This window comes from Rhipicephalus sanguineus, chromosome 7 (assembly GCF_013339695.2).
Source record: "Rhipicephalus sanguineus isolate Rsan-2018 chromosome 7, BIME_Rsan_1.4, whole genome shotgun sequence".
In the NCBI taxonomy this organism is placed as follows: Eukaryota; Metazoa; Arthropoda; class Arachnida; order Ixodida; family Ixodidae; genus Rhipicephalus; species Rhipicephalus sanguineus.
The window spans coordinates 152,117,100-152,189,188 of record NC_051182.1 but is presented as its reverse complement, the minus strand read 5'-3'; the positions used below and the strand labels follow the sequence as shown (position 1 = coordinate 152,189,188).

Below are 72,089 nucleotides of genomic sequence, written 5' to 3'. Positions count from 1 at the left end.
TTTTGTCTACGCTTTTTGCTTTTTTTTCTGAGAATATTCGGTAACCGGAGCTGCCCGCTCACATATTCAAAGATGAATACGCAACTACGGTTCGAAACAAGTATAACCAGCAAAACAAAAGTTCGAGTTGCATAACGATGCGGCGCATGGACGCTTGCTATGGTATGCATGCGTCGAATGACATTTACTTATGATATTCCCACAAGGTGGTGACACAGCAAGTGCTGAACTGTCGTGAGCAGCATAGTTTCCTGCAATATTTACTAGAGGGAACTGTGGCGCTGCGATCGTTCAGCCACCATAGTAATGAAGGGTAGTAATATGTGGATTTGCCAAAAGTCTTCGTGCTTGTGGCTTCGAACGCTCCTGTGGCTTTGTTTGTTGTTGCGTTTTGGCTTCTGTTTCGGATAAAAGCATGGCTCGTTGAGAATATCTTGAGCTGATTTGAATTGGTCAGCCTTAAAGGGTCAAGGTGGTGAACTGGGGCTACTGAACGTTTGCTGAACTATTTCTGGCGACAACGCGGCTGCAGGCCACACGAAGCCACACGGAGCCAAAAGAAGAAAGCTTAGACGAATCCATGTAATACGCATCATTTCCGTGCTGCTTTAAGTGCCATGTGTTGCAGGTCCAATAAGCACTAGCGCCAGATTTTTCTCCATGGTACCATTATGAAAATATATGGTGAGCAGACGGCCTTTTTGCGTCTGGATTATTGACAACGAAAGTGGCTCCATGAGCAGACGACAGCAAAAACAAAAAAAAGAAAGAAAAAAAGAACCGCGAGGTCTAAATTCAGGACACTGGCCTCCTAAATGTCATTGTCGATAATGCAGGGAACATAGTCATGTTTATACTGCACCGGCTTCAATTCCTTAAACGACCCGGGTGCCCCACCTGGACATTTTACCATAGCCGTATTTGGTCATTTTACGTAGTACACTGGCTGGCTCCAAGTATCGATTTCTTTGTAGCATGGGATAAAGAGAAGCAACGCATTCTCTGATTGGTTGCACGAAGAAAACTCGATGTTCGAAACCCTGTGGGATACCAACTTTTCGTTCGCGACAACCGAAGTTACGGAGCGAAGCTATATTTGGATCCTAGGATTTGCTGCGTCATCTCCCGGCGGCCCCTGAACTTGTGCATTTTTGGAGACGTTGTAACGTATCTTCATGCCAGATGGCGCACGAACCAGCTAGTGGTCGACTGTCAATGACAGGACGTTGCCAGAATCTCAAGAAACGATTTTCGCAAACCGCTATGCTTGAAGTGGCGCTGAAGCATACTGCTCTTAAGCCTCACACGAAAGCAGACGACTTTCGTCCGGTCGTCTGTCCTCGAGCAGACACCGTAAAGCAAAAAGCATCTGTCGTCTGCAGGAGAAATGCTTTCCAGACGGACATCGTGTACCAGACGACAAAACGAGTACTGTTCTGGCTATGGCCGAATGCCGACGCCTGTACCGCGAGATGTCGTAAGCGTAATGTACCTTGACAAAAGAGGGCGCGCGAAAAACCTGGTGGTCTATTATCAGTGACATGACATGACCAGATTCTCAAGGAGGAACTTTCTCAACCGCTATTCTTGAAGTGGTGCAGATGGGCAATGGTCTTAAGACTCACAAGAAAGCAGACGACTTTCGTCCTGTCGTCTGCTCTCGAACAGACGAGACCGGAAAGCAAAAAGTGTCTGTCGTCTGCAGGGCAGATGCTTTCCAGACGGACATTGTGTACCAGACGACGAAGCGAGTGCACTTATGGTTGATGGCTTCGCGCTGCCATTAACAGATGCGATCCTGGGGCACTTTGCGACCGAGGAGAAATAACGCTTTGGTATTTTTTTCCTTCTTTCTGGCTTCTCTCATCGTTGCCATTAGTGATGAAATATTCACCGCAACCATTAGGCACATGTTAAATGCCAGTGCAATCAAGAACCGCCGTCTTTCTTTCCTTCTTTCCCTCTTTCCTTATGCCCCCCCCCCTCTTCTTTTGTTTTGTCATTATTTCGAGAGGTTAGATGGGGACACCACGCGTAAGCATTAAGAACGAGAGACATTACGCAGCGGAAGTAGAAATCCTGCTAAAGATTACAGCATCAGCACATTTGTTAGAGCAGTCAGCAACACCACTTCAACTTAAGTAGAAAGGTGAAAGTAAAAGCGATTGATTGATTGATTGATTGATTGATTGATTGATTGATTGATTGATTGATTGATTGATTGATTGATTGATTGATTGATTGATTGATTGATCACTGCGTTCAGCGGGGTCACTTCAGAAACGCAGCAAGCGTGTTTCACCGCAAAATGACTCGTTATGCGGTGAAGCAAATCATAGCAGGGAATAAATGAAAAACAGAGATGCGAAGAAAGGTCTCCTCAAAACTTGGCTTGCTGGAAAACTTTGTCATCCGGCGTCAACTACAGCACAGTACAAGACATAAAATTAAGAAAACTCGAAAAATAAGGTTCCTTTTGTTTTTGTAAGAACCTTAGGATTGGGCGCAAGCGCTAGTAAAGGTACGATTACTTTTGAATTGCGATAAACTGAGATACCTGACGCCAACGTTTGCCTATCTCAGCGCTGTGAAAGTCGCTCTTCAATTTGATCTCCTATCTAATTACGGCGATACAAAAATCCCAGCGTTCATTTTGATGATTTATAGACCGGTCGACTGGCAACCGGATTTATTTGAAAGCTTTCGCAACCAAAGAAAAAGGTCACGTTTCTAGATGAAACCAGATGCGTGCGTGACCTAACCAACTGCTCGCATTCCATTGAAACCCCTGAATTACCTAATAAAAAGATTTGTGCGATCGCTAGAATTTCGGATTTCGACACGTGCGCTCCTTTTGAACGTAGACGGGGTTCGCGAATAAGTTTATCTTCGTGTACGAAGCAGCGGGGTCTTCAAGCAAACGAACCACCTCATACGAAGCGCCTATATTCTCCGGCCGATCTCTGAAAGCGGGCCGGTCGTTGTAGCACACGTCGAATCCGATTCTGGCACAGAGAGCACGGCGTATCCAACGTGTCGTGTTCGGCAAAGCCCTTGAGTAGACGCGAAGAAAACGAAAGAGCAAAAAAAAAGGGGGGGGGGGGAAGCGTCGACGTAACGTCTGGGAGGGAGATTTGCAGCTAGGCCTAATCCACCGAAGATCCCCGGCAAGGATCCGTTTCCGATCTAGCCAAAGCCCGATCCGAAAGCTGCCCTAGCGGACGGTATACCCTCCGCCCCTCCTTGCATGAAGAAGCGACTCGATGTTCGCGGCTTCTCCATTCGCCGAGATTTACATACGTATTTACATAATCCTTTGCCTCCGGAGCTCTAGCTTAGCTGGCATAAGCTCAAGACCAGCAGACGACGAGCGCGCAAAAGCAAAAGCGCGGGCAATCCCCCGACTAGGCCTAACGTAAGTCTAGCAAAACAAATAAATAGACAAAAGAAGTTAGAAGTGGAGAAACAACAAGTGGACAGCCGTTTCGTCTGTTTTGTCTGTTTGATATTCCTAGTCAGGGAGAAGGTTTAAGCGCGGACGTTTTATTTCCATTGCGCCGTGCCTTAAAGCAAGATGTCGTAAGAAAACTGCCAAGGCAACAAGAATAAGGAAAACACGTAAAAGAAAACAAAAACACGTAAGAGAAGAGGAAAGAATATCTTATTCGCGTCGTGCAACTGACTGCGCTAGCAGACGACAGGACGAAGCTTTCGAAGACAACCGTCTGCTTTTTTCTACCCAATATGGCACCGACGCAGAGCGTAAGCAGACGATACCGGGAACCGCGCGAGACATCATCGCCGCAGCTGCGCATCCATCGCATTTCTTTGGTTTACTTGATCCTTGTTTGGTTATAGGTTTATTTATATTTCTTATCTCTTTTTATTGCGTGGTCATCTCGAATTCCCCTGGCACGAAGCTCGACTCGCGCCGAGCAAACACGGTGGGCCGGCAGGGACTGCGCTCTCTGCAGCTCCACGCTATAAAATGAAAGGTCAGGCCTAGCTCAGTTCTGCCCGGTGCCATGAAAGAGTAAACAACAAAGACAAAAAGAAAACAAAGAAACATGCGCAAAGAAAACACATATATACAGAGGTAGTCATGAGAGCGGTATAGTCGCAGACGCCGCCACCGCTTGCGGTTAATGCACCGCATTATATAGCAGACGACGCGGCGAAAGCAGACGACCCGTCGTCGTCTGCCGCGTTATAAGCAGACGGCAGCAGTGGTGGAAGCAGACGAAAACGCACGAAAACAGCAGACGAGCGCTTGCACGCGCGCTGTCCGGCCCCTGGAAACGTATCCGTCGCTTGCAAATTAAATAATCCTCCCACGTACGTGGACGTCAATATAAAACGTCGCGGCGACTCAAGCGAAACCCAGAATTCCGTTGAAACCTCCCCCTCCCGCCCCCCACGCATGCACACACCGCTCTAATGGCATTGGCGTTCAGTGCGACGTTAAACGAGTTAGTGCGCTGAGCGCTGTGTGTACAGGCGCACGCGCATTTGCACCGCCGCAATAAGAGGGAGAGAGAGCAACAGAAAAAGGCAGAGGGTAAAAGCCGCAATGTTCCATACTCTCCGCATCTCTCTAGCGAAAATTCGCGCCACCGCGTTAGGAAGAAACTACTCGTTCTAGCGTAAAGTGCAAATCCCCAAGTCCTTTTTTAGGGTGGTGTTCGTGAAGTTTTCAATGAACAAACAAAGAAAAGACACTTTTGGATATAAGCTTAAGAACTTCCACTTCCTCGGATGTCTTCTTTTCGATTTCTTTATCTCTGTATACTTAGGCGACAAGCAGCGCGCGTGGCGGGCAGGAAAGTGAACAGAGAGCGAGGTAATTTCTCCGTTTCTGTCGCGATGCTAATTCGTCGCCAAGCAACTTTGAGCGAGGAACGTGTTCATACGTGCGGCACTTATGCGTGCTATATTGCGAACAAGCTTTCGCGCTTAGCACGTTTCCTGTCTAATCACGGTGGAACTATGCGACGCTAACTTGGAGTTTTAGGCTGCGCCGTCCACCTGCCTTAAAGTTTAGAGCCTAAATAATCCTTTGCCTCTTTTTTTTTTACCCAGTCACCCAGTCACAAATTTGTCGCACTAATAATGATGTGCAGCCGCGCTGGCGCTAAAGAAATGTCATTCTAGAGACGCCAGGACGCTGCGCAATAAAACAAGGCAGTATACTTACAACTACCACAGCTGCCATAGAATAATGGAGCCATTCTTTGTAACTCCAGCATCATGCGAGCGTTTTCTCTATCTATCTATCTATCTATCTATCTATCTATCTATCTATCTATCTATCTATCTATCTATCTATCTATCTATCTATCTATCTATCTATCTATCTATCTATCTATCTATCTATCTATCTATCTATCTATCTATCTATCTATCTATCTATCTATCTATCTATCTATCTATCTATCTATCTATCTATCTATCTGTCTGTCTGTCTGTCTGTCTGTCTGTCTGTCTGTCTGTCTGTCTGTCTGTCTGTCTGTCTGTCTGTCTGTCTGTCTGTCTGTCTGTCTGTCTGTCTGTCTGTCTGGCAGTATATGGTGCAGCTGACCGAAGCAGAAGACGCATACCCGAATGGCGCCATCCGCGCCTTTCTGACGTGCATTTCACAATTCTGGATTACACTTCCATGCGCTATGTTTCCAAATGCTTCGTCCGCCCTGACGCGAGTTTCAGGCGCTCTGCGAGAATCCCCGGGCTACGCAGCTACCGAGCTAATAGAGGGCCTCTGCGAAACGGTGTTTTTGTATTTTTCTTTGCTTGGCTTAACGTTGGGGGTGCAGGATTTGGAAGCGGTGTATGTAAAGCGCTGTCGGGCTCGCCTGTGTTTCGAGCGCATTATTCGTGTTCGCATCGGCGCGCTTTGAAGAACGCGCTGTGCCACGTCTTGCGTAATCCGAGAGCGCTTATTCGCGCGGGAGCCCGCGCGGCGAACGCCTCTGCGAATGTTGCGAGTTTTTTCTCGCTAATTGCGTTCAGCACTGTGATAGCTGGATGAGAAATACCGAGTACGTTCAATACTGTAGCTGGCTGCTGTACTGAAAGAAACGTTGTATTAAAAAAAAAAAAAAACGTCTTATTGATTTGCGTGCTGTGTACGTTAACATGTAGATTATGTCTTTTTTTGTTGTTGTTTGCAGCCATACCTGTATGTATCTCACGCGAATACTATTTATATATTGCATACTTTGTTTTTCTTTCTCTCTTGTATTTGTCGATTGTTGTGCATTTGTCATTAAACTGTGTCAATACAGTTGTTTCATAAGCCTTGCTGTGAAGCCGCTGCCAAGCGAAGCTGGACAGCTGGACAGCTGGACAGAGGCGCTGCCGCGGCTCTGTCCAGCTGTTTCTGACAGGTTTTTCTGCGCCTTCGCTGTTTGTACCTCTACGAGGCAGAAATAAAGAATTTGATTTGATTTGATTTATTTGATTTGATTTAATTGATGGTAGCACAGACTACAGACTGGGACAACAGAAAACGCGCATTCGACACAACGCAGCGCTACCTTTCAACAGGTGGTTTATATTTCGCTGGTCCCGCTAGTATATACGCTCTCGCAACGTGATACGTCACGTGTGCATAGCTCTAACAAATATAAACTGTGAGCCACACGCATACATATCTCAGAGACATGACAAAACAATATTATTGACCACGTGCAAGTGCATTTATGCAAGTTGTTTAACCAAATGCAGTTTATTGCGAACACATCTGCTCGAGTTCTATGTTTGACCTTTATTACTCTGTATTTTTATTGATCGTCATTTTAAAAAAAAAAAGCTATTGTTAAGACTTATGTCTCTGTAATGTAGCAAAAGCTTGGTGAGCTTTCTAAACCATTTTTTTTTTATCAATATGGTCTGGTTGATGCCGCGTTGCAATGGCGTTCCAACTACCAACAAATCAGGAGAGAAAATAACGCGCGTTACTCCATGCGCGAGAGGAGTAAAATAAAAAAATATCGCGAATAATAAGCTCAGACGACGCCTCAGATCTTGTGTCACAAGTTGTGCAGGCTCTTTGTGTTAACCTAGTGCTATCGCCTCATTAAAAGCGTCACTAAAGTATTCTTCCTTAACAGACAATGCGAAGAAAACGCAAATTAAGTCAACGCATTGCATTACACGGCCTGTTCCCTCGAGGTAGCATAGCAGACGAGGCCCGTAATAGCAGACGACATCCTCCATCGTGGTAGCAGACGACGCGAGAATACGTTCGTCTGCTACGCGAGAGTCGTCTGCCGCGCGAGTCGTCTGCCTCGATAAAAAACTAGGTCGGTTCCCTTCCTTTCTCGTCGAGTAATCTGAGCTTGCAGCTTGAAGACACGCGCTGCGCAGTTTTAGTATGACCGGAGGAACGAATCAAAATGGCAGGCGCTCCTTCCTTAATTCAGGCCAAGAGGTCTAGAGTCTTATAACTCGCCCGTGCACGTCAGAATTCTCGAACATGACAGCTGTACTCGGCCATATGCCCGGTTATAATTGCTTCGGTCAAAAGTGCGCGCTCTGGTGCGCCCCGAGTGCATTTTGCGGGCGTCCATCTAAAGCCGGTGGCTCTAATTCGTGCAGTTCGTTCTTCAAATAAAAAAAAACAGGAACTGAGGAATATTAGTTCAGAGTTGCGGCTCAAATGGAAGCTGCTTCCCAAAACGGGATTCCGCGACACGCGCAGTTCGGGGACAGATTTGATATATTTTTTTGAGGAATTATAAAGGGAGGCAGGTTGTTCGTGCGAAATGGCTCCTCTAATCCTGGCATTTTTATGAACTGCCACGCTGCGTCGTTTCTGTAGCGCGCAGCAAGAACGCTCTGAAAGATAATCCTCCAGCCGTTTGGAATAAAGTCGAGTGCCGTCTCTGAAATATTTAATGAGAGTGTTCCGATACATAACTTTCTTTATTCCCCAAGGCGATTGTATGTGGAATAATTATAGTCAGCAAAACTAATGCCTAAAAGAAAAGCATGGCTAAGCGATCTTATCGTTGATCTACCAGGTTTCTAATCATCATCACAATAATTTAGCTATGTCATTCAACTCCATATCCGTCGATGGCATGTTCTGATTACCCTCGTCTTGCGTGAGCTGATTATCTCCTGCCTGGGCAAATTATGTGATACATTGCCTCACCATAATCTTCGATTATCCTAGTGTGTACCTCTCATTTGCCTGCTTGGCATAGATTTCTGTAAATCTCACAGACCACCGGTCTTTCAACTTCGCTGTTTTTTTTTATTTGCATGATATGAAAACATGATGACGCACAAATTAAGCGTCGGCATCTCCTCGGCTCTTGAGTAAATTGAACATACAGGGTTCAAAATAATATATCAAAAACATAGAACGAAATCAATGTATCACCAGGTCCTTAAAAATGTGTGGTACATACAAATACACCTACAAACAAAAAAATCAGAGGCTTTCGCCGGAAAATCAAGGAAGCAGTTGCAGTAGCTGCAACATTAATAGCTGCCGTTTGCTCTTAATTCATGACAGTCGTCTGCGCTATCGTCTGTTTTTTTTTTTCATAGCTGTCGTCTGCTGTTTAGTCATAACTGTAGTTTGCCGTTTAGTCATAACTGCCGTCTGATCTATCGTCTGTTTTTTTTTTTTTAATAGATGTCGTCTGCTGTTTAGTCTTAACTGTCGCTTGCCGTTTAGTCATGACTGCCGTCTGATCCATCGTCTGTTTTTTTTTTATATCTGTCGTCTGCTGTTTAGTCATAACTGTCGTTTGCTGTCTAGTCATGAGTGCCGTCTGATCTATCGTCTGCTTTTTTTTTCATAGCTGTCGTCTGCTCTTTAGTCACAACTGTTGCCCCTTTCATGACCGATTCCCCAGAGAGGATTGCGCCTAGTTCACTGAGGAACGAACCGATAACCATTCTCGAAACTTGTAACGGTTCGCGAGGAATGCATCTCGCTTTTATTAAATGTTCTCACTCCAGTAGAAGCATTGCTGTCGCGCGCGGTCAAAGCACCTACCCGGCAGTGTTGTACCACGTGACTCAGAGCTCCGAAGGTCGCGCACTATAATCTCCCGCAGGGACACTCAACCCGGCAAAAACGAGCTCTTCCATAAAGCTGGCCGATTCACTCGAAGCATACCGTCGGAGAGCTGCTGTTTTGCTTGGAACGGCGCCCGCGAACTATACTGGGAGTCCTAAGCGTATCGTCCCGACCCCTCTAGTTTGCTTCCGTTTTTTTTTAGAAAGGAAACTGCCACTTGGTCTTTTTTCTGTTTCGAGGGATTACATCGAACGGCCGCTGCTAGCTGCTTGGTTTTGCTCCGTCATCGCGTCTGGATGGCGCCGCCGGAAACAAGCAAGATGAAAAAATTGGCCGCGTATCTGCGTGCTTCGCTGCAAATGTCGTGTAAAGACGATAGAAGAGGCGCTGTGTGAGATATGGACGCCATCTGGCAATACGTCGGGAAACATGAGTGCTGGTAGTCCCGGCGCAGCAGCAGGCGAAGACCGGCGGTGACCAACGCGACCGGCGGGGACGCCAGCCAGCCCGAAAACGCGGTTTGGCGCGAAGCGCTGAAGCAGAGAAACGTCCGCACTCAACGAGTACTCTCCACACACTCTTTTATTTACACGTCGCCTGGGTAAAACAGGAACGCCAGAGCGGCGCCCACAACCGGCAGCCTGAAGGCCGCCCACAACGCTGCCTTTTCATTTTTTAAATATTTTTTTTTCACCTTCTTGGCCTTCTCAAAACTAAAGTTTTTCAACACCAACCCATGGCATTCGTACAGTGCAATACAGAACCGAAACCGAAACACAACAATGAGCTCGTGCGAAGGGCACGGACGGAGGAAGGCAAATTTCAGCGCAGTCGCATTTTCAGCTTTGTTGAAACAGCGCTCACTAGACGACGACGAAGTAAAAGAAGGCACAGGACAGGCAGCGCCTGTCCTGTGCCTTCTTTTACTTCGTCGTCGTCTAGTGAGCGCTGTTTCAACAAAGATGAACGCATACCAACTCGCTCAAGCTTCCATTCTTATGCATATTCAGCGCAGCTTAAGAAACTAGGGTCCTTAAAATTACGTATGTATGCATTTTCTATTAAAGGAACACGCCACCTAATACTTACCTAGTGATGTTGCACCTCAGATATGCATGATATTTACTTTTTGATCGACAACGTTCACAAGTATGAACAGCCGTACCAGTTCAAGAGGGCTGGCCCTTGGGCAAGTGGTTCAACTTTGGCCGAGTGGCTGAATCGAGGGACGTGCCGACAAACAGAAAGACAGACAGACAGAAAGACAGACCAAAATTTCTGCGTTTAAGTTCCCCAAGAAAGACTATCGTCTTTAAAAGAACGGAGGCCTTGAGACGGCTCAGTTATGCCTGCCTCCGTGAGTTCATAGAGGGTTGCTTCATATTTTCGCTACACTTGGTTACAACCTAAGCAAAAAATGTAAGCTCCGCCCACAAAACTGAGGTTCACCTGCCCTTCACCCGTGAAAAACAGTCGTGCTAGCTGGTTTCCGCTCGAGCCGTGAGTGCTTTTTTCTTGGCTAATGCAAGTACTGCGCATATTAATGGTTAAAGGTTCGTCGTTACTACATATATTATTAGGTTGGGTTAGTAGCGATGTCAGAACCCCTGACGGAATTTCGCCAGGACGTTCAAGTTACCGACCTATAACCAGCAACACAAACGCGTGTCTGCATGGGAAAGTCAACTACCTGAAACAATCGAGAAGTGCATGACGTCACGAAAATAAGTAAGCGCTGTTGGATGGAGCATTTATTCAAATTCTCTCTATAGGATGGACAAGGATGACTGTGGGCGAAGCTGGATTTTTTTTTTAGGTTTTAAGCCAGTATAGAAATAACTGCGGCGATGCAGATCGTTCTGGTAAACCACGTATATGATGAGGATAAATTCCATTCGCACATCATTTTATACAAAACCCGTAAAGATACATTTGCCGAAGAACAATACATATGTATTTATTTTAACACGTTTTCAATTCTGCTGCGAGGTAGCCCATTTGTCACACTTTACTACTGTTGTAAGTCTTCAAAGACGATAGTGAGGCCATGGCAGTGCAGACGATGGAGCAGACGATAGAGCAGACGACAGTCATGACTGCAGAGCAAACGACAGTTATGATAAACGAGCCCGTGACAGTTGTGACGATAAAGCAGATGACAGAGCAAATGATAGAGCGTAGGACAGTCATTACTAAAGAATAAATGGTAGTCATGACTTAATGGTGAACGAAAGTTTCGACTAAAGAGCACATGACAGTTATGACAACAGAGCAGTCGATAAAGCAGACGACAGAGCAAACGAAAGCCATCAGTAGCGAGAAAACCAAAGTTATGACGATGGGGCAGATAATAGTTATGACAAAAGAGCAGACGACATAGTAGACGACAGCGCGCAGACGACAGAAACTGAGGACAGTCGTGGAAACACAAGACCACATTCATGAATATACTTTGTAGATATTGTAACGATGCAGCAACCACTCATTCTGGCTTCCTTGTATTTCCTTTTTTCTAAACCATCGTGAACGAAAAACATCGATTTCTTAACTCTTTTTTTTTTTCGAAGATGACAGCTTCTTCGATCGAGCTATCTCCGGCGTCCTGTCGGCGCCGCTTTTAATCCCCGCGAGCTTAAATTTCCATGTCCAGCAGATTCGTCCAGCGCTCCCCCCATCCCCACACACCTCCCAGAACGAAATGCCCCTTCCGTCCCTTCCATTAAGAGGCAGTATACACCGCTCTGTGGCGTCGCTTATCATTTTTTACGGATAATTTTCCAAACTCACAATATTCACCGGCATTATCTTGTGTTCTTTTTTTCCCTCTCTATCTCGCTGTATTACGTTTTACGCATCGGACATAACGGTGTCCGAAGATTCATTTTTCGACTTTGTTTGCGTTTCTTTCTCTTATTTTTATTCCTCATTTTGAATAACAACTTCCCGCTCAGCCTTCTATAGCTCCTTACAAAAAGGCGCTTTTTTTTTCGTTCGCGGCTTTGTCTGACGACTTTCCCTTCGACTTTTAATTGTCTTTGTTCCCGTATCGCTACAAGCTCAAGCGCCCCCTTGCGGCAGGGATACGAACCGGAAAAAAAAAGGAGAAACGATCATTCTTTGATTTGTTTCGCTTAGACTTCGTCTTTGCCTTTGACTTCTGTCTTTGTTCTCGTAACGCTACCAGCTTAAGCACCCCCATGCGTCAGGGGTACGAACCGCAAGAAAGGGATAAACGGTCGAGGTGCCAAAAGATTACGGGCGCCTCAGTGGAGCCCTGCGAATACACGAATCAGAACTTTTTTCGTTGAAAATTAAATTTAAAAGATGTGGAAACAAATGCGTCCCCTGTTGAAAAAGTTTCAAAATCCGGGACGACGATGCTTTTATCGTCTCTGCTCCGGTGCAGAAGTTAATTGCCGGTCGAGCGTCGTAATTGTACAGCGCCGCGTTGCGGACGACGCGATAACAAATGGCGTAAAACCCTTTGTTTTTCTTCAGCTATTTCAAAACCGTGGATAAACGTAGTGCGTGCATGCAAATTATGTGCCACGATGACCTGCCTGTGACACAAAAGCTTAGCGGTAACAAAAAACAAAGAAGAAGAAGGATTAATTAAAGAAATTTGAAACGCTCATGAAGATTAAGTGAGACAAGAGCCATTGTAATCACAATTGAGGAGAGGAGGAGGTGCTCATTATCTGCCACGTTCCGGCTTGAACGAAAGAAAGAAAAATGCCCTTTTTCCCGTCAGTGGTTTTATCTGTGCTACAAAAAGCGTGCGATCCTATTTCGCATATACAGTGAGACCTCGGTGATACGATCACAGCTCATACGAATTTCGGGGTGATACGAATTTTTCGTTGGTCCCGGCCAAGGCCCATTGGCCTGCAATGTAATGGAGTACGGTTGTTGCGAACCGATTTTCACCTAGCGACGTTTGATACGAACGTTCGCTACCGCCCAGGTACAAAGAGGTGCTGTCTGCGCTGTCGCGGAAGACGCGCCAAGCTAGTGCGAGCGCGGGAACGCAAGCGTGGGCATGCGCGCTTCACCGCCAAATTTTCAGAATCACGGTGTAAGAAAAAAACTTTTCTTACGGTCAGAATAAACGTTCAGAGACGTGTCACGGCCTCCGAGTGTCGCGGGGTACAACGCACCTGGTTCATTAATTAAATGTGCGCGTACAGGCCGTATATTTACGAGTGCTGGTCTGATTGTCGACATCTAGAAACTTAACTGACAATCATTCAGGATTCTTCCTGACGTTGCCGCAGCCCTGACAAATTATAAATGAAAATGTACGCCAGCTTTCTTTTGTGGCATGCTAATTTTCCGCGCTTTCAGGTGATACGAATTTCGGATGATACGAATATTTTTGGCGGTCCCGTGAGATTCGTATCACCGAGGTTTCACTGTATGTATATTTTTGATATTCGTATTGTTAAATGTATGAATTCCAGCCATGGTAAATTCCGCAGTCAGCATTCCAACTTCTTTCAACTTGTAAACGTTAACCTGTAACCTTTAAAGGTTAAAGTCCGTGGGCGTTTCACCTCCCGCATATTATTATTATTATTATTATTATTATTATTATTATTATTATTATTATTATTATTATTATTATTATTATTATTATTATTATTATTATTACTATTATTATTATTATTGTTATTATGAAAATAAATGCTTTACTGATTGATAAACCGATTGATCGCTGGACTTATTTAACCATTTTGAATCACTTGCCAAGACCTCTGAGGAATGCTGAAGCAATTTGGGAGCGATAAGGATCACTGTACCGTGGGGAGGCGCTCAAGAATACCTTTGAACACATTAGGTTCTTCAAAACACTCAGCCAGAGTACAATATGCGAGAGTTTTGTTGTTGTTGTTGTTGTTTTGTTTTGTTTTTTTTTTACAACGATTGAAACGCTGCGGTGGTGGTCTGGTTTAGCTATGCCCGCGAACTCGTGCTGAGAGTGAAAATGCGAAAGCCGATAAACCGAACACCGCTGTTTGCGCAAGTTGAAATGCTATTGTGCACTGAACAGCAAAGAATGCGTCTCAACCGGTCAGGCACCACAAGAGCTTTAAGGGAAAAGGATTTTTGTTACCCTAGAACCGAACTTCTCCTACCCGCTTGGTCTGCGGGCACACGGGATTGCCAGGGATTACGCTGAAGTGGCGCCGGCAAAAAAAAAAAAAAGCAGGAAGGGTATTTCTTTGCGAAAGAAGCCTCCGAAAGCACGGCTTCTTGAAAAGAACGAAGGAAAGAAAAAAGAAGGAAAGACAGACACTAAAGGAAAAGAAAGAAAAAAAAGAAGGAAAAGAGAGAGGCAGACACACAGGGATAGATAGATAGATAGATAGATAGATAGATAGATAGATAGATAGATAGATAGATAGATAGATAGATAGATAGATAGATAGATAGATAGATAGATAGATAGATAGATAGATAGATAGATAGATAGATAGATAGATAGATAGATAGATTGAAATTAAAAGGTCACAGTTTCGCCGCAGCGGCGAAGCAATGAATGCGATAGCAATGAATTGGAATGTAACGCGAAGAACGGAAAGCAGCTCGAAATTGCCAGCGTGTCGCTCGAGCCCAAAGGAGGCACGAAAAGAACGCACACAGGACGAGCGCGAACCATCATGCATGACAGCTCGAGCAGGACGCACGAAACGAACGAACAGGTACACACAGGACGAGCGCTAACTGTCGCAGTTGTTACTTATTTCTGTTTGAACAGTGCGCTCGCTCCTTTCGCAAACGCGGCCGCTGCAGCGAGCGAAGTGACCTTCGTACGCTCTGTGACTTCAGCGCGGACATCGCGAGGAAAGCACAAGACATACAAGCCCCCGCTCCACCCCCCCCCCCCCCGGCCGTCCCCTTCTTTCCTCGAGATAAGCGCACGAAGGTGACCACGCCGTTTAGGGCGAAGAGCAACGGCGTTCGCAGGAGCGGGGCGACGATCTTTAAAGCGCGCCATCTATGTGGTGACTAAGAAAGCATGCTGGAGTAAATAGTGCATATAAATAGCTTGCCGTTAGCAGGCTGAAAGACGGTACTGTTCGTGGCCTAAAGGCCCGAACACACGTACGCGTTGTAGCGTGTCAGCGCGTGAACTTTCGACGCTGCGCCGCGCCCTCTCCCTGTGGAGAGAGAGGGCGCGCAGCTTCGCGTAGCGCCGCGTGAAAAGGGCACGCGCTGACACGCTGCAACGCATGCGTGTGGTCAGACCTTAAAGGCCTGAACACACGTACGCGTTGCGGCGCGTCAGCGCGTGACACTTTGACGCGGCGTCGCGCCCTCTCCCTATGGAGAGGGAGGGCGCGCAGCTTAGCGTAGCCGCGCGCCCTCTCCTCCCATAGGGAGAGGGCGCGACGCCGCGTCAAAAAATCACGCGCTGCAACGCGTACGCGTGTTCAGGCCTTAACCGTCTAACGCCGCGCGCTGCGAAGCGAGAGGTCGCCCGTTGGATTCCGCGCGTCGGAAAGTTTTTCTGCATTATTATTTTTCTTTGTGGCTTTTATATACATACATACATATATATATATATATATATATATATATATATATATATATATATATATATATATATATATATATATATATATATATATATATATATATATATATATATACGGTGCATGACGACGGCGACGGGAAACATCAGCCGAGACTGTCCATATAATTGCTATCGCAATAAAATGAAAGAAGAAAACAAGAACGAACAAGTAGATATACAAAGCAAAAAGATAGATGTTTTTAAAAGCCCCGACTTTGGCGCGAGCGAAAACATAACGAAACAGCAGCTCGCCAAGTTGTCCAAGCAGAGAGCGCAGCCTAACCACGGCGGCGACCGTTCAAGGCGAGCGCTGTGGAGACGAGATTGTGTCACCAAAAGTCCGACTCGGCTTTCCGCTGCAAATCAGCGCCGGCCGGCCGACCGCTTTCGCTTCGGATTGCTGCTCTCTTCGGAACGAAAAAAAAACATCATCCCCTGAAGCGACGGTTGGGGCCCCACACTTTTTATTTATTTATTTAGTACACTCGCTTCAACTTAAGCCTATCTTCTAGCTGTTTTCAATTGTCAGAGTAAGATGTTTTCTTTTAATCTTTTCCTTCCCTCCTTCGTCGTCTTCTGCTTTTTTTTTTGCTTGGTTCTTCAAGGAATTGCGATTTCGATTCCCTAGAAAGTCCAGTAAAGTGAGACTCCGTAAATTATCCTGGATTTATACATTGATTTTGTCAATTTCTTTTTTTTTTATTCAGCTGCGTCTTCCTGAGGACTAAGAGCTGTCTCGCTTCTTAACAAGAATAGTGAAGGCCAGATTAATTCTTTTTCTGAATTTCTTTAGCTCGAAGCACTTTTTGAGGAAGTAGATAGCAGGATTTTGGAAGAAGTTTCTTGGTGAATTTCGATGTCAACACCAATAAAACCATTTTTCCGAATCAATACTTCGAAAACAAGTCTGTATTGCTGACATTAGGTCATACATAATGTCCCATAAAATTGTGATCGAGACGAAATGTACATGCTCGAAAATTAATTAAAATTTTAAGAATGTGTACATTTTGTGCGATATGACCACCGTTCTTACCGCATCGCCTCACAACTAGATAACATTGGCAACCTGCCGTGGTGGTCTAGTGGTTATGGTGCTCCGACTACTAAACCGAAGGTCGCGGGATCGAATCCCAGCCCCGGCGACCGCATTCCGATGGAGGCGAAATGCTAGTGGCCCGTGTACTTAGATTTAGGTGCACGTTAAGGAACCCCAGGTGGTTGAAATTTCCGGAGTCTTTGAATATGGCGTCCCTCATAATCATATCGTGGTTTTAGGACGCAAAACCCCAAAAATGATTTTTATTAGGTAACGTTGGCTGGAGTTAACAAATATTTACTATAATGTTGACTAAATATAGGCGATAGACTGTTGTTTGCTAATGTCGAATTGTCGTTCTGTTTTGTATTTTCTGTCTTCAGGCTCGACACTGGCAAGCAGATCATCTTCGTAGCCTAGAGTCAATACACTAATTTTGTAGCTGCCAATGGATGCGTCTTGTAGGCCTACTGCACTCGGTGGGTACCTTCTTCTGCCTTTTGAGCGAAAGGTTTCCGGTTCGAGTCCCTAACTGCTGTGACGGTTGTTTAAGGAATAACTAGGGCTGTGTGTTTTCGGATAAAGAGAAAAAATCCGATAAACACTCGCCAGTAAAATTTTTGAGAATTCGGATTTGTCCGATAAACTCCGATTTTAACGGCCAGTATTACCCTGTTCCGTCCTTTAATGAAAGGGCACGCGGCTCGAGCTTAGAACTGCGGCACCTTCTCGGCCCGTGGCAAGACAGCGGCTGTGCGATGCGCCACACAAAAGCACTGTTGGTGTTCTTGAGGAACACTCGACTTAATGAAACTTTGTAAACGACTATTTGGTGTATATATGTCTGTTTGTGACTATAGTACGTATTATTACGTTTGTATATGTGATTATTCTATATACAGTGATTCCACTCCTGCGCCAACTGCGCCAAAGTGCGCCAAATTGTATTTACTGCGCCATCCTGATAATATCGACGAAATTTGCGCCAAACTGCGCCAAAGTCTCGGGTTTGGGGGCGTCTATCACCGGCAATCGCACCGCCGGCGCGTCAGAACATCTGCAGCTCGATCTTGGGGCTGCCTAAAGTCGCAATCATGGACCAAGAATTATTCCGCTGAATAAATGGCGCTCGCGCGGGCGTTCCGAGTAAGCCACGATGCCATGCACGGTGCCGACGCAGCTTCTGTTCTACAAGTCGGCTCGACAGCAAAACGCGCTCTCCGCAGAGGCTCGTGACGTCTAGGCCTATCGGTAGCGAGAAAGTGCGACGGCGATTCATCGGCGGACGTCGTCTGTTCCAGAAACGCTGCTGATAGCTCGTTTCAAGCGTCGCACGGCACGTAAGGAAAGCAATGTTCAGTAATAACTACATGAGTGCCGCTAAAATGTCTGTCACTTCTGTTTCCGGACATCGCGGAATGAAATCTGGGACCGGTCGCAGTAGATATATGGGACAATATCGAATTTTCCTTGCTTCGCGTTTATGGAAGAGCACGCGAACGGTGGAAACGCGTTGACACTTTTCCTCAGATATACTTTATCCATGGATCTTCATCCAGAACAGCTTTTTCGTAATTCCTTCCGCCAGCACGTCCGAGTTTGTAATCACTCTGCGGTAAATACCCCCTAAAAGGCCCTGCCCTTTCGGGCTCACGTGCTAGGGTTCCAATTCGAATTTTTTGCTTGCTTTTTTAAAAATGTCGTCTCACTAGTAAAATCATATCTCCTGGTCGGAGCAGCCGCAAATGCGCAGCTGTCAGTAGCGGGCCCGTCGCTTACGGCCCACAGTGAAGCGGCTACGCCATGTTACACGTCCGCCCCTCCCTTTCGGGGGTCAATAGTTAACGGTTAAAAAAACTCAGTTTCGCTTAAGAGCGAAGCAATGAATGCGATACCAAAAAAATTGTATTGTGAAACGAAGTAAGACTAGCAGCTAACTCTTTTGGATCCGATCTCGCGTAACTCAACAAAACGCTGGTTTAAGGGAATATGGCCCATCCAGGAACCGAAGCGTTTTCTTGCTCTGAGTTCTCTAAACGCGAAGTAAGCGTTGAGAGCACAGCAAGTTTACGAGTCGTCTCCTGATGCCTCGAGATAGCGCGCGCGCAAGCGACTGCTCCCCTGGCGTCCCTTCATGCTCCTTACGAAAGACGGGCGGGGCGTTTCCTCTCTGTTTGATGAGCAATCGACGGCAGGCCCGCACGCGGGAAGATGTTATCTCATGCGCTCTCCGTGCGACGGAGACAGACGGCCGGCTAGTTTAATCTCCGCTTCAGCCGCGTTCGTCGCCAGCGCTCGCGAGCTTTTACCCGCGGCTAGAATGCGCGTGGTGATGTTGTTAATTTGGACTTTATACGGAAAATTACGGTACGGTACGGCCCGGAAAATTACGGCACCCTCTTAGGTGACTAGGGGGGGGGGGGGCGGCCGCCCCCCCTGCCCCCCCCTGTGCGCACGCCTATGCTCCTGAGATGATTTTTTCCATACGATTTGCAATGAATCGAAATATTTCTAGCCTTCATAAGAGCCCCATAATAATACTCAGGTGCTCGAATGTTAATGCAATATGCTTCTGTATTGCACTCCAGGATGTAAAATTCGCTGCTCTAAAGTGCTCCCAGATGCAAAATTATCTGCTCCAAAGTGCTCCAAGATGAAAATTTTGCTGCTCCGAAGTGCTCCAAAACCGAAATTTTGCTGCTCCAAAAATTGCTCCAAATCAGAAGTCCTCGGTAGCATCACTGTATATATCATAATCATCACCCGACACCCGGAGTAGCAGGCCGGGCGACAAACCAGGCTAATATCTCCGGGAATTTCATTAAAGATTGTTATCTTTCACTCTAATTTAACAAAGGGCTTCTCGCGCACGAAGCGAGAGACGTGAACGTATGCAGGGCCCCCGGGAGCACGAGACGGCGTCTTGATATACGGTCCCCTGGCGCCAAGGGGGCGCGCCAGATGACAGCCATTATACGGACATCGCAACGTATCCTTGTACCTATTACAAAAATCTGGTACCTAATACAACAATCTTGTTCCTATTACAACAATCTATTACAACAAGGTTGCAATACGCACAAGCGTAGGTCTTTTGTATTCAAGCATTTGTGCTTATATATGTGTGTGTATAAGTTTGCAATAGAGCGAACTTGGGCATGTTGGTGGGCGTGTTGGCGTTGGTGGGCGTTCAAGTCTTCTGCGCTCAAATCTTCCATAAAACTAAAATACGCTTCGTATATTCTGATGTTTTCATGTTCAGATATCATTTATTCTATGATATTAGAGTACTGAGAATAATGCAAAATTAATTTCCGAATTTCGGAGAATTGGTGATTTACGAAAAATAAACGCCGATAAACGCCGAATTTCCGCAAGAAAAATGAACTCCGAAAGACACCCTCCGAATTCCAAGAAAAAATAAACTCCGAAAACACTGAGCCCTTGGAATGGCATACCTACACATCTTTTGTGTTTAACGCGGTTGAATTAGAGATCGCCACGTGATCGAAATTGTTCCGAAACGTCATCATCATGGCGTCTTTCGTGCAGCCCAATGTATCTCCCGGATGAAGACAGGTCTAAGTTCCAAAACGTGCAGACACCACTAAACTAGAACGAAAAAAAAAATGTAATATACGCAACCCCGAAATTCACTCGCGGTTAGGCATACAGGTAACAGCGGGAATCCCCAAGACACATACCCGCCACGCCTATACCCACAAAACACACACACACACACACACACACACACACACACACACACACACACACACACACACACACACACACACACACACACACACACACACACACACACACACACACACACACATACATACACACACACACACACACACACGCACACACACACACACACACACACACACACGCACACACACACACACACACACTGTCCAGAGGACGAATGTGCTCACAAGCCCGCGTGCGGGTAATAACCGCAATCCCATGAACACACAAATGCCTTATATGCCCACGAAACGCACACATAACCTACACACAAAGGTTCTCGTAACAGCCCTGTAAACACGTAAAGCGCGCTTGCAGCAAAGGACGTATACAAGCACAGTCGCAAAAGAAACACAAAGACGCACATTACCCACAAAAAAAGGGAAATACAGCGCAGACGCACACACACAAACACCCACAGGTGTACCAGCGGTCGCAGAAAACTTACAGACGAACGCTTACCGACACAAAAAAGCAAAAAAAAAAGAAACACCGATATATGAATACGCACGCGAATACCGGCCGTGCGCCTGCTGGGAGCGCTCGATAGTGGCGCCGCCCTAGCGGAGTGTTTTTGCTGCGCGGCGCCAAAGCGAGTCATTTGTCAGCCAGAAACGCAGGACACTGCCAAGGAGCCCTTACCGGGAACAAGCTAGAAGGGTAGGGGGGGTAACGATGGGGGTGGGGGGGCGAGTGAATGGCCCCTTTTTGTCCGACGCAGTATCTCGGCGACTCCGTAAGAACACTTGGGCGTTATCGAGTGGCTCTGGTTCTTCGCGCTCGCGGAGGCACAAAAACACCACGTTTGAGGCCAGACCAGCGCTTTTAATGTCCTGGCAGAAAGAGGCCAGACGTGCTGCACGCAACTATCCGCCCGGGAAAACGTTCTCTTTTTTTTTTTCTACCTAAGCGTTCTTGTTCAGTTCAGTTCTAACTTGTTTGTTGTGAAGTAATTGAGGTATAAACACTTCGGATACTATGTACTGTGCACTGACCATAAAACTATGGTCACTTAGCGCAAAACAAGAAAGAAAGTCACAGTTTCGCCGCAAGAGCGAAGAAATGAATGCGCTAGCAAGAAATTGGAATGTTACACGAAGAACGAGAAGCAGCTCGCTACTTGCAGCGCGCCGCTGAAGCACAAAGAAGGACGCCCGAAAAGAACGCACAGGCATGCACAGGGCAAGCATGAACTAACAACTGTCGCAGTTGTTACGTCCTTGTGCTTGAGCAACGCGCTGCAAGTGTCGACAATGGAGAGTCAGACGCTCTTAGATATTTCTTTTTCTTTTAAATTGCGGCGCGTGGAGTGACCCCTCCGCGTCTCCTGCCACATAAGGGCGTCTGACGCTTGGTGTGCCCGGTGTTCTCTGTTTCCTTTTTCCCTTCCACATCCCGAGTGGGTAGAGAAAGGGGCCACTTTGTAGTGCGCGTCTCAAGGGCAGTTTTCAAATTGAAAGAAAATATAGGAGCGTTGCGTGATAGAAAACACGCTCAAGCTCCTCCGAGATTTGCTTACCACCAGCGGTAAAAGGTGTATATAAATAGCTCGCCTATATTTCGCCGGTACATGCATGGATCATGGTTGAGTTGTCTAACACAGCGCGCTGGGGAGCGAGGGGTCGATGGTTCGAATCCCTATTCGGGTGCTTCAGAATTTTTTCTTCTTACATACATATACATATCCGGGACATGACGGCGACGGCAAAAATCAGCCGAGAGTGTAAATATGATTGCGATCGAAATAAATCAGGGGAATGTAGCAAGGTGAACGCTCTGAGCGACCATACTTTTATAGTTAGTACACGATGCATGAACCGACTAGCCCAACAGCAAGTACTTCTGACTTCGGATGCCACATTCGTCGATGTTCTGAAAGAATAGAAGAACGGTCCGCAGATGACTGACTGTACGAATGCGATCGTGATTCTCACAAAATGGGTGATGCGTACAACATGTGGACGATATGCGCAAACAAAATAACAAAATAACACGATCTGAGTTAAGTAGAAAAAACATAAATGGCTAACACCTACACTAAAAAATTAAGGCATCTTTGCACTATAGTGGTGCCAAGCCTGAAGGAAGTGCGGAGCTGGGCAGCCTTCGTTGTTTCTCTTCGGTTTTATCTTTCTTTCCTCCTCTCTTTCTTTCTTTTTCTCTTTTCCAGTTCTTTCTGTCTTTTTTTTTCTCTGTTCTATTTATTTCTATTTTTCTTCCTATTTACCTCCCTTTCTTTCTCTCTTTCTATTTCTCGCTAGCTTCCTTTTTTTCTATTTTTATACGTGGTTTTGCCTACGTTACGCCAAGCGACGACGGCATACGACAGCATACGACAGCGCGGGCCTCTAAAGTGCTCCGAACTCGATATCATCGTCAAAGCGCTCCAAGAACAAGAGGAAGAAGACTTCTCCTTGGCGCGAGCGTGCGTTCAATTTGCTACAGATGGCTGTGCTGTACGTGGTCTTGCCTGCGTTACGCCACGCTACATGAGACGACGACAGCATACGACGGCCCGGGCCCCTGAAATCCTCGGCACTTGCAATATAGTCACATGGTCCCTTATGAACTTTCTTAAGACGACTCGAAGGCAAGAGGAACCTTTATTTTTTTTTTGTCAGTAGATTGTATTTTCATTTTCACTCTCTGTCTGTATTTTGCTGTCTCTTTATCTTTTTTATGGCTCGCCGCCGTCGCTTCGCAGCCATTTCTTGGCCGAACTGCTGGCTTCTCCATTTTTGGTTAACCAGTGGTGAGCAGTGGGATTTGGCCAATATCTGTGGCACATACCCGTTCGTGACGACACTGTTCTGGTGACCATGGACATTTTACGGCCGGCTCTAAGAGCTTCGCTGTTACAGAGACGGAACAGTTCGCCCTTGTCCCCCTCTTTTACCGTCGAGCAAAAACGAAGTTTCGGCCCACTGCTTCCCCGTCGACACAACGCGCGGCGCGCGCGCAACTTCGAGCTTGGAGCGTGTGTTTACTTTTCAGCCACAGCCATCCTCTCGTGTCTCCTCTGACGGATGGAACTGACTCGCGTCGATTAAATTGTTTCCGATCGGCTAAGTTCCTGTTGTGCTTTCGCTTCCTTTTTATTTATTTATTTATTTATTTATTTATTTATTTATTTATTTATTTATTTATTTATTTATTTATTTATTTATTTATTTATTTGTCTGTTTGTTTATTGTTTTCATGTAGCTGTCCTCGCCACTTTTTCTTCCGCTAAAGGCAACGCACCGCAAGATAGTGTTCGGTATTTTCATGTACTGTGCTAAAGAAACTTATTGAAAGATGAAAAAAATGAGAGATATAACCGTTTCAGTGAAAACGGCACATCCCCTATACCACTCCCCAACCTCCCACTCCCTAATCCCAATGAACAATGGGAGGCCCTTCTCTCCAGCAACGACAGAGACATCCAGACACGGGTCCTGAAACGAGCGGAAGAAGTCATCGAGAAGCACAGCCTGGCAACCTTCGTGGCTTAGCCTCCCTTACCCCTCACCCCTTCGACTAATAAAGTTGTTACTCACTCTCATGTCACTTCACCATGTTTTTATTTTATGCCTTAATTTGTCGTGTAAGGTGTCAGAAAAACTTCAACATAAGTGACACGCACGTGTCTACACACACACACACACACACACACACACACACACACACACACACACACACACACACACACACACACACACACACACACACACACACACACACACACACACACACACACACACACACACACACACACAGATGCTGTGACGCAGACAGGAGCACCTGCCGAAACGTTAGTTAAGAAGTTTTTCCAATGGGCCAAACGTACATGGGAGGAGAAGAGACACAACTAATCGGTTATCTTACTTTTATTTGCCAACGGTTTCAACCGGTGGACCGGTCTTCGTCAGGGCTTATGAGCAAACATATATATATATATATATATATATATATATATATATATATATATATATATATATATATATATATATATATATATATATATATATAATATCCCAGTTAGATGGCAAACAGACGAACAACTGAACAAAAGTTTGGGCAGGTGCTCCTGTCTTCGTCACAGCATATATATAGATCAAAACTTTTTCACTTGAAACAGATGTACGGAACGGAAGCCATTTAGTTCGTTCTGCCGCCTCCCCGATCGCGTTTTCCAAGAAACGATTTCAGCGGCTTTTCGTGACTCGTTTCTTGTTTGCTCTCTAAGGTCGTTTCATGTTCACTTTGCTGGATATCGGGCTCTGTCTATCGGCTCCCTCGCTGGAGCCGTTACGTAAGATCTCCTCGAGCGCTGACATTAAAAGTGTTTTCTCTTCGCGAGAAAACGCCGGCTCAGGTGTCGAGCGCACAAACGTGCAGTTTTTTTTTTTTTAAGAGTTCGCTGAGAAGTTTCTTCTCGAGAGAGGAATTATAGAAGGAAACCAGTAAATAAAAGAAAGCACTGCGAAAGCGTATACTTGTCACACTGTTATATGGTAGTTGTAACGCTTTTTGAGGAGCAATTACACTTCAGGAAATCTTCAGCAAGCGAGAGAGATTGAGACAAAAGGAAGAAAGAAAAAAAAAGGACTCTATAATAACGAATGCCGGAAACATCGGCACGTGGAAGTGGAAATAGAAGAAGAAAGGTTCAATAGGTCGCGGACAGAAGTTATGTTTGAAGTGATATCGCTACGACAAATGTTAGGAAGAACCGGAGAAACAAGAGTTCTGGAATATTAGATAGATAGATAGATAGATAGATAGATAGATAGATAGATAGATAGATAGATAGATAGATAGATAGATAGATAGATAGATAGATAGATAGATAGATAGATAGATAGATAGATAGATAGATAGATAGATAGATAGATAGATAGATAGATAGATAGATAGATAGATAGACGGACGGACGGACGGACGGACGGACGGACGGACGGACGGACGGACGGACGGACGGACGGACGGACCGACCGACCGACCGACCGACCGACCGACCGACCGACCGACCGACAGACAGACAGACAGACAGACAGACAGACAGACAGACAGACAGACAGACAGACAGACAGACAGACAGACAGACAGACAGATAGATAGATAGATAGATAGATAGATAGATAGATAGATAGATAGATAGATAGATAGATAGATAGATAGATAGATAGATAGATAGATAGATAGATAGATAGATAGATAGATAGATAGATAGATAGATAGCATCGCTTTACTATGATCTCTCCAAACTGCCCGAAGACTAAGGGCTCTCTTTTTATCCGCCGCGAGCAGAAAAAGGAAATCAGTGCATACAGCGACCTGTCAACGTCTCCATAGCTCTCGTAGGCTCCCCACACGCGGCGCGGAGCCCAAGACTTGCATGCAGTGGAAGCAGCGAAGGGAAGATTCGATCGATTTTGTGTCTTTCGCGGTCTCGTATACACGAAACGTCTTCAAGGAGCGTGCTTCTTGTCGCCGGCGACGGCGGTAGCACATTCGAGAAGCAGCAAGCCCCCTCGCCCAACGGTAGCACCCCCTCGCCCCTTTCCACGACCAAGAAGGAAGGTAAAAGAGGAGAGGGAAAAGGCAGGGATGTTAACCATTTTAGCATAACCGGTATGCTACCCTGAACAAAAAAAGGGATGGGAGAGATTGAAAATTATATGTTCAGAATCGTGTAATGTTGTGTAGTGTGTTTCACGTCACGTGTAATTATTTGTCTTTTTGTGTTCTCCTGCGTATGTCAAGCCATTCAGAATATGTGACTGCGGACGTGTACATACATGTGAACTTATTTTACTTGCCTGATCTCGTACTCGACTACGCGTGACTCATGTGCTGTTGGATTGTACTGTATTTACACATCCCGTGTTTTACGGTACGACATTTTGTGCTCTTCTTCTTATTGTTTATTTCATATTTCGTCCGCTAAGCGTGGAGGAGTTGCCGGTGCCGCCGTAAAGGCACCAACCTCTCCTATTCGTAACTTCAATAAATAAATAAATAAATAAATAAAGAGAGAGAGAGAGATTGGGGGAGCACGCACGCGGCCAAGATGGCAGCAATCGGATACAATGTGACGACATGCGGCGCTGAATGGCGTTCCGTTGGTCACCTTTCGCGGACAGCCCGGCGATCGCGAGTTACAGGTGTGATGTGGCGGAGGGGGGTGGGTGTCGCACTGTGATGTCGTCCGTGCGAATGTGGTGAGAAAGGAGGAAAGGTGAGAAAGGAGGAACAGCGGTGGAGGAGGAGGGTGAGACGAAGAAGGGTGGGTGACCGCGACCACGACGATGGATCTATAGCGTTGCCAACGGTGACACCTGCTGCGGGCAGGCGTCACGCTTGCGCCGCGCCGGCGGCGGGAAAAGGTCCTCGCGCATCAGCGCTCTGCCTGCCCACCCACCCACCTGTTGACGACAGGCCGGTCGAAAAAGGGCCGGCAGCACCTGCGGGCGCCGCGTGCCGAGCTGTACCTGGCGGCGCGTGGCGTTAGCGAATGCGCCTCGGTCGAATTTTAACCGCCCCCCCCCCCCCTTTCTTTTTTCTGATGCGTGGGCGTTCTGCTCGATGTAGAAGGTTTAAAGGGGCGCTGAAGTGAAGCAATAAATCAATTGAGAAGGATAAATTTTCTTTTGAAACAATATAATGAAACTCACAGGGTCCCTTATGCAGTCACGTAAGACGACTCGAAGGTGAAAGCCATCTTTTTCTTCTCTGTCGATGTATTGATACTCCTATGCCCTTCCGAAAGCTTTCTGCACTAACGTAGTTTTACACTGCCTCCAGGATCGGTGGCATTGTAAGCTTTCTGCAATTTACGGGGTTTCGCACTGCCTCCGTGTTCGGCCCACTTTTGATGTCATGTGATGGCGCAATCATGACGTCATAATAGCGTCACAAATTTTGGTTATGTGTGACGTCATTATGACGTCATATGGTGACGTCTACGCTCCCTCCCTCTCACATCATGTGATGATAACTTTCTGCATCACTTTGTGCTGATGCCGCCGATGGTCACTTTTCCCTGTTTGATAAAGCGTCTAGTGCTTTCGCCTTAATATATTGCCTACCATGTACGCGACCCCGGTATCCAGCGACCGACAAATATCACCCGACCACCACAGGCGGCGTGGCGATCGCCATCGATGCGGGATACACTAAAAAGACCCAGGAGCCCTTGCCCTGTTGCGAAAATGGGGTCTAGCGAAGTTTGGCGTGCACGTGGCTGACGCACTACTTTACCTTTCTTTCTTTCTTTCTTTCTTTCTTTCTTTCTTTCTTTCTTTCTTTCTTTCTTTCTTTCTTTCTTTCTTTCTTTCTTTCTTTCTCTCCCCCTCTTTCTTTCCTTTCTTTTCTTTCTTTCTTTCTCTGTTTCTTTCGTTTCTTTCTTTCTTTCTTTCCTCCCGACAGTTTCCATCCTCCATGCCGGGCATTGGACCTTCATCCACGTGTTTACCAGCGCCACATTTCAGTTGTTACGGGCAACTACGACGGTCATGCGTTCATATCCAGGCAACAATGAAACGTGGCAACTTAAAATGAGGAGTCACATCGATAAAAGATCAGATTGCCATATCGGAAACGGCTGATCGGCGACAAGCCAGCAATCGAGAGGGCATCAATTATTGAGAAACGGCACGTACAAGTACGCACGTCACCGGCGCAACTACGAAGGCCGCGTTTCTGTACGCTCACCGGCGGCGGGTTTTGCGCGTACGACGCCGCCACCGATATACGTGAGCCGTAACAGGCTTCGCTCGAAAAACTATATCACACTGAAAGAGACCGCCGACCGGATTATCGAATCTTGATCCGCAGTTGCGCGCAGTTAAGCAGATGATGAGATTAGGGGAGATAATTAGGTATGGACTCTCCGAATTCGCGCTCGGTGTATGTTGGTGAAGTTTTGGCTGCGACTCCCCGTGGCTTGCACGGTCAAATCGGATGCCAGCAGGGCTGCTGGCTTGGCTTGGCTCGGATTTATTCGTCGCGCGGCTTATACGGTGGCGTCCGGCAAGTAACTAATCTCTGTCTCTCTCCCCCACTGTCTCGCCCTCACTTCGTGGATCTTCATCCGGCGATTTGTGGAGCGCTAATCCGACGGATCAACGCGCGAGTAATTGAGCTGATACGCGGCTGCGCACACGTCCGCGTGATATGAACTTTATTCGCGGTCTATGGATTATCGGTTTCATATATCAATTAGCCGCCGTGAGATGGGAGTTTGTAAAGCTTATAAAGGATGTGGAATTTATTATTTAGGCAAGAGAAAAAAAGTTTACGACGAATTTCTCTAAGGGGAGCTCTAGTCGTGTGCGAAGTATTTATTGGAGCATGACAGATATAATGTAATTGTTGATGTTTTACGTCCCAAAACCACGATATGATTATGACAGACGCCGTAGAGGAGGGCTCCGGAAATTTCGACCACCTGGGGTTCTTTAGTTTTCACCTAAATCTAGTACACGGGCCGCAAGCATTTCACCTCCATCGAAATGCGGCCGCCGCGGCCGGGATTCGATCCCGCGACCTTCGGGTCAGCAGTAGAGCACCACAATCACTAAACCACCGCGACGTGTGGAATGCGACAGAGGCATGATAGTACACACACATCAGTTCGCTGCATCGTTGTAGGAGGTCATGGCCATTGTCAGCCGTCGTTAGCTGACGCTAACCAACAGTGAGTCATCACCTGTACTGAAAGATATTAGCCAATGCTGGAGCTACGCGAATAAACGCGGTAGGCTTCAGAAAAAGAGGACGTTTTTGTATATTATCATTTTTTAGCGTAGACAATAGATTATCTGAAAGCTGATGCGCCATTTTTTATATAAGCTCGCCAATTTTACACGGAAAGGTGTTTCTCCTTTTTTTCTTTTGGTCACCCCGAAAGTGCTTCTGAAACCCCTATCTACTTCCCGTTAATAAAGATCATTAAATTCACTGAGGAAAAGCATACAAAGATAATATAGAATTCATTGCTGTTGAGTAAAAAGAACATAGTTTAATCATCTGCTTAATATTGCATCGACACTACACGCCACGGAAAAGAATACCTGTAACTTTCAAACAGTCTACTATATACGCGTACGTACAGTCGACCACAAAATAATATGGACCACGTAAGGGCGTGGCGAGATCGCCGTCTACGCCGTCTAGTGGCCAGCCGTCTGCTGTCGAGAGCATTGCTCTCGCGATTGTGCAGAGAGACCTATGCTCTCGACAGCAGACGGCAATTTCGCCACGCCCTTACGTGGTCCGTATTATTTTGTGGCCGACTGCACCTACAATCGTAATATGATGTATCATCCAAAGCGTTGTCGCTGGGATGCATCCTGACGAAGAACAAGACATTCTAATCAAGCCGACGGTATAGTAATTAATAAGTTCAAACAATACAAAAAGAATGGCGACGAAGAATGCATCGTGACAAGGCAGAAGGCATCCTGACGAAATTGACTATATATACTGACTAATCATTGAACATGATGTCAAAACAGAAGGCATCCTGGTGAAACACTTGGTGTAGGGACAAAGCAGAAAATGTCGTGTTTAAACAGAGGGCATTCATGCAAGCATCGTAACAAAGTAGAAAAGATACTGACGAAGCACAATGCATCGTAACAAAGCAGAACGCATCCTGACGAAGCAGAGGACGTACTGACCACGCGCTAGGTGTGGGGAGAAAGCTGGAGACATCCTGACGAAGCATAAGACGTATACAGTTCAAGCTGGAATTTCGATGACGAATCAGAATACGTATATACTAAGCAGCAAGCATCATGGCAAACAGAAGACATACCGATGAAGCGATGTGGTGACAAAACAGAAGGAATTTTGTGTAAATAGACGACATGCTTACAAGGCACAAGCCGTTGCAGCAAAGCACGAGACATCGTGAAAAAGCTGAACGTACGCTGATTCAACAGAAGATCATCCTAACGACACAGACCATCTCCCGACGACAACCTCACTTTCCCGAGGTTAGATAATGCAACCGCTCAACTTTCTGAATGGTAGCTAAAATACACAATAGATGGGTAATCGACTCTTTTGCATCAGATAAACATGACTAAGCAGTAAGCGTATGTAATAAGAAACGCGTTGTCGATAGCGAGCTAGAACTCTTTAAACCTGAGATGGCCGTGTATTCCATTCGCCCTTTCCAGCACTATGCGTGTATATAGGGTGTGCTGATTCCCAGAATGCGTCACCGCGGTCTGCATGACGCAACGATCGTGACCACCGCGTTCCACGGCAAGTGCGACAATGTATTCGGTTTCGCTATCTCGGACGACACCGGAGCTACCCCGCATCCGGAGGACTCTGTCGCAAGCGGCCGTGGATCCGCCTGTCTTTTGAAGATTGCCGACATATGTATGCGCAATCTATCGCGAATCGATTGCGATGAGGTCATGTTTCACGGTGTGGTGAAACTACCTCAAACATATGAATGGATTTCACTACGATGACATGAGAATCCACTGTGGAGATACGGCAACGGAAAACGCCATCGTACATTTTTTATTGTTATTACAGATAAGTTATATGTGGCTGGGAGGTGGGAAAATGGGGTGGTCCGTGAGTGCGCAGAAACTGTGATGAAGAAGCATTGTTAGCACACGCTACCTCCAAGTGTCTAAGCGCTTGCACTGGTTTATATTCAGGTTTTGTCAGCATATATACCTAGGAATGATAATTGCCACAACGCGATTCGCTGCCTGTAAAATCATTTAGGTGTTCTTCATATTGCTTAACCTAACGTCACCAATCGCAAAGTTTGAAGCATGCATCTCCTAAATGTGGTGATAGATAAATAAAAAGCTACAACTGAACACACTTCTGAGATAATCACGTGATAAACACCGGGGCCGCACGTTTCATATTCGCTGGTTAACCATGTGTACGGAGTGCTCGGACGGTGATGTCTTTTTTTTTTCGTTGTTGTTTTGTATCGCGATGAAGACTCTGCTTTAGGCGCAATGCTTTGCGGGCGTTTTACGTGAGCTGTAAGGTCTACGTTGTGTAATAATTGTAGCATCGTTTTGCGGATATCGGTTGTCGTGAGCACGGCGATCATAACATTCATCGCCTATCGATTCTGTATCTCACATTGCAACCATTTCCAAGCCCAATTTCATTTGCTGTCCTGATTTATTGAATTACACTGCACCGTTATATTATATCGTTTCTACAGTCGCGTTGAAAAAAAAAAACCAACTCGTTCCTGTGCAGCGATTGGTGTAGTTCTAAATCCTGTGCTAAATGCAGCTCCACTACTGGGAAACCCGAAGAAGCACGCAGTACGGGCACCCGGCGATTCCCGTTCGTAGAGTTCCCGCTGCTCCGTTTACCACACCGTCGATGACGTCAGTGTTTGAGGTAAGCATATAGGGTTTCCTCGGCACGAGTAGAATCTTCTTAAGAAGATTCGCAAACTCGGTGTGCGACATGCGCGCTTCTTTTTTGAGAAACATATCAGTCACTAGTAGCCAGTAAACACTAGTGACTGATACGTATGAACTGATAGCGGTAGTTACATACTTGAACTGCAGCATTAAAATTTGCTCACAAGCCTTTTCTGTCTACGTCTATCTTTTTTTTTCTTCTTCCACTTTACCTGCGATCATCTACCCTCAAATCTGTACGTATGACTGTCATATTTACCAATACCCTTTCGGAGCACAAAGAAAAAAAACCTAACAAGCCACGTCATTTCTCTAACTCCAACGTTTACCGCCAGGGTGCCCCAAGCAGTAAAAGGGGGCTCCTGCGTCGCGAACGACTTCTTTTTTTTTCTCTCTATTTTTTTTTCTCTGCACTAATGAACGCGCGACCGGCGCGCTATGCACGCTCCATTTTACGCCACCTCCACGCAGTGCCCTTTTCGCTGTTTACTCCCCACTCTTATTGGATGCTACATAAAGAAACGGCACTGTCCTGTACACTTTATATATACCTGCATGAATAGGGCTGCGAAGCGCCTAGCTTCACAGAAAAAGGAAAAGATGCAATGCCGCACTAAATTAGGCTCAAGAGGGCACCGCCATCGGCGTCGACGGTGTCCTTCCAACATACGCGCCACCCCTTTACACCCTCCACCCCCCCCTTTTTTCTACCCTTCGTGCACCCAACCCCGACCTGTACACTATTAGCCCCAGTACTTTGGTACGGCGCGCTTGGTTGCGGAGGGTGCAAGTCTTTCTTGTTCATTCATTAAAACAGCGAGGTGGGTGGATTGTTAATGCGTCGCTACGCGCCCACACTTACCCACCGTCGCGTTTAATCTATAACGAATGCGCGTTAACTATACGCGAAGTTCACACTTAATGCCACGTCAAAGAAAGTTAAGCGTTACACAGGCTAGCATTATAGCTGCGAGAGTTGGCTCGTAAACTTAATTGAGGGTGACGCCTTTCTATATGTGGGCTCCTGCTCCCCCCCCCCCCCTCCTCTTCGACACCTACATCCAACTCATCCTTTCTGATATTTGCGAAGGGTAAACGGTAATGTATTGGCCTACCGTAATCACTCGCATGTTACAAGCATTGGTTATTCCTGCTTGATTATCGCTTGCCTCGGTTTATGAATTTCTAATGTTGGCTAGTCCTTATTTACGTACGGTGTGGCCAACAAACACCAAAGTTTATAAACTTATAATGCTTCGCGTAGAGAGACTCCTAAAGCAGTAGCTGCATCATTTTTTTTGCTTAGCCTCCATGCATTTATCTGATGGTCGAAAACTAGCCGGTTTACTTTTAATGCTAATTTTTTTTTAATGTAGTGCCGTTGATTTCGTATCTCTTGTGTTGACTCGCCGCTACGATTTTATAAGTGCATTTCTATTCGCGTAGCTAAGAGGGGCTTCAATTCCACCCCCCCCCCCCTTTCCAAAAAAAGAAAAAAAATTCTGGCTATCCTTCTGGGCGTTTCAGCATTGGAAGCTACGCTATCCATTGCGACTGTGAGTCAGAACGACTTGTGTGTAGTTTGTACGAACTATAATCGTGTGGTTAACAAAATTAGCGCAGCGTGCACTGCAGTCACGCAGGGCTGGGTCACGGCAGAGCTGCTGGGCACCTTTTAGCCTCTCTTCTTAACGAGAAAGAGAGAGAGAAGGAATGTAGGAAAGGTAGGGAGGTTAACTAGACTATACGTCCAGTTTGCTACCCTACACATGGGGAGGAGTTCTTGTTAACTATCTGTACAGAACGCTTGGGCGGTGACTGAGCGAGTGCCGGTTCATGATGATGGTAATTTTTTTATCTACGACCATAACAGTTCTGCTGTAAGAAGAATCAGTCAATCAAAGGTCCAATATCGGCGTACGTCACGTAAGCCGACCGATATGTCGCGACAGGGCCCTCGTAAACTTCAGCGTTGCAATGACACGGGATTATCAACGACAGTACGTGACACAGTTATGGCCTTGTCATGGCGCGGCATTGCAGTCACAGCCAAAACGAGGCCCTGCACAACGCCCAGCGCTTTCCTAATTACATTTCTTGTTTCGTGTTACAACCACACCCGGAGTAATAATCTAATTTTTCGACTGTAGCGACAATTTCGACCGCCTGATTCTGCGTGTACCGCCTCCCAACACTTTCATTTCATTGGTGCATTTTTTTTTTAACAGCGGAGTTCTTCTAGGGCTGGGCCTGACGACAGACGAGTGTCCGCGCCGCATGTCACGCTCCGGTTCCCAGATACACCCATAGATGGCGTAACTTTCTCGGTCGCGGTAGAATTACTGTATATGCTACCTTTAGGTAGCAGAGTTGCGCATCTGTCTTCCAGAGCCGCTAGCAACCATGCATTGCGGAGAAGCTGACGCTCGGGCCAATTTTTGTATTTCTCGACGCCGCCGCTGCAGCTCACTCAATTAACACTAGTCATCGACAGCCAACGTTTACCGCCGGCCTTCGACACGCCAGACATGTTTATCGGCGACGCGGTAGGCATGTCGCCTGCAAAAATGGAGTGCGACTTCACCGCATAGCTGTGGTTGCTAGCCAGACCTATGCGCTACTCTGCTACCTAAAGGTAGCATATACAGTGACTCTAGGTCGCGGTAGTCGCGGACGAAGCGGTAGCCTCACAGTGAAACGGAGAAGGGCGGCTCGAGCCTGAATAGGGCCTAATGTCACTGTAGCAGGAGCGGGTGGGGCGGGGGCTGCCACACGTCCTGTCCCGTGCATCTCTACAAATAGCGTAATCACAGACACGAACACAAATATACAGAAAATCACAAGGGAAACACAGGAGAACCGCAGCTTCGATACTTCTTTAGATTTCACACTGGTGGAACTGGGGTAATTTTTTTTTGTCTTCTGAGCACTCTCTTGATTACCGTCGAACGGACAGCCATGATAAAGTCGTCCGTCCTACACATCACACGTTTCCGTCAAAACCCATTTCTTCGAGTCGTGTTCAAAATCGATTATCACCTACAGCTTGTTAAGCCCCTCCACCCTTTTTTCCTTTTCGATACCGATATATCCGTTCAATAACTTAATGGCTCAACCATTACCTCCGTTTCTCGTTATATTTTATTTATTTTTTTTTCGAGTCAGTAGGCTAGCCTTTTAAACGAGGTCATTTTGGGCGAAGCAAACCGGCTTCGCAAAAAAAATAAAAAAAAATAAAAAAGAAAAAAAGAAACACCAAAGCAAATGGTTTCTAGCGCCCGTTTATCGCTTTTGGCTTTCACACTCCTGAGTACCCACCCAGAGGTACGGTCTAATGACAGATGGACGTGAGTGCTACGCTCATCGACAACAACGTTGCCATGGCGAGCGGTCAAAAACCAATTGGCGAGACGAAACGTGTCAAGGATTACACGTCCCGTTATGGTCATTTCGGTAACTTCGCCTCGCTTTAAATGGACACTGAAACGAGAGAAACACGCCATGGTGGTCTAGTGGTTATGGTGCTCAACGGCTGACCCGAAGGTCGCGGGATCGAATCCCGGCCACGGCGGCCGTATTTTCGATGGAGGCGAAAATGTTTGAGGCCCGTGTGCGTAGATTTAGGTGCACCGTTAAAGAACACCAGGTAGTCGAAATTTTCGGAGCCCTCCACTACGGTGTCTCTCGTAATCATATCGTGGTTTTGGGACGTTAAACACCAACAATTATTGCATAAAAAGAGAGCAAAAATGAAAACCATTTCCAGCCTAAGTCAAAGCTGTACGAAACTGCGGAGCATTGATTCGCCTGTGTTTTCCGAGTGTTTATCTTGTATTTATCTGTTCTTTTGTCTTCTTATGTGTTTTCTTGTGTTTATCTGTTCCTTCTGTTTTTTTCGCGTGATAATGTGATATTTTATACCTTTTTTTATGTTCCAGAAGCAGTAATATCGTGACACGCTGTTTGATTTTTTACAAGACTTTCTGAATATTCGCTAAACCGGAAGTAAGCTCGACCGGAAGTACTTGGAACAGAAACCAGAGTGTTACTCGGTGCTCATGCCACTGAAAGCTAATGTTTTTCATATAAGTAAATTACCCTTAAAGCAATACCAAAAGCACAACTCTTGCAGCGAAAAGGCGCTTGGTTCCGAAGGTCGCAGGTTCGATCCCGGCGGTCGCATTTCGATGGATGCGAAACGCTAGGGGCCCCGTGTGCCCAATCTTGCCCGTGTGGCAACTACCAGGCTGTGTTTGTTCACGAAATGATGCAGTTGCTAGGAGATGCTTTTTTGTCCATGTTTGTGCAAGCTTTGTGTCCGCAGTGCAGCTTTTCTTTTTCGTAATGTAGCCTTCACTGCAACGCACATTCTTGGTGAGGTGAAGTACATAGCGACACGAATTGCGTGTCCACCGCCCCTGTAACGTGACACCCCACGGTGGAACTGATCTACGAAACCGCATAGTAATTTTGTCATGGCGTCTGGGTGCGGCTTAACACCCCTGGAAGGCCCCTATAGCCCTCTCGTAGGCTAGATTACCGTTTTGGGTCTATTCTTTCCGCCTGTTATTCTTCCAGCGATGAACTCATCTGCTCCCGCGAGAATTCTAGGAAATGACGCGGCTTTTCTTTCACTAGATGATTGACGGCATGCATTCACGACCACATATAATTCACGCGAACTGACGGTATCGTCTATGTCGTCTGCTTGTCGTCTGTTTACATCAGCCTTACGCTCGTGTGGGCGAACCTGTCGTCCGCTCGTTGTCTGTCTGTTCCTGTCGTCTGCTTGTCGTCTGTATATATCAGCCTACACTCACTGCGTGGACCAAGCTGTCGTCTGTTTGTCTAGACCACCTGACCTGTCGTCTGCTCGTCGTCTGTCTGTTTGCGTCCGGCCCATGTCGTCTGCTAGTTCGCTTAGCATACGATCTCGTTTAGTGCGCGCGCATCTCGCGTGCTTGAATACATTATAGGATTCGGCCTCACCTCATAACGCTGAGCAAATAATCGTGTTCGTCGCGTGCCCCCTTGTGTGGTCTGGACGTTATATTATGGTAGCGCGTATTGCTTCTCCATTCCGGTTGAGAGATGCGCGAATGGCGTCCTATCACGAAACAGAAGTACGTGGCAGCAGACGACGGACAAACACTTTGCGTGCTTCGTGCGCTCTACTTGGCGCAGTAAGACAACAAAAATATATAGACTTAGGGTCATAAGTTCGAAATATGTCGATTGACCCTGGTCACGGGCTTGCATAGACACGTACTATCGCGTGAACACTGCACATATCTGATTGCGCATCTATGTAACACATCCAAACGCGTACCCCGTGTTTAAACAGAGGCACGCCGGCGATTTGACTTTCTTTTTCAAAAGTGCGATTCACGTCTCAGTAATCGTTCCAACGTACCAGAATTTACTGAGAGTATCACAGAAGGCTCCCTGGGCGCCGCCATAATCCCCTTTGGACTGTGGGAAATACGCGCGACCCTCAAAAAATGCACTGCCGAGGCATTGCCGTCAGCCTTTTTGTACTTCAGGGCCACAGTCTAGAAAGGAAGTGCTTCTCTCCGGTGAAGAAGCCTATACTGCCAGTATTTGGAACATCAAGACTCCACGAAAATAACGTCTGTTCCTTGATTACTTCTGTTGTGTGGATATTTATGCTATAGGAACATATCTGTTCTGCGCACATTTCTATAGCGCGAACACCTAAGTTGTAGTACCCAAACTTTGAGTATGTGGATGTTCTTCCGTGCGTGTTTTTCTAATCCGCCGTGTTTGTTGCGCACATTACGATGAAAATTGTCATTCAGTAAGAGTAAGTAGTTGGTGCCACGCATGTAGGCACTAACCTATAGATGCATTTATTTGAAATAGAAAACGATGTCAAAAAAAAAAAACTCTGGCAGCTTGCACTAGTGCCAAGAGCGGAGCTGGGCGGCCTTCCTTGCTTCTTTTTATTTATTTTTTCTTTCTTTGTTCCTCTTTTTTCTCTCTCTCTCTCTTCTATATTTTTTGTCCCTGATTCCATTTCATTCTTTCTCTCACTGTTTATTTCTATCTATTTCTGTCTGTTTTCCTGTTTCTTCTCTTATTTTCCCGATTCTATTTCTCGCTTCCTCTTTTTTTCTATCTTTATATTTCTCTCTTGCTCTGTTTTTTTTTCTACCTCTTTTTTGTGTCTGTTCCTTTCTATCTCTGTCTTTCTATCTCTCTCTCTGTACTCATTCTCTCTCCTGTCCGAATTACTGCATCCCACGCCGGCCCAGTTACCGCATTGCACGCGCAAGGCCGTTCGTGATGATGATAGTTTCGAGGCGAACCGGGGTGCCCGCCAAGGTGTTAAACAGTTGCGTTGTTAAAATACACGAGCCCTTTCCCTATCGGGAAACTGGGAGCAAGCGAAGCTTCACGTGTGTGTGTGTGTCACCTGTGTTTAGAAAAAAAAATGTTCGGCTATTTAGAGTACGATATGTCCCCTTAAAAGGGGTAGACTCCCTCGAGTTAATGACAGCCTAAGAGTTATCCACAGCTTGCGTCTAACGGGAAGCACGGGAATCCAAGTAATCCAAGACGCTGTTCGACATGGCGCAGGTGAGACAAGCAATTTCCCGCTATTTCCGAACGCCGGCCTAAAGGCCAACGTCCCGAAGTTGACAGATTAGAATGCGAGATCGCCGTTCCCTTTAATGTGTTAATTTAGATTACGAACTAATTGGCCGTAAAAAAGTGTGTAAGCTTATTTCTATCGCGTGAAAAAGATGTGATGCCGGAGTCAGACGACCGTCTCTGCGCGTTTTTCTCTCTCCCGCCATTTTCACTGTCTTGCTACCTAATCTTGTCTATCGCAGCATGGAGGGACGGAAAAAAGAAAATCAGGAGCACTTCCTCTAGCGGGAAAATGTACGCCGGGAATCGGACTTTCACGCACGTGCTTAGCGGCGCCACACTTCATTTGCTCCAGGCAACAACGACGGCCATGCATTCACGTCCAGGCAACAATGAAAAGTGGCAACGTGAAATGAGCTCGATAAAAGATCAGATTGCCATATCAGAAGCGACTGATCGCGCACAAGGCCACGATCGAGAGAGCATCAATTATTGAAAAAAAAAAAGCGCATACAAATATCCGTGTAACCGGCGCACCATTGAGGGGCGCATTTCTGTACGCTCGCCGGCACCGGGTTTTCGCGTACGGTGCCGCCGCTGCCGCCACCAAAATATGTAACCTATAGAAGCTTCTCTTCTTGTAACCAGCTCACCAAGCAGTGATCTATTAATGCATATAATCTGTTTGTATTGATTATTTCTGTGTGTGCTTGGTGTGTGGGTTCTTGTATGTACACATTTCATGCTAACACTGCACATTTACGTAAATTACATGTACCATATCATCTGCTGTACATATATGCCGAAATGTTCACAGTCATGTATGTTGTGTATATACATCGCCATGTACATTGTGTATTTCGTGAAAAGTGTGTGTATGTTAGTCCTTAGTAGCATGTGTAAAGGACACCCTGTGGATTTGGACATTTCTGTTAAAACGTTTCATGCATATTGTGTTTAGTCGTTTGTGTATGTTAGTGTCGTTGTTGTATAGAGACTGTTTCCAAGTGTTCGTAGTGTCTTTTGATGGAATAATTTTTTTCTAAGCACTTAATGTTCTTGTTGTAGGGACACTGTTTCTAAATGTTCGTAGCGTCCTACGATGAAATAAACTTTTTCTAAACACAGAAGCCTCGCTTTAAAAAAAAAATTAAGAAAAAAAAAACGTTCTTCACTACGCTTTTAAAACGTGCAGAGCCATCTGAGACAAGTGAAACAAGGAACGTTTTACGACCAGTCGCGCCGTGTTACAACCCTTCAAGACTTGTAACGACACGCCTCGTTTGTTTGCTTATTTCTTAACTTTCTTTTTTTAAGATATCGTGTCGATTCGAGAAACGAGCTTTGCTAGGCACGAGCCTTAAAGAGGGTCGAAGTGAAAGAGCGTCTTGCGTATATACATGCGCGCGAAACATATTCTCTAAGACATTTCCTCGAGGTTCCGTGAAAAATCAGAGCCCGTGAAAGATATACTGACGCCGTCAAGTGACACTTTGTAACAAACGTTCAGACGAGCAGAATTGTTTACGCCTTTTCCGGCACGGAAGCCGGGCCTTCGCGCACGCTGACTCGGCACGAAAACGCCACTCAATGGGACAGTGAACCCACTCTTGAATACGTGGTGCGGAAAAAGAAAAACACGAAAAAGCGACATCCGCTGACATTCCGCAAGTAGCACGAGAGAGGCATTCTGTAACGCAAAAAAAAAAAGAAGGGAATAAATGAAAGAAATAAAGAAAAAATACCGGCTGGCGCGCGCGAGCGCGGTCATATAAAAGAAGTTAATTTCATTAATGCACTCGTAAAGGTAAACCTAAATGTCGCAATCCTAATATATTTGCATATGATCGCATACGTTAAAACGGAAACATATGGGTTTTGTTCAGCATTTCATGTATTCATAGGGAATTATATTGGATACGCTGCGGTTGAGATTTGTTTTGCTTCGGCATGCGCGTATATGTTAAGTTTCAAAGAGATCTGCCGGACCATCAATAAAGTTGTTACCAAAATCGGTAAAAATGATTGATGCCGTTTTTGAGGGCTATGGGCTAATTGTAGCAACTGGGACTTTGTAACCTGAGCTTGTAGGTTCGATTCTCGCACGCGATGGCCAGATTCCGTGACCAGGGCTAAATGAATAATTAGGAACATAGAGCACATATTAAAAAAATGATTCGCGCCAGTAAAACCGTTCAAAAGCACGTTAAAAAAAACCGTGGTAGCTTTAGATAGATAGATAGATAGATAGATAGATAGATAGATAGATAGATAGATAGATAGATAGATAGATAGATAGATAGATAGATAGATAGATAGATAGATAGATAGATAGATAGATAGATAGATAGATAGATAGATAGATAGATAGATAGATAGATAGATAGATAGACAGACAGACAGACAGACAGACAGACAGACAGACAGACAGACAGACAGACAGACAGACAGACAGACAGACAGACAGACAGACAGATAGATAGATAGATAGATAGATAGATAGATAGATAGATAGATAGATAGATAGATAGATAGATAGATAGATAGATAGATAGATAGATAGATAGATAGATAGATAGATAGATAGATAGATAGATAGATAGATAGATAGATAGATAGATAGATAGATAGATAGATAGATAGATAGATGCCCCTGTCACATGAGAAACTTTAGTCTCATTTGTACCTTATACTCACATTTAATGTTTTTAACTGGCTGTCGCTTGGGGAAATCTAATGTCAACGATTTCAGTTCGGAAATTCGTCGTTATGTGATCAAAGGTTCTGAGGAATGGTGACCGACAAAACAAAAAGAAAACGCTTTTCCGCAAGCACATTTAGCCGGATAATGGTGGTACCGGTCGCGCCACAAATGACCGCGATGTGCAAGCTCGAAAAGCCAGTAAGGTCTGTTCTATTCATAACCATTCATAAGCACAGTAGATGCTCCTTATGCCTGCGTTTTCTTTGTCGTTGGAGGAGCAAACCTCGCTCGTATGTTCGAATCGCAAAAAAACAAAAAAGAAAATTGCCACTAGTTAGGTTAGCAACCGCCTCGCGAACAAAAACTGCTAGCTTTACAGTTATACAAAGGAATCCTTTTCTTTCGTGACAAAAAGGTATGCGTTCTTTTTTTCTCAAAACTTTCGTTTTAAAAAAATTCAGCCATGCAATTCTTTAAGGTCCTTTATGTACAAACAGAGCAGCCAGGAAAACTTCTCCAAAACATCTGTGAAGCCGAACAATGAAACCCGTCGAGGCGCCGGTTTGCTCGAATGGAACAAGAAACATTGTTTTACATTTTAAAAGAAATTGTTTTCTCTTTACTAAGTCATTTTCTACAAAACAGACATTTTTTAGAGCGTTCCAGAAAGGCGATCTGGCAGCAAAGTATCCGTTAGCGCTTGCCCATACAATTCTGCATTTCAACCGCGCAACCTAAGAAAAAATAGCTCCGCCCACAGAAGCGCGGTGCGCATGCCCTTCACGTGTGAAAGACAGCCGTGCTAGCTGGTTTCCGCTCGAAACGCAAATTCTTTTTCTCGGCCAATATCAAAACTACGCATACTATCAGTTAAAGGTCCGTTGCTACTACATAAAACATGACGTTTGGCCAAGCAGCGATGTCAGAATCTCTGACGGAATTTATCAGGACGTTCAAGTTTTCGACCTAAAACCAGCGATACAAATGTGTGTTTGTGCGGCAAGGTCAACTATCTGAAACACTCGAGAGGTGATTGACGTCACAGAAGTGAGCAATCGCTATTGGACGGAGGGTTTATGCAAATTTTCTGTGGGAGGTACAGTGATGGCGGTGGGAGGAGCTTATATTTTTAGCTTAGGTTGTAACCGAGTAGAAGTCATTCTCTGCAAAACAATTTTTTTTACAGTGTTCAAGAAAGACCACCTGGCAGCAAAGTATGCGCTAGCGTTTGCCTATATACAATCCTACATATCAACCGCAGCCTGCCAATCCCTTCTAAGCCTGCATGGGTGCCTTGTTTTCCAACATTTGAGCAACGACATGTTGGAAATAGATAAACATGCATAAATAGGGGCAATCTGTAGATAAAAATGAGCATAAATTCATTGACACACTATAGACTACGAGGCAAGTTAACCAAGTCGTCATTCTGAAGCAGCGTGAGGGCAGTACCCGTGAAATAAAGAAAAGCAGCAAGGAAACGGTGGCTACAAGATCGGCATATACCGGAAAACACGAGCATGTTGCTGCAACAATGAACTGAGACCACATGGGCAACTTCTTGTGCTTGTGGCTCATCAAAGACTCTATCTATCTATCTATCTATCTATCTATCTATCTATCTATCTATCTATCTATCTATCTATCTATCTATCTATCTATCTATCTATCTATCTATCTATCTATCTATCTATCTATCTATCTATCTATCTATCTATCTATCTATCTATCTATCTATCTATCTATCTATCTATCTATCTATCTATCTATCTATCTATCTATCTAAACTCCAATCTGGCAGGTCGGGGTGTTTCTTATGACGTCGATCTTCGCAATACTGACACGGCAAAAAAGAAAAGTGTCAATGTACAGCAATCTGTATTAAGTCAGTCCTCGAAAGGTGGCGACGACGTACAAATAGCAGGACTCTATTAAATATATACAATTTCAAGCTTGGAGCAAGTCGTGTACTAAGGTACGACCCAGGTTTGTGTTATGATGCCCGTGGCCTCCAAGTGCCGTTGTGCACGGAATGATGATGCAATGTGATCGTAAGTAGCAGCTTCAGCACCAGCCTGTGCGTTTATCGGATCGTTCCGATGTGGCGGTCAGTTCAAACTAACCACGATGGCGCGTTCGCGCTGCACACGAAGAGACATCAGAAAGTTTAGCTGCCCAACGGAAACGAAACAGCGCAAAATACATGGCAGCGAGGATATCGCTGGGAATGCTGTACTGGTAACGTTTCGGTTTTCAGTGACCCACAAAACAGCAAAAAAAAAAAAAATAGAAAGGCGCGAAAGGGCACCGATTCACCTAAAAATACGCATCCCTTCTTGGGTGCATGGAACACTTCGCGCCTCGGCTTTTCTTTTCCGGCTGAGTCTTCCGAACAGTTCATTATCTTAAGTTGCGCATTACACTTCGTCACTCAATGAAATATAATTCTGATTCTAAATGCTATTGAAGCATCCTACTAAGCAACATTGAAATTATCGCACGTGGTTGCCTTCACTGCTTTGTAAGTGTGCTCGCAGGAGTAGCCGTCCGAAGGGCTAGACAGCGAGGCGCCACCGTCTAGCTTTCTGCATACCACGTTCACTTCATGTGACCTTATACAACAGAAAATAGAGAGATTGATTACCTACAGGTTGGTGTATACGGAAAAATGAAACAACAGCGCGGCAGTTTTTGCTTGTTCCGATTGCGCTAACGACGCTTAATGTATCTTTAACATGACACGTTAGTTCACTTTTTTCAAAATGCCATATCGTGAACATAGAAAAAAAAATACACGATTTCCGTATTCCTAAGTGCTGTTGAATTCAAGTAAAACAAAACACTGTGTTGCTTAGAGAAATCGCAAACTTAGACGAAAATACTGCAATTTACTCGACACGATCCCATGAACACTGGTGCGTTACACCCGCGCACAAGTTATGGATTTCGAATACTTAGTTGTACGTTGCCATATACCTTAAATAAGTTTAAAATCACGCAACAAGATACAACCACCTGTTCTTTCTCTTCTTTCTCTGTTAAAAACATGCTAGAACTATTTTTATGATGCAGTGTAATGTAGTATGAAATAGTGCCGCTATTTTTTAAGAGCTAGAAATGCACCAAACATAAGTGCCTCAAGTTGTTGTATTATGACTTTGTCACCGCAATGTACTGTATATCACCGCTTGTCCTAATGACACTGTAATTATGTGTTGCCTTATCAGTGTATTCTGTGTTTTCTACCCCTGCGCTGCCATCTACACGAGGGGTATGCGAGCTTTGTCAAGCTACTTTCTAGCAGTTTTTACTCTGATATGCCTCAACCACGTAAACGTAAACAGGCTTGTTGCGAATAAACTAAACTAAAACTAAACGACGCTGCTCGCGTCACGGTCAGAATTGACGATCCCGGATGTTCCCAATCCCGGCATGTTCACATTAATGCCAAGATAAGTGACTTAGCGGAACGATCTCGGGTGTTCACGATCCCGCACGTTCAAGATCCCGGATGTTCACGATGCCAAGATAAGTGGCTTAGCGGACTCACCTTGCTGACTGTGGCCTGAGTGTTCCCGCCGCCTCCGCCAGGGGCCGCTGAGGACCTCGGAAACAGGCTGTCCTCTTGCGGCTGCTCCCTGCCGCGTCCGGAACCGCGGGCGCCCGCGACCGCGGCGCAGGTGAACGCCTTGGCGAAGGACTTCTTGAAGTTGTCGCTGAGGAAGGCGTACAGTATGGGATTGACGGCCGAATTGGCGTACGACAGCAACTGGCTGAGCAGGAAAATGGTCACCGTGAACGCGGTGGCCTGCGCCGCGCCCAGACAGCTGATGTACAGCTGTCCCGCCCAGTAGGGCAGCCAGCAGATGACGTAGACGGTGATGACGGTGAGCACGAGGTACGTGACGCGGCGGTGCTTTGCGCGATGCCGCGAACGAGGCCCGACGCGACTCAGCCTCAGTATGACGAGCACGTAGAAGAGCAGTATCAGGAGCAGCGGTATGGCGAAGCCCAGGGTGAACGAGTAGAGGGTGAAGGCGGCCTGACCGTTCATGACGGCCGACTCCGGCCACACGATGGTGCAGGACTTGACGGGACCGGCATCCACCACGCTAGCGTACATGTACACGGGCACCATGAGGAGAGCGGACACTGTCCACGCCGTCAGGCAGACGAACTTGGCGATGAAGGGAGTCCGGTATCGAGGCGAGGAGATGGGGTGGCACACTGCGACGTACCGGTCTGCCGACATTACGGTGAGGAGTAGACTCGAGGTGAACTGGTTGATGGACGTGGTCGTCATGTACACCTTGCACATGGCTGCGCCAAACGGCCAGTACTTGAACACCATGGTGGCTATGAAGAAGGGCAAGCCGACCAGGAACATTTCGTCGGCTAGGGCGAGGTTGAAGATGTACATGTTGGTGACTGTCTGCATCTTGGAGAACCGTAGGACCACGTAGATGACCAGAGAGTTGCCGCACAGACCAACGAGGCAGACAAGTCCGTATAGCAGCTTGGAGAATTCGACAACGAACTCGGGGTGGCTGGTGAAGAATGGCTCTTCGGCCACCGTGGCCGGTGCGCTGCAGTTTGCGGGTACCAGGGCTGCCAGAGCCCTCGGACTCGCAGAGCCGTTGGCGGCTGCGCGGCACAGTATCGTTTCATTCATTCTTAGTTTCTCTTTTTCTTTTGATCCCGTTTCCGCGAGATATCACAAAAGAGACCGAGAGAGAGGGGGATAGAGTCGCGGACCAAACTTTTTTTTTTATGGGTCAGCGGCGTTGGACGTCGACGACGTTAAACCACGCCCGACGTCGGCGCGCGCTCCGACACGACCCGGGCTGCTGCGCCGTCGACTGCCGGTCTCCGGGCATCGATCCGCTCCAGCTCCCGGCCAACATGGCGCCGCCGATCACCGGCGTCGCGCGCGACTCGAAAAGAACAAACCACCTCCCGGGCTTCTTCTACGTCTTCTATCCTCAAGACAGCTGGTAGTCCCGTCGCTGCGTCCTCAAACACTCCACACACTAACACTTCGTCGACGACCCGAACGTCTCGACGCGATGTCAAAACTCAACACGAGTGAACGTACGGCGCACACACACACGCACACGTACTGACGCTGCCGGAGGAGAGTTGCGGGGAGCGCCGGAGGTCTTCCTAGTAGACGGCGTTCCTTCGGAGGCCGCGGCGCTCACACACAGCTGCCGTTTGAGCGCCAGCGACGACGGCCGCTCGAACTTCTCCCGGCGTCGGCGTTCCAGTCGGCGGCAGCGCCGGGATGTTGTGTGCGGCGCCAAGGAGCGCGAGGTGGTGATGCTGCTAGCTCCAGCTTGCAGTCGCCGCCGTCTCGTGCCGCTACAGGCGCTCGCGGCGCTGGCGCTCGCTAGCGGAGAGGTGAGTGGGATGAATAAAGAAAAGATAACGAAAAGTGAAGGAAAATAGCGCGATAAAAATGGCGCGCGGTGAAAAGGCGCGCGATCGCGTCTTCTTCTCCGTATCCAGCATTGAGGCGAAGGCGAGATCATCCCCTTTAGAGAAGGTGAAGAGATGCTGACTGCCGTGACCGCGATGCGGCGTCAGAGGCTATCCTTAACGAAGGCTTTTAGTTTGTTAGTTGTTTGGTTAGTTAGTCAGTCAGTGTGTTTTGTTTGTGTTTTAGCAAGCTAATTGTATACCTTGGTATCTAGTTGGTGGTTAGCAAGATAGCCACTTAACTGGGTATAGTTGGTTAGTTTGATAGTTAATTGCTTAGGTTTGATAGTTAATTGGTTAGCCAGTCAGATAGTTAGGTTAGTTAAGTTAAGAAGGTAGTTGTAGACCTGACTATATAGGTTATTGAGCGCTCGCTCGCGGAGAAGTGAGTGGGATGAATAGAAGAAAAGGAGGAAAACGAACGAAAATAGCTCGATATAAGAAATAGGTTCGCGTGCGATGAAAAGGCGCGCGGATGTTTACCGCCGCAGCCGCGACGCGGCGTTAGAGGCTATCCTATATACGAAGGCTGTTAGTTCGTTAGACGGTTGGTAAATCAGTAAGTACATCAGTCAGTCAGATTGCAAGTTACTTAGCCAGTCAGTCAGTCAGTTGGTAAGCTAGCTAGTTAGTTAGTTTGAGAGACAGCTAATTGGTTAGCGCGTTAAGTTAGCTAGCAAGTTAGTTGTAACTACTGAGCTAGCTAAATATTTAGCAGGCTATCTAGTTGATAACCAGACGGATAGCTAGGCCATCCTACACGATGGTTTTTAGTTAGTTAAATAGCAAGGTAATTGTATACCTGGCTATCTAGTTCATGATTAGCTAATTAGCCAATTAACTAAATAGTTGATTGATTTTATGGACAGCTAGCTGCTTAACTTTGCAGTGCCTCCGGGATCGCCCCACACTTGACCAAGCGACGATGTCGTGCGATGACTTGATCACGGGATGTGACGTCATGATGACGTCACAAGTTTTGGCACCGGTAACGCCATGACGACATCATTCATGTGATACCACGTTACGCGGCTTAACGAAAAGGGGCACTGATTAACACTCCCAGGTTTAAATGCACAGGTGTACCTGATAAAGTGAACGGGGGGATGGCCGCCGTCGTGGCTCAAGTGGGAGAGAATCGGACGCGTTATTCGAAGGTTGCCGGCGGCAAGTTATCTTTTCGTCCACTTTAATTTCTTCACATTTCTTTCTAATTCCTAACCACTAACGCTGAGCCATTGTCTCAGTTTGAGTCAATAATTGAAAAAAATCTCCTCGCATGCTCAAATTGCCAGTGGCATCAATCACACAACCAGCGTGTACTTGTAACTTGTGCATGTAGTCGTGTGTACAGCTTATATTGTTTAATTTGCCATTTCATATGTACTTGTATTTGGTTTATATACTATGTATAGTGTGAATTGCCTATGTATAAAGTTCAAAGCTGATGTTAATGTTTTTTTTTTCTGTATTGCTGATTGGTTAACGTCATGAGCATTCATAGCATCTCTACATAGTGCCCACCTATTATGGTCTCAGTAGAGACTGGCAGTATTGTAAATATCGCAATTACTACATATAACATCCCCTATACTTTCCTCGGCTCGATTGTCTGTTAGTTCTCATTCACGTTACGTGGCGTCATAGTGACGTCATCACGACGTCGCAAATTTTGACGACGTGTGACGCCACGACAACGCCATATGGTGACACGTCATCGCATGAAGATTTCTTGCATCGTTTGTGCTGACGCCGACGATCGATTTTCGTGTCTGATGAGGCATCTAGGGCATTTGCCTTAGTAAGGTTTAATTGGGCAACGGTACTGAACCGGATTAGTAAAGGATTGAGCGAAGAAAATAGAGCCGAACCCATTTGCCCACCCATTTGCCTTGACCAGCTAAAACGTTCTCACGTGTAACGCTCGTACGCAACGGTACAAAAAACGATTCAATTACTGCAACAGGTTGTATACACAGCTAAAGCAACACGTTAATTGATTTTAAACTCGGACGGAAAGGCTCCCCTTTTATAGAAATCCTTCACTCGTAACGTGAATGTAGATTCGTCTCGCGAAACGAAATTCGTAAATCCCATTCGCTGTCTGGCCTTCCCCCCAGAAGCCCCTACCAGATTCGAGGGGAGCTCTCTCTTTCGTGGCCGCTTCGATGCGCTCAGGTGAATGCTAATTGCGATGTCGTTGCCTCTTTCGAAAGCGCACTGAGTCTTCCTTCTTTCTTTCTTTCTTTCTTTCTTTCTTTCTTTCTTTCTTTCTTTCTTTCTTTCTTTCTTTCTTTCTTTCTTTCTTTCTTTCTTTCTTTCTTTCTTTCTTTCTTTCTTTCTTTCTTTCTTGCGTAATTAGGATTCCCCGAGCCGTTACCTCCCGCTCTCGCTGAATGTGAAGAAGATAAATGATCGAGAAAAAAAATTTAATATAACAACACAAACGTCGCCCGTATTAACGTCTTCGCTCGGGCGAGACGGTAGCAAAAAGGGATGAACTGCCTTGCTCAAGATGTAATTAGGGGTGTACGGTGTAGAAATAGGGATTTTTCGAGATTGTAGCTGTTCTATTTTTTTATTTATTTGTTTTGTTGTTTTTCCACAGCATAGCGAAAATGGAGTAGCCGTGTGGCTACACGCCGGAATTCAAGCTCTACGCAACAGTCATTTCACTTCGGTAATAAAGAAAACCGGGCTAGTTGGTATGAATGCATTGTGGGATATCGCAAAAAAAGAAACAGGAAAAAAAAAAAAGCGGGCACAGGCTAGAGATACCATTCAGGCACTAACTTTCAAATGACTTTTTTTTTCAGAAATACAACACATAAACATACATCTGGTCATGCGCAATGACAATGTCCAACAGGGAAAAAAAATAATAATATATAAAAAATTAATCTAAAATTCACTTTCACCGCCCACAATCTTGAAACCAGCAAACTTAGTTTTTTTATCGGACAGGGATAAAGAGGGATGGTTTATACTGTTATCTCCCCATCCTGCGATAAAAATTTTTCGGCTATCCTCTCAAGCTGTTTCATCGCCGTGTTCAAATATTGCGGTTGTGTCATCAAAACAAGGGCCATACATTCTCACTCTGCGTGAATGTCTCTCTAGCCTGCGCCCCTGTGTTTTTTTATGGTTTTTTTGCGCTATTGCACAATGATTTAATTTCATTCATGTCATTTTATTAAGACGAAAGCCTTGGATGCTTCATCAAACGCGATAATTTACCGTCGGCGTCGGCGGCGCCGTTACTGCGAGCGACGCAAAAAATCAGCACATGGTGACGTCACCATACGACGTCATCATGACGTCGCAGATCGCCAAAATTTGTGACGTTGTCATGACGCCATCACATGGCAACGTCGCTTGGTCAAAGGTGGGCTGATCACGGAGACAGTGCAAATAAAGGTGCAGAAAGTTTGCAATGCCTCCGATCCTGGAGGCCATGCAAAATCACGTTAGGTGCAGAAAGCTAAAGTCGGTTACAACATATAGTCGGACACAACTTTAGAAGTCCGCGGCATTTCTTCTGCAAAGGCGTTTCTTCTGCGCCCCCCCCCCCCCCAGTAACTGAACACCAGTAGCTGAAACATTGTTTGCTTGACTAATTTTTGCTATATCGACGCCACTTTGCAGTGTTGGCGCCACTTTGAGTGCGGACATGTTGCAACTCATATTGGGCGCGACTGTGCGTACATACGTGCATACATACATACATACATACATACATACATACATACATACATACATACATACATACATACATACATACATAGTTTACATACATACATACATACATGCATACATACACACACATACATACATACATACATACATACATACATACATACATACATACATACATACATACATACATCATACACACACACATACACACACACGACATACTACTACATACATACATACATACATACCATACATACATACATACATACATACATAGTTACATACATACATACATACATGCATTACCTACACACCAACATACTCCATACCTACATACATACAACATCACAATAACATAACATACATACATACATACATACATACATACATACATACATACATACATACATACATACATACATACATACATACATACATACATACATACATACATACATACATACATACATACATACATACATACATACATACATACATACATACATACATACATACATACATACATACATACATACATGAGGATTTTGATTTGTTCAGTGCAGCGTCCGTCTCCAGCGATCGAACCAAAATACGTGCCAAAAGTCGACACAATATAAAGAGAGAGTAGCAAGAACGAGATCTTTCGGTGAAATGGAAATCAATTCTTATAAAACAATAATAGTTAAAAACAAAACAAAACAAGGGAAGTCGGTCGGTGCTTCAGGTAATTACTTATTCTCTTCCCGGAAAGAAACTTCTCTCAGTCACGATCCACGACGTGCGATGGGTGGAATACCAAGTAAATCTTTGAAGGCGAAAAAAACTCAAACGAAAATGTTTCCTTAAAGTGGCGAGTCGGGTGTGTTGCGTATAACTGCGAGACACTGCGGCGCGATAGGGATAGAGTGTAGTACCTTGTATCCGTGGCACACACCCACGCTGGGGGGTTGGCCAAGAACCGGGCAGTTTTAAAAAGAAAATTCTTAAATTGTAAGTTGGGGAATTCAAGAGCTCGTTTTTCTTTGTTAGACAGAACATTTACTGATAACCAACAGGCAATCAAGCCAAGGAAAATTATATGCAGTAATTGTGATGTAAGTGTGAAGTTAAAAGTGGACGAAAAGACAACTTGCCGCTGGCAGGGACCGAACCTGCAACCTTCGGATAACGCGTCCGATGGTGTACCCATTGAGCTACGGCCGCGGTCGTCTTCCCGTCCACTTTATCGGGTATATCTGTGCTTCTAAACCTGGGAGTGTTAACCATCGCCGCTCGTAGCTATGACGGCGAGTGCTGACAACATTCCTAGGTTTAAATGCTCAGATGTAACCGATAAAGTGGACGGGAAGACGACCGCGGCCGTAGCTCAATGGGTACACCATCGGACGCGTTATCCAAAGGTTGCGGGTTCGGTCCCTGCCGGCGGCAAGTTGTCTTTTCGTCCACTTTAACTTCTTCACATTCACATCATAATTATTACAATAAAAGCGTGAAAATCTGGGCTGGTTGGTTCATGTTTAGATGCGTCCGGCGACGGAGTGTTCTTGAATGTGCCTCCTTCTTCGTCATTGTCTTGAGTTTTCGCTCGTTTTTCTCCCATCTGATTACTACAGTATAGGTAAAACAGTCCAATTAACATCCCCTATATCTTGTTTGGCTTAGTTGTCGATTGGTTTTCATTAAAGCTTTGTCTCAAAAAGAAAAACGAGCCCTTAGGTTCGCCTTCTTTTGTTCCGTCTGTGCGTTCCTAGCGCCACAGTATCTCTAAAATTATTTTCCGCGTCCACATCGGGGCCTCATCCAAAAGAAAACGCGGACGCATTGAAAAGAACTTGTTCTCTTCAAAAGGGGAACGACGTTTTTTTGAATGATAATCCGTGCCCATCCGTACTTTCCAATCGTGCCAATTACACCACAAACACACGAACATTTCATTTCGTCTTAATTTCGCGAACAGAGTATGATTTCCCGTTATGCACTGACGAATCGCACCTTGTTTCATCGCATTCGTGTTCTGGGCAGGGGGGGGGGGGATTTCGAAATTATCGAATCGAAAGCCGACGTCGATCATTAATATTATTCAACGCGGGCCAACAGGCACCTTCCTCGCTTAGGGCTGCGTAGTCCGTGATCACGTACGCATTCGCGAACTGCAAAATTGATGAGGGGAAACGAATTTCGGTTGGGGAACCCATCAAAGCGTTCCGGCCTGTCTGACTCTTCTTTCTTGCGTATTTCTTGTTTTATCTTTGTTTTTTTGCACTTCTAAGTATCGTCAACGTTCCACTGTACTTCGTCATATCGACACCTGTCCTATTGCATTTTATTTCTTTAAAATATATACTCGTATTCTTGCATGAAAAAAAAAAAAACATATAATCCAATGACCCATCGCTTAATCAGATAGACGCCTGCCCCAATTTGCTTCTTCAAAAAATATAAGTATTTTTTATTGAAACAAACGTATAATACTGTTTTATGTGTAATTTAATGTACAGTATGCAATGTATATATTTCTACGTATAAACCCTTCCGGGGACTTCATTGATTTGCCGTTGAGCGTGCATTCGCGACCCACATTCTCCGAAAAATCAATTGAATTGCATCAAAACCGCGTGCGTGATTTCACAGCATTTCAAACTGCGCCTGTAGAGTAGTTGCCCAGGAAAAGGAGTTCGTTCTTAAAAATACGAAAAAATGCAATTATTTGGCGATTATGCTTTCATTTTTATGTTTTGTATTTTTTTACCACTGAGGTCACACATTCTAACTGAATCAGCATATTAATTAGGCAAGTTATTAGGGTAAAGGAAAGCGAAATTTCGTTGATTCGATTTTGTCATGGAGCGTCTAAAGCGATGTTCTATTAATTTTCGTCAAAAAGTGCGCGATTAATGTTGGAGTATTTGAAATTTCCTCTGCGGAATGCTCCAGGGGAAAAAATGCGCTTTTGTATGATTTGAATTTTTCATGATTTCGTGATTTTATAACTTTTGTAACGGAATTTTTTCATCATTTGGAAGATGTCATCTCTGGGCGGCTTCTGTATTCGATATTCATTTAGGAAAAAAACAATTCATTTACCGTAAGTGATTTATTCGGCATTGATTTTACCACTGCGGTCATGCATACTAAACGCGTTGAAGTAGTAATCAGACTAGTAACCAAGCGAGGCAGGATTTCATCGGTTTTGTGTTGAATTCCACGGCCCTCTTTGCCGAAAGTCTATTGACTTTCATCGAAAGGGCATGCGTTAGTTGCGACGTTTTCAAGTTTGCCTGGAACTTCGGCTCCCGTCAGTACAATCTCGACTCGAGAGAACGGTGTCTTTGCTGACTGTGGATTGGTGTCGCTTTCGCAAAATCGTTTTGCCTCTTCGAATCCTCATGGAAGACAGTGCTGCTTGCAACCACTGCGGCAGCGAAGGAAATATAAAACGCGTTTTTTTTGTCGCTGTCCTCGCTACAGCGCGCACAGACTGCCGCTAGCTGCTGTGTGGGCTCGCCTTGACGACAGGCCCCTGTCGGAACAGACAGTATTCGAACGCCAATCTAAACTGTCGTCGCACCGGAAATCTATTCAAGAGACCCTGAACCAATCCGACTTCAAGGGCGAAATAGTGGTCTCTTTCTCGGCTTCACTACCCTTCCTGCAGGCGCCATCTCCTCCTCGCCAGTTATTTCTTCATGAAACGCTTGGACAATGTCAGCACTAATCGTTGAGCCTAGCAGGATTTCTCGCTTTTCGGCGACACACTGTTATCTCCGCTTGCGCAGTGGAAAACGCACAAAACGAAGTGAAATCAGTCGATCGCGCAAAATTGTCAGGCGAGGCAAGGCACAACGGGTGAGCGACTGCGTGGTAAAGCTGGGTAAGAGACGATTCACAACTTATTTTCCTCGTATCTGGACCAATCGAGAGCTTATTTCCTCGTGACGTCACGTGAACAGACTGCTGGCGTCACGAATTATACCGAAAAGAGGGGAAACGCCAGGATATAATAACGCGCTCGTCCTTTATATATTGAGGCGTTGTTTAGGGGCCCTTTAAGGCCTTATTGAACTTTTTGCGTGGCAGCGGCCTATTGGATAGGTTATACTACTCCCGCTCCTCACCTTCCATTTGTTTTTTTGTTTATTTGTTTGTTTTCGCGTGCTTGTTCTTCCGTCCGCTCTTCTTTCCATCTTTCTTTCGCCCTCCCCTTCTGCCTAGTGTAGGGTAGCGAACCGGATCGTATAATTCTGGTTGACCTCCCTGCATTTCCCCTTTTTAAATCTCATTCTCATCACTTTAAGGATCCGTAATTCCGTCAAACTTCTTTCTCGTTTGTTCATTAAGGCGAAAGCCTTAGATGCCTCATCAAACGTGAAAATTGACCGTCGGCGTCCCGCGGCGGCGTCGGCGGCATCAACGCAAGCGACGTAAAAAATCATCGTCACGTGTTTACGTCATCATACGGTGTCATAATGACGTCACAGATCGGAAAAGTTTGTGACGTCATCATGACGTCGCGCAACGGTGACGCCACATTATGACGCCATCACACGACATCGTCTCTTGGTCAAAAGTGGGCCGATCACGGAGGCAATGCAAAAGCCAGATGAGGTGCAGAAAGTTTTCAATGCCTCCGATCTTCGAGGCAGTCCAAAACCACGTTAGTTGCAGAAAGCTTTCGGAGGGAGGCGCCGGAGGAGAAGAAAAAGAAAACGGCTTCCTCCTTCGAATCGCCTCAGGCATACGTCGGCAAACTCACTCATGAGTCGAATCATTCAGACTCACTCAGACTCAGATCGGGCCGTGAGCCTGAGTCTGAGTGAGTCCGGGTAATTAATATTTTGGTGAGCTGGAGCCCGACTGAGTCCGGCTAAGGAAAATTTAGTGAGTATGAGTCCGAGTGAGTCCGGTTGAGGAAAATATTGGTGAGTCTGAGTTCGAGTGAGACCTAAGCGCAAAATATATTTCTTGAGTGAGTCTGAGTGAGTTCCGCCTTTTACTTCCTACCTATGGTCCTATTTTCTCATCATCAGCATTACTACGAGTCTTATATCGGCTTACGTTTATACTAAAGTCTATTCGAACATATTTCAACGGACTAGCGTTCATGCGCCACCTGAATATTTGTTCATCAGAGGCGTGAGTTAGGGGGCGGGGGTGCCATGACCTCCCCTCGTGAACTCTTTCACGGAAAGTTTTTGATAAAAATATCTCGTGTGAGTCGCGTATTTCATAAAGATGTCCTTACTGGATTGAAATCATTGATAACTCGTATTTGAAGGCACAAGATCGAAAGGCGCATCGTGGAGCACCGATTATATGTGAGATATTGGCGTGAAATAGCATTCACACCATGATCGAAGCAGCTAATTTTACGCTAACGGACTCATCAGTCGACTAATTCAGGCTCACTCAAGCTCAGGTCAAGCTGTGAATTTGAGTCCGAGTGAGTCCTGTTGAGGAAAATTTTGGTGTGTCTGAGTCCGAGACTCCGAGTGAGCCCTCAGAGCAAAATACATTTCTTGACTGAGTCTGAGTGAGCTCCAGGTTTTTTTTTTTTTTTTTTGCCGACCTATGGCCTCAGGTGAAAGCGTAAGGGACCCTGTGAGTCTTTTTTTATATACAGAAATTCACATGACGACGGAGATTACGTTGGTCTCATGTCTTGAAACAATATTGCTCGTGCAGACACACGCCCGTTAACACGAGGGTTTATTGTTCCAAAAAGGTCACTTGGCCTATAGCGCCATTTACGGTATAGACTTGGCATATAGTGCACGCAGTGTGGCGGTATTTTGGGAGTTACGACCTATGAAAAAGCTGTCGTAACTTACGCGAGTTGTAAACAATCCTGCTGACTCGGATGCACGTGAAAGGCTATTCAGGTGCACTGCGTTGGTTTGCGACATCGTTCTTTAAACGAAGCTTTGGTAAAAGAAAGGAAGAGAGAAAGTAGTATACGTCATGCACGTACACACCAAGCTCCTGTTCGGGGAAGGGCTCTTTTTTTTTTTAGTGCAATGTAGTGGGAACAAAATTTATGCTATTCGTCTTCGGGAATCAGATAACAATTTCCGGCCGATCCCACGCATTGGTGGAATCGATTTCATGTGAAGCAGTCGGCGACTAGCAGTCTATGCCGGATTTCTCGCTCGGAGTCAAGCGCTACCGCGGTGGATCGACGTCTTTGGGTAAATTTCGTAGTTGTGCGCATATCGTAGGCCTGCTAGCCATGTCGACTACACTGGCCTGTAAGGGTTAGCTCACGGTCCGTCCTAACGTCGGCACTGGGGTTAAAGCGATGTCAGTTTCACCGCAACACAGTGCACGCTACGGTGCGGTGATGTGCTTATCATGAGTAGCGGTATTCGGCGTATTCGATCAAAGCGTTACTATAGCTTGCAGAGTCAATGTCTGTTACGCTGGTGTAATATATATATATATATATATATATATATATATATATATATATATATATATATATATATATATATATATATATATATATATATATATATATATATACTTGGAGCACTGGAAGCCGGAATTCGTGTTTATCGGCGGTGTTATTGCTATATTTTCAATTATAAAGTACCCGTTTCTTGAGACCCATTTACAACATTTGAAAAAGAAAAGTAAAATTTTTGTCGCAATGTATGTTTTTTTTTTCTTTTCGAATTGTGGAAGCACGAGAATTTTGTTGCCTCCATCTTCCTTCGCCAGTGAAGAGGATAAAGAACAAAGTTTAAACCATTTTCCAAACCAGTCACTACAATTCGCGGCTATATATCAATCCCTTTTAAACCAAACCTAACCAGAACTACATTTAGATTGGTTCAACGTTTGCACTAGGAAAAGAAATAACCTATTTTGTTCGTCTTGCGTTTGAACAGGCGAAGCGAACGCTTTTCTGGCGAAACCGGAAATCATTGTGGCCAGATTGCTTTTCTCGCGCAGGCGGAAATACTTTGAGCCAAGTGATAAAGCGTCGACATTCCATGTCGACTATATTGCGGATGCCATCGAGCGTCGCCATCTCGTGCTGTTAACGTTGCCGTTATCTGTCAAACAATCGATTGATCGATCGATCGATCAATCAATCAATGAATCAATCAATCAATCAATCAACCAACCAATCAATCAATCAATCAATATTTATTTTATAGTAATAAAAAGTATAAGGTCATTTAGGTGTAAAAATTGTTACAGTAGCTTGATGTTGACCAAATGACCTTATGTCATCTAACTGGTTCTGTTCGTAAACAGGCTCTGTGAGATTCGATACAAGCGCTGTTATGATAATGCTGTTGTTTTCTTTGTTCTTTTTTATGCTTGTATGTCATTCTTGTGAACTGCCTTTTTTTTCTTTATGAAAATGGACTCCACTCCTGCAACAGCCCTGGATATATATGGCTGCGGTATTTGAATATAAATAAGTCATACCGACGGCAGACATATATTCACTTGAGTGTCACGTGAGTTTTGACCGGTCTTTATTAGTTAGTATTTTTCTTTTAACATTTTTGAAGTCTCGCGAAGTATCGTCAGGTCTCGCCAAATCTCGAAATATTCTTGGCTGATGAGACGCACAAGGATTCTGACTTAAATACAAGCTCCGCCCACTGTCACGGACCTCCCTGTCAAAAGGAATGCATGCTAGGCACATGTGTTACCGATTCACAGCAGTCTGTGTACTACTGTGGAAGAGCTGAATGCGGATGTGCTAGCCACCATAACTGCGCGTACAGGAGGTAAACTTCTCGAGTCGACCAACAACAACGTACCGTCAATGGAGCGACGTGCATAAATCACTAAGTAAGGATGCAAATATCCCCAAGCGTTTTCAGGGTTGTCGAATTTTGGCCATGCATGTTCACGTTTGTGCCGCTGGTTTTAGTCGAAAAACACCTTGGTCGTCCCTTCCATTTTTCCGATATGCCTAGTTTTTTTATTAGCGGACGGAAAGTGTACTTGCCGCTTGTAACGAAAGTTAGTTTGTACGACTCTGTTACGGAGGTGAAGGACACGACGAACCACAGTTCTGCGGGCTTAGGTTATGCTTATTCTTAGGTTGGAACCAAAAAGGATTTTTAAAAAATTAATGTTGGTCCTTCTCTTATAGGAATCGGTATAACACGAAAGGGAAATGTGCCTTCAAAGAAGCAGTTCAGTGTTTATTTTACACCGATAATAGATTTCACGTTGCAGTGGGTATTTGGCCAGTATGGCACCGTTTGATATAGATGCACCCACGTCGATGCGTGATGGCACATCTCCATCCCGACTGCTAATGTCGGTGACCATGACCAACATCCGTGGCATGGTGATCGCTGAGGCCACGAATTTTCCGTTTTTAACACATTAACATGCCGTGGGATGGCGACCTTAGCCCAAGCAAGTTCTGCGACCAATAAGCGACGCTCTTCTGTCTGTCACACCGCTTTCTCTGATTACGCCCTTCCCGTTGGAATGGAACGGCCTGAGCAACGGCGCATTTCTGGAGCTGATCCCGGAGGCCACGGTCATGATGCAGTAATTTCCTTCACCGCTCCTGAATGGCGGCACCGCCCCTGCCAACCAAGAGCGCAGTTAGAGGGAGCAGGTGTGAGCGATATAAGACGCGCTTGTGGAGCTCCGCGCGCGTGTGCCGGTACCGCAGTGGGTAGAGCGCCAGGCACCTATCGTCCCGAACTAAAAAGTTGTGGGTTCGATGCCGACACATTGAAACGTTTTCTTCTCGTTTTTCTGTGGCATCCGTTCGTGTTTATTTTAGTGACGGAAATGGCGTCAATCACGTCTTGGTGGAACCCCAAGGAGGTTAAAAAAATTGCGGACCAGATTGCTGGAGTGGCGATTATTGCGCAGTAGTGAAGCCGTGCCCACCAAAAGATGGCGGCTGCGCCCGCCATCTTAGTAGGGGCACGATAAATCATCGGCGTTTGGCGAAGGAAAGCGAGCGTTTTCCACGCACGCCAGAGATGTTTTAGTATGGCAACTTTTACGGGTCAGATACTGCTGCAAGTGTGTCTTTGTGTTACTAGTTTTCATAAGTAAGCCTCAAAGTCATGGCAAATTTTATTGGATATCAATCGCCAATACACCTCTCGACGTGTTACTTTTGTCGGCAACAACGATCTTTTATTTTATAATTAACTTAGCATTTACACTAACAGATCAAAGCCATTTGATCTCTAAGTAGGCACCATCAGAAAAGAGCATGTTTCCGAGCTCTTTGGTGGGCAAAAACTGGCTTCACTTTCGCTGGCAAGGCGTTTCGAGAGCTTGCACTCCAGAATTTTTTTAAACGTCTTTGTGGACCCCGGCATAAAACACTTTCGTGTTGAAATGCTGGAGTGAAAGCTCTCGTAATGCCTCACCGAGAAAAGTGAAGCCAGCTTTTGCCCCCCTTCGATTTCGCAATATGCTCTTTTCGAGTTGTTCCCGCTTAGAAATCAAGTAGCTTTGCTCTGTTAATCTACGCACCAGTTTCACCAGTTTACTTAAGAAAATCTACGCACCAGTTTCACCAGTTTACTTAAGAAATAAAAGATCGTTGTTTGGCGCGATAGTAACAAATAAACATGAGTATAAACATTACTTGGTCTCCAATAAATATTACCATGATTTTGAAGGAAAGAAGTGTTAATTATAAGGGCTCGTTTTCTTTGTTATACAGAGCATCGGACGCGTTATTCGAAGGTCGCAGGTTCGGTCCCTGCCCGCGGCGAGCTATCTTTTCGTCCACTTTTCTTTCTTCACAATTACCTTACATTTATTACTAAAAACATCCCCTATACTTTCCTTGGCGTTGTTGTCTGTTAGTTCCCACCATGATTTTGAGGCATACTAAGGACACCAGTAACACAACGACACACCTTAAGCGGTATCTGTCCGAGAATTTCTGCCATATAAAACTCTTAGCGCGAGGGAACAAAATGCTCCCTTCGCTAAACGCTAAAGTTTCATTTTGACCCTGATAAGTTGTTTGGTGGGTACGGCTTCGCTCGCAGGCATAATTTCCGCTCCAGCAATACTTTTTAAACATCCTTGGTTGAAACCAACTGTATAGTCAGAACGGTTACCCGGCGCACACAGCACTTCGTGAGTATCGCCGCCACTGCTACTGAGGTGGGGAAGCTCTAATTAGGCCGTTTCGACGAATGCGATCGACGACTCGCAAACGCAAACAAGAGCAGCTCGATATGGCGAATAACGCTCCGCGTCAGCTCCCGTGGCAGCTGTCCGGCTGCGTCTTCGCAACACTCCCCACAGCACGGCAACACATCCGGGCAACTCTCCGCGTGCGCACTGGCCTCGCTTGCTATAAAATACCGACCCAAAAGCCTCACTTATTAAGGTGAAAGCCTCAGATGCCTCAATAAACGCGAGAATTGACCGTCCAAGTCGGCATCGGCGGCGTCAACGCAAGTGATGCCAAAAATCATCGGCACGTGATGACGTCATCATATGAATGATAATAATAATAATTGTTTGAGTTTAACGTCCCAAAACCATGATATGATTACGAGGGACGCCGTAGTGGAGGGCTCCGAAAATTCCGAACGCCTGGGGTTCTGTAAAGGGCATCTAAATCTAAGTGCAGGGGTCTCAAGCAATTTCGCCTCCATCAAAAATGCGATAAGACGTAATGCTGACGTCACCGATCGCAAAGTTTGTGGCAGTTTGTTTGGGGGTGATGTTATCGCATGCACCCTACGAGCGACGGAAATGGGCCGGCTCGTTTGAACTCTGCTTCGGCCGCGTTCGTCGCCGCCGCTCGCGCGCTTTTACCCGCTGTAGAACATAAAATTCGCGGGGGATCATATCAATTTGGACTTCATACCGGAAGGACATGACGGCGATGGCAAAAAACCGTCAAGACTGTCCATATAATTGCTATTGTAATAATAGTCCTCTTATTAATCCTGCTCATTAATCCGCCTGCTCATTAATCATCATCATAAACGCTACTATGACGTCATATAACGTGACCTCGCATGATGACGTCATCACATGACATGGTCACTTGGTCAAATATGGGCCGATCCCGGAGGCAGTGCAAAAACCAAGTGAGGCTCAGCAAACTTGTAATGCCTCCCAGCCCGAAGCTGTAGAGAAAAACAATGCAACAACAACAACAACAACTATACTACTACTACTACTACTACTACTACTACTACTACTACTACTACTACTAATAATAATAATAATAATAATAATAATAATAATAATAATAATAATAATAATAATAATAAAAAGTCACAGTTTCACCGCAAGGGCGAAGCAATGAATGCGATAGCAATAAATTATAGTGTTACACGAAATGAGGCTGGCAGCTAACTGTTATGTATCCGATCTCGCGTAACTACAAAACGATGGTGTAAGAAAATACGGCCGCTCCAGGGAGCGATGCTCTCCGCATAGTCACTTCGCGTTGAGAGCGCAGCACGTTGAAGGGTATACGAGCCGCCCGCCCTGCTGTGATGGGTTTCTAGATAGCGCGCGCGCCAGCAATAGCGACCGCGCCCTTGATTCTAAGTTCAAAGTTGCTCCTCACGCGAGACCCCCCCCCCCGCTCGCGTCTTCGCGTCTTTTAAGGCTCGTTAAAGACGGGCGGAGCCTTTCCTGTCTGCTTCGACGGCAGGCCTCCCGAGGGGGGTGATGTTATCGCATGCACCCTACGAGCGACGGAAATGAGTCGGCTCGTTTGAACTCTGCTTCGGCCGCGTTCGTCACCCCCGCTCGCGCGCTTTTACCTGCTGCAGAACATAAAATTCGCGGGGGGATCATATCAATTTGGACTTCATACCGGAAGGACATGACGGCGATGGCAAAACCCGTCAAGACTGTCCATATAATTGCTATTGCAATAATAGTCCTCTTATCAATCCTGCTCATTAATCCGCCTGCTCATTAATCAATATATCTTCCGTTTGCCGTAATATGCCTCTCTCACTGCCATCAGCGTACTTTCAGTCTTCGACGTTACAAACTTTTTTATCATGATCGTCATGTGTGATGTTATCAGCTCCCTATCATCATCCTGCCGCTTACTTCTGGTTCCTTAATGATCACTACGAGAGATATTGGTTTACTCCGTGAATACACACACACTCGCACGAAGTGTTAGTATTGGTTTCAAAACGAGCCAATACCAACTTGAACAGTGTTATGTCCTCTTCATTATTTATTTCTTTGTTTCAACAATATTTTTCCTTACCAAGTTTTAGGTTTGGTGGAAAGCCCGCTTGATCGATAAGAAACGTTGTGAAGTGTAGCAAAATACACCTGGTGCCCTACGCCAACCCAAGTTGTAGATTTATTAGAAAATGGTTCTGTTTTTAAATACAAGTATATTTCTAACAAATATGTACACTTTGATCGGTTTACTGCGCTTTGTCCTTTGTTCTTTTTTTGTCTACCTTTAACAAAGGTTTTCTTAAGTTTTGCTTTCTTCCAATTCTTTAACATAGCATAACGTTCGGCGAGTTGGTGCGTAGCTTAACAAAAGATTTTCGGCGCAAACTGACAATACAAGAAATATCAAGAAGACAGGATAGACGATAGGACAGCATAGGACAATGGCGTCCTATCTTGTCTTTTCCTTGAGTTTTCATGGATTCCCAGTTGGCGCCGCAAATCTTTCGTCGAACTTTGAATTCTCTGATCATGACCACATATATTGGTTTACATTTGCTTGACACACACACACACACAAACAAACAAGAAAGTATAAGGTGTTGACGAAAGCCCTTGTGGTCGACATGAAACATTGTAAACAGTAAAAAGAAAACGAGGTTCTGTGCAGGCCAATGTTTAGGTTTAATAGAAAATGGTTCTATTTCTTTTTTTAAACACATTTTCAACAGATCTGTACACTGACTCTTTTAATATTTTTGCCTACCTTTTCATCAACATTTTCTTATCTTTAGCTCCCGAGTGCTTACTTCGATCCTCAGGTGATCATCTGTTCCCGTTACGACGCCGAACGACAGATTCTGAAGGCAGAAATTCATTTGCAACGCGGCTTGACCTTGGAGCTGCGGCATCTCCTCTGCCCGTGGCAAGACAACGGTTGTGCGATGCGCAACACAAAAGCGCTGTTGGTGTTCTTGAAGAACACTCGCCTTAACAAAAGTTTGTGAATAACTCTTTTGTGTATATATGTGAGTTTGTGACTGTACGCACTATTTGTGTGTGTATGTGATCATTGTATATACCATAGCCATCACCCGACACCTGGAGTAGCAAGCCAGGCGACAAAACAGGCTAACCTCTCCGGGATTTTCATTAAAGATAATTATCTCTCTCTCATCTCCGCAGATATTAGTTTATAGCGTTCACTTAACACACACACACACATGCGACAAATGTTAACATTAGTTCCAGATTGAACCAACACGCTAGGCTTTCTCTCTCATTCAATTTCTTTCACTCTGTATTTCACCAAGCTTCTGTTAGGAAGTTCAGGGTTCTGACGAAATCCCCTCTGTTCGATATAAAACATAGGGAACGACAGAAAAGTAAATACGGGGCCCTATGCCGACCAAAGTTTAGATTTAATAGAAAATTGCTCTGTTTTTAAAGACAAATACGTTTCTAACAAATCTGCGCACTTTGATCGGCCTAGTGCGCTCGGTTTTTTTTGTTTGTTTGTTTCTCTTTCCATCTACGTTTCACGATAATTTTCTTACCTTTAGCTTCCGGGGGCTCACTTCCCTTTTATCAGGTGATCGTGACCACAGATATTGGTTGATATTCACTTAGCACACGTACACACTCACGTGTGCTAATTAACTTAACACACGTGCACGAAAACTGTTATCATTGCTTTCAAATCGAACCAATACCAACTTGCACACTTTCATCTCCCCTTCATTTTTTATCACTTATTTGTTTCAACAAGCTTTCGTCGCGAAGTTTAAGGTTTGACGAAAAGCCCTTGTTGTCGGTAAGAAACATTGCGAATAGAAGAAAACTACACCTGGTACCCTACGCCGACCAAAAGTTTAGATTTAATTAGGTATGATTTTGGTTTTAAAGACAAATATATTTCTGACAAATATGTACACTTGGATCGGTTTACTGCGCTGGGATTCTTTTCTTTTTTCTTTTTTTTTCGGTGGGGGGGGGGGGGCTATCTTTCACAGACATTTTCTAACTTTTTCTTCCGGGTGCTTACTTCGGTTTCTCAGGTGGCCGTAACATATTTTGGTTTTTATTCACTTAAAACACACGCACACACACACACACACACACACACACACACACACACACACACACACACACTTTGTTCGCGCGCGCGCTAAAACTGTTAGCATTTGTTCCAGACTAAACCAATACCAGCTTGCTAAGCTTTCTCTTGCCTTCGTTATTTGCCATTCTATATTTCAACAACCTTCTGCTGGAAGTTTGTTTAAGACTTTACCAAAGCCCCTGTGGTCAACACGAAACATTGTGAACGGTGTACAAACAGAAACATTAGGCCCTACGCCGACCAAACTTTAGGTTTAATACAAAATGATTCTAATTTTCTTTTTGTAAAGAAAGATTTATTTCTAACAGTTCCGTACACTTTCTGTACAACTGTATTCCATCTATGTGTGCAACTGTTTTCCTGCGTTTTCCTGCAACTGTTTTCCTGCTTGTTTGCTGCACTTACAACATTTGTATTAACCTGATTTCTTTTGTTCGTTTCAGTTCACACAAGTTTTAATATCGGTATATTTCGATATCATGTTTAAGTTCCTTTGTTGCCTTGTTATTCCTTATTCAAAACTTTCTTTTACCTGTTGCCACGGTCCTTTGACCTGACTAGTTTTGTTCTTTTTAACTGGTACGAATGGTCCCTTACAGCCTAGAGTGGGACCTCCTTCGGGGTGATTCCACGAGAGATCGAACGTGCCTGTCCGGTCGCAATTCCTGTTTTGCCTGGGTTTTTTACATGTTATGTGAGCACTTTCAAAGTGCACGGAACCGAAAATTTTATTTCCAAGAAACGCTCCCAGCGCGCCAGAAAAATATTTGAAGGTGGCGGCGCGGGCCTCCTGTTTTTGCTCACTGCAATGTTTTCGGCTTTCACGGCCGAATTTAGCGCGAAATATAAATGATGTGTCGAAAATTTTTGTTGCAGGTTTTAATACGCATTACTGTGAATTCCATCCATGCTTTTTTCATGCCGTCCTCAAAAAGAAGAAAATGTGAAAAAATGGCAAACACGGCCGAAATCAAAAAAGAGTCCTAAGTTTGAGGCGCCTTGGCGCCTTTGGTATTACAAACAGAAACTTGAAAACAATTTCAAATATAGAAAAGAGCCTTTGCAACATTTATACGGAAGATCATTTTCCTACAGGCAGCGCAAAAAAAATAGTTAAAAAGCGAGTTTTTTCAAAAAAGTACATTTTCAAGAAATAAAATGAAAAAAACTCCGGTCTCAAGTTTGACGACAATTTTTTATCGAAGAGCGCTTATGCCAGTGAACACACGGTTTTAATATCATATGTCCTCATTTGCTTTGTTTACGAGATATAACTGGCCAAAATGACCCTTGCTGTGTGTGCTCACTTCAGTGCGACTGATCGTTGTTATCAGCTTTCATTGTGCGTAAATCTCAGTTTTAATTATTCTTAATAAAACCTTGCTAAATACATTTTAATTATTCTTAAATAAAACCCTGCTCTGGTGGCTTTTCGTCAAGAAAAAAATGTGTTCTCAGATTTTGTTTGGTTCTAGCGTGTGCGAAAGTGGGCTGCTGCCGCCCTCTAAAGGGTGATTCCACGAGAGATCGAACATGCCTGTCCGGTCGATATTTTTGTTTCGCCTGAGTTTTTTATATGTTATGTGGGCACATTCAAATTGCACGGAACCGAAAATTTTATTTCCAAGAAACGCTCCCACCGTGCCAAAAAAATATTTGAAGGTAGCGGCGCGGACCTCCTGTTTTTGTTCACTGCAATGTTTTCGGATTTCACGGCCGAATTTAACGCGAACTATAAATGTTGTGTTGAAAATTTTTTGTTGGTTTTAATACGCATTACTGTGAATTACATCCATGCTTTTTCTATGCCGTCCTCAAAAGAAAAAAAATGTGAAAAAAAGGCAAACCCGGTGGAAAAAAAGGCAAACATTGCAGTGAGCAAACACAGGAGGCCTGCACCGCCACCTTCAAATATTTTTTTGGCGCGCTGGGAGCGTTTCTTGGAAATAAAATTTTCAGTTCCGTGCACTTTGAATGTGCCCACATAACATGTAAAACACCCAGGCAAAACAAAAATTGCGACCGGACAGGCATGTTCGATCTCTCGTGGAATCACCCTTCGGTATATTATGTTTATGTGTAACATTTTCACGATTTAATTAATAAAATTCTTCTTCTTCTTCTTTGGTGGCGCAGTAAGCTTTGTTCTTTTTTTTTTCTTTTTCCTAATTTACACGAACCCTTTTTTTATATTGAGGTTATTCAGACATACACTGTCAGGACTGAAAGGACTAAACGCAGAATAACTCTTCCTGAATAAGGTCCATCCATTCATAAGCTCGGGAGCTGTGACAGAAAATCTCTTAAATTGCAAAGACGATAGTAACCAGCACTTTTCAGTAGCAAAGGTAATAGTAAGCAACACTTTCAATAGCAAAGAGATTCGTTATCGTGAGGCATATAATAGTTCAAATAAAGCCTCCGGCCGCACCATAAGAATCTAACAGGCAATATAGCAGGCACATAGAGAAGACAATAGTAAACAAATATTTTCCTTTCGGCAGCTCCCGGAAGCAAATAGCTTCGTGTTCGCTCTCCGCTCTGAGCGTAGAAAGTAATTTGCCGAGTATTAAACGGCGGCATGTAGGAAGCGCCGGCCAAGAAAACCACTATGCTCGCTACCCTCGTCTTCATTTTATCTCATCCCACCATCTGACAAACACAATCGGAAGGTCGTCTCGCCCGAAGAATCCCGTAAAGGAGCCTGCTGGAGCGCGCGTGGACCTCTTTCTCACGTTCCAACCATAAAGGTCATAAATCCATGCCCCTCCCCTCCTTTCCCCTTACCCTCTCTCACGGCGCATTATTACACCAGCGGTTAGGCCGGGGACATATTTTCTTGCTCGCACGTGTCGATCGTAGTTTGCTCGACACGGAAGAGGACACACTCGAAGAAGGTTATATATATATATATATATATATATATATATATTATATGATAATATATATATATATATATATATATATATATAATATATTATATATATGTGTGTAATATATATATGTATATATATATATAAATATATAATATATATATATATATATATATATATTATATATATATATATATATATATATATATATATATATATTATAATATATATATATATATATATATATATATCAGGAAGTCAGAACATACGGTGCACGTGCTCGACAGATCGAGTCCACACAAATAAAGTGTTTCAATAGCTGCACTTCTCGCGACGCATCCCCGTGTATAGGGTAAAGAAAGAAAGAAAGAAAGAAAGAAAGAAAGAAAGAAAGAAAGAAAGAAAAAGAAAGAAGAAAGAAGGAAAGAAGAAAGAAAGAAAGAAAAGAAGGAAGAAAGAAAGAAAGAAAGAAAGAAGAAAGAAAGAAAGAAAGAAAGAAAGAAAGAAAGAAAGAAAGAAAGAAAGAAAGAAATAGAAGGAGAGAAAGGGGCGCCGGGATTAATTTGTTTTTCCTTGACTTACCTCACTGGCAGTCACGTACTGCACACAGGTACTACGTAGACCACAGACCCAATCACGTGCCAATTGGCTCGTATCGGATCCACCAACCGACAGCGCGGCGCCAATGGTGTAATTCGGCACAAAGAAATGTGTGACCGAGTGTCGCCGTGCGGACGCATGCGTACGAGACCGGAATCGCAATGGAGCCCGACGCGCCACGCGACCGAGTGGAAGAGACAGCTAGTGTGAGAGGGCGAAGGGAAGGCCTTCGGAATCTGTGACTTCTGTGTGTGTGCGTCGTCGGCGTGTTTCTCGACGTATACCTGCTGGCGGTGAGGCGACTACTGTTGAACATAGAACACCGCTGGATTGCAGTTGTTTGTCCATTTTTTTTCCTCTGTTCGTATAGTGTGTACCGCATTTCGTCGCGTATAATCCGTCCCTAAATGTAACCCGCACCCCCTACTACAAATCACGGAAAAATGAAGAACTTGAAGAAAACATGAGCATTCCACTTTGTGAAGGACTATGACAAGCGAATTCGTTTAGCGACGACACGCTGGTAAAATTTCTAACCGTAGACGATCATACCTCTGCAACTAAATCCGAAATGTCTGTCCGTTGTGTCCCTTTCCCATTTAGCGTATGCTCTTTTAAAGGGACGCTAAAAAGAAAAACAATTTTTATCGTATTAGTAAATTACGATTCCACGATACCCGAAGCACCACTCTTTCTGCTAGAAGACGCTCGGTGCGCCAAAAAATGCGCAAAAATAAAAATAAATTGGAGGACGCTTGAGCTTCACCTTCTAGAGTAGAACGCGATAGCGTAATCAGGCCCCGTTTGCATCGCCTTTTCAAACGGTAGCCTCGCTTCGTTTCTCGGTGCATACCTCAACCTTGTCTCAAGGAAAGGAGCATCTGTGCGAGTAACATTAGCCATTTCAAACTATCCTAGAATGCCTACTGCAAGTACAGTTGCGAAGGGCCCACTACGCCACAATTATTCCTATTCCGAATCAGCGAAGTACCCGCTACGCGTCCCTAAAGCAACAGGCGAACCTAGGCAGTTGCTCACTTTGTTGATGCTTTTGCTGATGATGATTACTAAATATGTCTGAGCGATTTTAATGGCTGGGCCTTTATATCCCTAACTCGTTGTGCAATTCACAAGTCTTGACGCCTGGCGCGATTCTACGCTTCTGCCACGCAATAATGCATGCGTTAAAGAGATTCCTCCCACTACGTGACATTCGTATAGGGCTTTTTTCGGTAGCCGCCACAAGTAGTGGCGTGGCCCTGTGGTAGAGCACATGATTGCCATGCGGGAGGGCTGTGTTTAATTCCCACTCGAACTGAAGTTTTTTTTTATTGTTCATTTATTTGCTTCAATCTCGAATTGTCGCTCACAACCAACAACGCCTACGCTGACACCGACACCAGAATTTCTGCGAAACAAGCTCGTTAACGCTATCGCATTAATGGAGGTTTCGACGACGCCTCGAAGTTTCCACACCAGCTCGCCGTGACGTCATGGATTTTGACGGCGTCTGTTAGTGCCTACGTAATCGTTTATAGGTAAAAATTGTTGACGTTGTGTTCTAAGGGACCCAGAGTCCTCATATACGAAGTCTAAGAAATCTTAATTGTACGAACGTGGCCAAAATACGCAAAATAGGTTTTAAAATTCGTGACGTCATGGTGACCTTCACGCGTTGAAGTTTCGGCGCAGAATTCAAGAATGAATCTTTGGCGTTCATTTTCTGTTCTCGTAATTAACATATACGATGACGAAATTCTGACAATAGCGTTCTAAGAGAACAACTTATATGTCTAAATTGATTTAATGTTTCGCTTTAGTGTTCCTTTAAGGGTTAATTAAAATTTTTAATTTGAGCAGCGTTGCATACTTGTTGCCGCATTCTCAGCTTCGCGACAGGCAAGTCAGACAAGACTTGCTGCGTGCGCCTTGCGTTTCGGCCACTGTCTGAACTGGTGTTTGCCGCCAGCCCTTTCTGTTAGCGGACCGGTGGTGAGTGGTGGAGTTTGCCGAAATTGTGGGCTACACACGTTTTTTGTTCACACACGCACACGCACACACACGCGCACACACACACACACACACACACACACCACACATACACACACGCACACACACACGCACACACACACACACACACACACACACACACACACACACACACACACACACACACACACACACACACACACACACACACCCCCGCAAGCGCGCAAGCACACCCCGTAACCCTAGGCATATAAAGCCCCGCTGTAAAAAAAGATCCCTATGTATTGCCGTGTAGCCGCCTTCCTTGCATTATGGTGACGTATTGCCGTGAAGCCAACTTGCGCACCGAAATTCGCGTGCAACTCGCTTCCCCACTTTAGTCCCGAATTTTCGGCGTAGTTTATGCGGGGTATACGCGAGAAGATGCGGTAAGTATGTTTACTTACGCTGACACAAACTACTTGTACACAGACTCCAACTAATAGGCGCAGGGTATGAGTCTAGGCAGGTCGTGTATATTTGATATCATGTAATAAGAAACAATGTCTTAAAATGAATCGTATTTTGTAAAATAAACATCAGTGTGCATGTGTGTGTGGGAAGGGGGGGGGGGTTAGAAGGAGAGGTGTTTGAGAGCAAGTTCTTGTCGTCATGTTGGTTATTACTATGTTTGAGTGCAACACCACCGGTGCTATACTTAAAAAAAGAAACGGAACTTTGAGCTCCGTTTCCTTATCTATTAATGAAACTATGATGACGAAATCATGGACGATAGAGCTCCCAAGGAGTAGCTAATCAGTGTCAGTTGATTCAGTGCTTCAATTTCACGACTTTATTTGTGTCAGTTTCTTCTTCCGCTGATGATCTCCGCGACTAAGGTCTGCGTGTTCTCGCTGTGTTGAGGTCACTGATAAGCGCGATACGCACACATTTCAAGTAAACGGCAACCCCACCGGGTCGAAGCGCACCGCAAGTTAATAATAATATCTAGGATTTGACGCCCCAAAACTGCGATATGATTAGGAGGGACGCCGTACCGAAGGGCTCCGGAAATTTAGACCACCTGGAGTTCCTTAACGTGTACTGACATCGCACAGTACACGGGCCTCTGGCATTTCGCCTCCACCAGAAATGCGACCGCCGCGGCCGTGATCGAACCCGCGACTTTCAGGTCAGCAGTCGACCACCGTAACCACTGCTCCACCGCGACGGACTGCTAGTTCTAGTTACCATGGAGCCAGTCCTTGCAAGCCTGCAATAACATCACGGGTTCGAGTCTACTTCATATAAGGCAATTGCGGACAAACCGTACTCTGAAACACTTCGCAGTTTGTGATCATCTAGGTGAGCGCTGTGAACGCTGCTATGCGTGCTTGCGTACTAGTTATCCTATCTTTCCTCCTTCCTTTATTTATTCACTTCCTCTCCTCCGCCAACGTAGGGTAACAAATCACTTGCAACCTTGTTAACCTCCCTGCCTTTTCTTTTCCTTTCTCTCACTTCCTTTCTCTTTTTACTCTGCTTCCGTAATAAATACAATAAATACACTTTTTTTTGCAGCCTCCGCCAACTCCAGAGCCCCTTTACTGGCCTTTTCTTTCCGCATCTATCTGCTGTCGAAACGGTAAGTCCTCTTTTTTTATGTTCCTTTACTTTACTTTCACATCGAAAAGTTCGTTCTTTAAGACTCTCCCCCGTCCCCCCTTCTAATCTATTTCGATTCCGTCCTTATAAATCTCGGCGGTAAAGTGAGGCAATTCGTCGGCCCAATTACGGGGGCCAACGTTTGCCCGAATCCAACACCGATCACAGTGGAAAGCCGGCCGTCGACAGCTAGAATTAAAGTCACGAGGGACCGGCGGGAGCTGTCCATTAAAAAAAAGGAAAAAAAAAGAAAAGAAAGAAAGACTATACGGCGCTGGTAATGCCACCTGGGGGCACGTTTCGACAGCAGCAGCAACCCCCGATTTGCCAAGGACGGCTGCTTCCTGTCGTTTTATTTCTCACTGTAATTATTACGCACGAGAACTGCATATCTTAACATACTTTCCACCCTCCCCCCTTCCCCACCC

At 45.2% G+C, this 72,089-nt stretch overlaps 1 protein-coding gene across 1 annotated transcript; it reads right to left on the bottom strand.

The window, feature by feature from the left end:
* Nucleotides 1-34,546: 34,546 nt before the first annotated feature.
* On the bottom strand, nt 34,547-46,389 carry LOC125756249 (somatostatin receptor type 2-like). Its single transcript, XM_049417561.1, has 2 exons — nt 44,681-46,389; nt 34,547-34,603 (listed from the first exon to the last, which is right to left on the bottom strand). The coding sequence occupies exons 1-2, from the start codon at nt 45,800-45,802 to the stop codon at nt 34,547-34,549; spliced, it is 1,179 nt and encodes a 392-aa protein (XP_049273518.1). The 5' UTR covers nt 45,803-46,389.
* Nucleotides 46,390-72,089: the final 25,700 nt, after the last annotated feature.

What these genes read in the sequence shown, in the direction of transcription:
- LOC125756249 (XM_049417561.1), bottom strand. Translation starts at nt 45,802, where the DNA reads ATGAATGAAACGATACTGTGCCGCGCAGCCGCCAACGGCTCTGCGAGT. An exon ending in CTCAGGCCACAGTCAGCAAG is followed by an intron (nt 34,604 to 44,680) that starts GTGAGTCCGCTA and finishes CGCTATTTGTAG; the next exon opens with AGATGCACGGGACAGGACGT.